This window comes from Rhodnius prolixus, unplaced genomic scaffold, assembly GCF_049639745.1.
Source record: "Rhodnius prolixus isolate KJV_2025 unplaced genomic scaffold, Rpr scaffold_32, whole genome shotgun sequence".
NCBI classification, from domain to species: domain Eukaryota; kingdom Metazoa; phylum Arthropoda; class Insecta; order Hemiptera; family Reduviidae; genus Rhodnius; species Rhodnius prolixus.
In genome coordinates, this window is record NW_027411597.1 from 316,859 (window position 1) to 381,924 (window position 65,066).

At 39.1% G+C, this 65,066-nt stretch overlaps 5 protein-coding genes and 2 pseudogenes across 5 annotated transcripts; 2 read left to right on the forward strand and 5 right to left on the reverse strand.

Annotated features, from left to right (window-relative positions):
- Positions 1–16,762: 16,762 nt before the first annotated feature.
- LOC141452072 (ATP-dependent DNA helicase pif1-like) lies at positions 16,763–18,962 on the reverse strand (annotated as a pseudogene).
- On the reverse strand, positions 18,790–24,306 carry LOC141452055 (uncharacterized; annotated as a pseudogene).
- A 1,070-nt stretch (positions 24,307–25,376) lies between these two features.
- On the reverse strand, positions 25,377–26,333 carry LOC141452056 (uncharacterized). Its single transcript, XM_074123875.1, has one exon. The coding sequence runs from the start codon at positions 26,331–26,333 to the stop codon at positions 25,377–25,379; it is 957 nt and encodes a 318-aa protein (XP_073979976.1).
- Positions 26,334–34,635: 8,302 nt separating this feature from the next.
- Positions 34,636–39,948, forward strand: LOC141452057 (uncharacterized). Its single transcript, XM_074123876.1, has 5 exons — positions 34,636–34,658; positions 34,712–35,661; positions 35,893–37,977; positions 39,471–39,720; positions 39,900–39,948. The coding sequence occupies exons 1-5, from the start codon at positions 34,636–34,638 to the stop codon at positions 39,946–39,948; spliced, it is 3,357 nt and encodes a 1,118-aa protein (XP_073979977.1).
- A 576-nt stretch (positions 39,949–40,524) lies between these two features.
- On the reverse strand, positions 40,525–41,742 carry LOC141452058 (uncharacterized). Its single transcript, XM_074123877.1, has one exon. The coding sequence runs from the start codon at positions 41,740–41,742 to the stop codon at positions 40,525–40,527; it is 1,218 nt and encodes a 405-aa protein (XP_073979978.1).
- Positions 41,743–45,109: 3,367 nt separating this feature from the next.
- Positions 45,110–50,612, forward strand: LOC141452059 (uncharacterized). The gene is made up of 3 exons (XM_074123878.1): positions 45,110–46,597; positions 46,697–49,398; positions 50,426–50,612. The coding sequence occupies exons 1-3, from the start codon at positions 45,110–45,112 to the stop codon at positions 50,610–50,612; spliced, it is 4,377 nt and encodes a 1,458-aa protein (XP_073979979.1).
- Positions 50,613–56,274: 5,662 nt separating this feature from the next.
- On the reverse strand, positions 56,275–57,492 carry LOC141452060 (uncharacterized). The gene has a single exon (XM_074123879.1). It carries the CDS (start codon positions 57,490–57,492, stop codon positions 56,275–56,277), a length of 1,218 nt encoding a protein of 405 aa, XP_073979980.1.
- Between the last annotated feature and the right edge of the window lie 7,574 nt (positions 57,493–65,066).

Here is a 65,066-nt window from a genome sequence, read left to right on the forward strand (position 1 = left end):
GGGAGACGTGATCGTAATAATTATTGCAATATACAACGGGGAAGTTAATAAGACTAATTAATTGTACACGACAATATATCAGGGAAGGCTTAATCGTAGTAATTACTGTGCAGGGCACAAGATAACAGGGAGGACTTAATTGCAATAATTAATGTACAGGGCACAATATAACAGGGAAGACTTAATTGCAATAATTGTTGTACAGGGCACAATATAACAGGGAAGACTTAATTGCAATAATTAATGTACAGGGCACAATATAACAGGGAATTACTTAGACTAATTGTTTGTACAAAGCACAATATAACGGGGGAATTAATTAGAATAGTTATTTGTCCAAGACAATATACGTATATCAGTGGGGAAATTAATGTAATGATTATTGTACTTATGTGAGTTTCTATCCTTAAGGTCCAAAAGTTTGAGCTCATTAAATCATAAACTAAGACACAGTTTTTATTATAACCTGGTAAACACAAACCAAAGTTTTTAGTTAATAATCACAACATGAAAAAGCTGAAGCTAACATGGCCGACATTACTCCTCACAGTGACGCTTGACTTGACATCCTACCAGCGCCTCCCCTCTCTCCTTGTGCTCACCAAATTCCGCCAACTGACTCAGGGAAAAAACAAGTCTGGGGGGCCGCCACTCTTGGGGAACCAAACACGTTATATCAGAAAGTAAATCAACTGAGAGTTCAAGGAATACTAAAATTTACTTGGTTCCGCAACAACAAACTTTATGTGAAGAAAAATGAAAATTCTCTCCCGATTTCTATTGGATGCGAGGAAGATATAGGTAAATTACAGCTATCGACACATATTCGACCTACAGAAGATTTATTAGAAGATGAAAATGACTCTGATTCTTCAGTGCTTTCCTCGAAATCTAGCAGATCTGTTAAAAGGAAGAAAACTCCCCTAACTTTGGACACTTTTTTAAGGCCAAAAACTCCTCCAAGTTGCGACAAAGCTTGAAAGTTCCTTCTACCCAGAAAGCGGAAGAAGATAGGGTGTTGAGTGTTTGTTCAAATGTGGAATTAAATTCATTCAAAAAAGATGCTGTGTATAATGTGGTCAGTGCTAGTGATAAGTTTTCTAATATTAAACTCGCCTTCTGGAATAGTTCAGGTTATAAAAATTTTCTAGAAAATTGTAGTTTTTTGTTACAGCATGATATCATCTGTTTAAGCGAAACTTGGCTCACACATAATATTGTAAGTTTGCCTGATTTTCTAAAAGGTTATAACGTTTGTCAGTCCAATGCAATTAAAGAAAAAAATAAGGGAAGAGCAAAAGGCGGCTTATTAATTCTTGTAAACAAAAAATTTGGTGCTGTTGAAATTATAAATAAAACGGATTTTTGGATTCTTGTAAATGTTAAATTCCCAGTCGTAAATTTTGTTATTGGCTTGATATATTTCAGTCCCGCTATAAATATTAATGAAAAATTAATCTTATTTGATGAGCTCATACTCAAACTAAACACTTTGGATTGTCCTATAATCTTAGGGGGCGATTTTAACTGTCGTGTTGGCTGTTTAAATAATTGCTATGATTCAGATTTCTTTTCAAATCAGATTTCTTGTGTTTTGAAAATAGAAAGAGATAGCCTCGACAGGGTAACTAATAACAGGGGACTTTCCTTAGTTAAATTCATGGAAGAAAATGCTCTTATTCTTGTTAATGGTAGATCCAATTCAGATTCCCCAGCACAGTACACTTATTCTAGTACTCTTGGTAATTCTGTAATTGATTTAGTCTGGACGAATATATTGTGTACAGAATTTATAAACGATTTATTTGTAAATGATGATATAATTACCCCCTCGGGTCACTTTCCGGTTACCCTAACATTGAAATTATTATCTAAAGTTCACTTTGTTGACAAATGTTTAATTCCTTCTAAATTTGTTTGGAGATCAGAAACTTGTGAAATTTATTCTAACATGATGTCTATCAATTCTAATATTATGGTTGATTTTAAAAGTATGTCTATAGATGATTTAAACAATAACTTAGTTACTACTATCAAAAATGTTGCGAAAGAATTGGGTATGTTTAAAAGCTCTAAACCAGTGGTACCCAAACTTTTTTGACCCATGGACCACTTTTTATAGTAAAAATTGCCCATGGACCCCTTTTTATAGTCAAAACTTGCCCACGGATCCCAAGTGAAAAAGCTACATAAATGCATAGTATAAAAATTACAAATTTAAAAAAACATTTTGTTTAAGAAGTTTTCATTGAAATAAAATTAATAATTTGGATGAACGTGATGGGATGTTATGAGTGTATTTATATCCGGCTCAATATTTGTGAGTAGCTACCGCAAATCCCCACAAGCAATCTTTGGTCTAGGTCTGCATGAAGAGCCGTTAAGTGTTCGACAGCGAGCAAGCAAATCTTCATCTCTATTTTACAATTTCGAAAGATTTGGAAACTGAGAACATTCTCCTCTTCCCAAGTTTTGTATTTACAGAAAACGTTTTGCAACAAACACAGATATTACGCTTTTAGTTTTGATTAAATTTAATTGGTCACCTTGTTAGTCTCTAATTTCCATAATAATAAAAATGGATCACAGTTTTATTATTTTATATTGAACCTTGCGCGGACCCCCTGACGTTGTCCAGGGACCCCCAAATCAATTTTAATTTTCCACGGACCCCCTGAATGATACCGGGGACCCCTGGGGGTCCGTAGGGACCACTTTGGGAACCACTGCTCTAAACTTATAAATCATTTTTTTAAAAAGCAGTGGTATGATTTGGAATGTTACAATTTAAAAAAATTAGTGCAGAAGAGTTATAGAGTCTGGAAATGTTCAATTAAAGATGAAATTAAATTTAATTACTATTGTTCATTAAAAACAAATTATAGAAACTTAATAAAATGTAAACGTACTGAATATTATGACGGTATTTCAAATCAACTATCTAACTGTAAAAATAGCACAAATTTTTGGCGTATAATTAAAGGTTTAAGAATGAATTCCCAAAGTGTAGCAATAGACAGCATTAGCATTGAGGATTGGAACAAATTTTTATTAAATTTTTATGGTTCAAACATTCAAACTCTCAATGTTCATTCTGATACTTGTCATCCGTTTCTAGATTCATACATAAGTGCTAATGAAATTATGAAATCGTTGAGAAAATGTAAATCAAATAAGGCAGCCGGCTGTGATGAAATAAATTATGATTTTTATAAAAACTTTCCGCAAAACTGGTTACTGTATTTGGAAGTTATGTTCAATAAAATTATAGATTCTGAAAATATACCAAAGGATTGGTCGAAAATAATAATGTTTATGCTTTACAAAAAAGGTGATAGGTCATGTACTAATAATTATAGGGGAATAGGCCTTGTTAACTGTTTAACTAAACTATTTACTCAAATAATTCTGTGGAGGCTGGATGATTGGTGTGAACAGAATAATGTAATACCAGAATTCCAATCGGGCTTCAGAACTGGCAGAGGTTGCCTGGATAATGTATTCATTTTGAATAGTGTAGCTCAAATTCAGTTCGGTCTAAAAAGAAAACCATTGTATTGCCTCCTTGTAGACTTTCAGAGAGCTTTCGATTGTATTAATCATGACCTCCTTTGGACTAAAATCCGTAATTTAGGACTCTATGGCAAAGTAATTCGAATTATAGAAAAGTTATATCATACTGCCACTGTGTCGATCAGAGATAAAAATCAACTCTCTTCAGAAATTTCTCTTACTCGGGGTGTAATTCAGGGAGAAATCTTAAGCCCCATTTTATTTAATATTTTCATTTATGACATTGAGCATTACTTCAGATCTAAAGGTGTAAGCGGCATTAGAATAAATAAAAACACTGACATTTTGTTGTTAGGATATGCTGATGATCTGATAATATTCGCAGATTGCTACACTGATTTAAAGAACAAATTAAACATTTTAAGAAATTATTCTGAATTAAATAAAATTAACGTGAACGCCAATAAAACTAAAATTTTAAAGTTTGGAACAGGTAGAATGAAAAGTTCGGAAAATTTTTATTATGGAAATATTAAGTTAGAAAAAGTAAGTCATTTCAATTACCTGGGGGTCATATTTTCCAGATCATTAACCTTTAATGAAGAAAAAGAAAATGCTATTTGTAAGGCGAATCTCGCAGTTGGTTCAGTATTTAGTATTTTATACAAAGGTAATATCAAGAGTTGGGATTCAAGAGTTTATCTTTTTAGTTCAATTGTAAAAAACGCTCTGCTTTATTGCAGTCCAATTTGGAGTTTAAGATACATGGAAGAATTGGACAATGTACAATGTCGTTTCTTTAAAAGACTGTTAAATTTGTCAAGAAATACCCCCCACTATTTACTTCGTTTGGAAACAGGTAGCTCACAACTGCAACTTTTTATTGTAAAACAAATCCTTAAATTTTTATTAAAAATAGATCAAATGAATGTGACTCGGCTCCCTAAAATTTGCTTATCAGAATTGAAAACTCTCCATTCCTCCTCCATAAATAATAGTAAATATAACTGGTGGTCGCAGTTCGTTTCTATAATTGAAAAATTTATTCCTGATCCTCAAAATTTAATTATCCATAGTAAAACTGATTGTTCCTTAATTTTAGATAGACATAAAACTTTTTTATTCAGTTTGGACTGCAATAGAGCGGAAAACTCAACATACAATAGTTATATAAAACAATTATTACCTAATGAACAGTTATGCCAGCCTTATTTACACCTTAACGTTCCTTTCAAATATATTAAACTGTTATCTCAGGTGAGATTAGCCAATAAATATTATTTTAAAATTAGTGTTGGGAAAACTACAGTTAAATTTGATGGCCAGTCTGTTTGTAAAGTTTGTAATACTGATAAAGAGGATATCTTTCACATAATGTGTAAATGTCAATCATATTTAGAAATTAGAAAATTGTGTTTTAACTCTTTGGATAGTGTTTTTATTTTAAATGAATTTATAGCAGCCAATTGCAATTTGGAGAAATTACATAAATTATACAAATATTTAGATTTAATTTTAAAGTTTAGGCATTTTTGTACCACGTTCTAGGGTTCCTTAGCATTTTTTTTTTTTCTCTCTCTATTATTTTATTTGTACTTCCTGTTTCCTTCTTATTTACCTATTAGTTTCAGAACCTCATTATTATTTTTTTTTTTTTGTATTATCATTAATTTTCTTTCTTACAGTTAAAAGTTCATTTAATTATTATTATAAAAGAAATTTTATTATTTTAAGTTATTTCTTTTTTGCTTACTTTGTAATTAACCATTGCTCATTGTTGAATGCGACTCTGTATTGTAACGTTTATTCTTATACAATACACATAAATAAATAAATAAATAAATAATACTGGGAAAATGTCTATTATTAATTACCACTGCACTTGATTTAATATTAAATTCAATATACCAAACAGTATAAAGCAAAAGGTCTAACTGCAAAAGGAAGCCAACATAGCGGCACAGACACATTTTACGGAACTCACACAGACCCACAAGCACATGTATATATCCTTTTCGAAGTCAAGGGAAACTCTTCTCTAGCACAACGTCTGTCACCATCCCTACTCCGTCCATACACCCGATTCCGCCAACCGACCCAGGGCGCAATCAGAAAATTCGTGTCAGGGGGGCCGCAACTTGTTCGGGGACAAAAACATCCTCCCCCGCAGTGGACTCGCAGAGATCCACTTACTGAGTTGGCAGGGGCATAGCTTCCGGATAGGCCGACTGATGATCTCTGACGGAGTTAAGACATCTGCCACTCTTGCCACTTCGTCTCGTCCATAGTGAATTTCTCTATTACTCTATTACCTACGAACACCTTCCAATGCGGAGGTGGTGTTGTGTTACGATGTAACAGCTTCTCAAAACGAAAACAATTCTGGCAGTATGACTATAGTTATTTCTAAATTTTTTTCTATCTATTTAGTTAGGGTTAGGGAAAATTTAGGATTAAGAAAATGAGTCCAGGAAATTTGTTCAAGAGAAATGAAGAATGTATGGCTGATAAATTATATTGAGAAGAGCACAGGGTTGTGTGAAGAGGGCAGCGGAAAAAAGACAAGCGACGAGAGGATCATATGGGGTTAGAGACTGATGCGATCTGAATTCAGAAAAAAAAGGAGGAAAAAATAGGTATACCTTGTCTTGGAGAAAGGAGAGAAGAATTTAAATAAAAGGAAGTAGTCAGGCGGATTTCGCTCTTCCCTCTGCAATCTCTATAGAATAAATTGCCGAGTGAAGAACTATTCGTTTCTCGGAGGGCAGAAGGAAAGTAATGGTCATCTAAGAAGAAGACTGGAGAAAGGACAACGACGACCAGGCCTGGTAATATACTACGTAAGTGTGGAACTTAATTTTGAATCGGGACTATCTTTTTAGGAGTGTTAAATATAATTTTGGTTATTGGATTAATTTTATTAACTCAAGCTGCGGATGTAATTTCTTCTAAGTTAGTATTAATTAGTAGATTCGTTTTTTTTGTAAAGGAACTTTTCCGTCTTCTAGTTCAATTATAACCTTAATTCAGAAGTTTTTTTATTTATTCCAGTTGTTATTTTTTTTTGCTGTGCAATCACATTATAAGCATAGCTGGCATTAATTAATTATTGCTACATTAGTGTAGCCGTATAGTTAGAGTATCGGCCTATAGAGTCGCACAACGCAGTTTCGCTAACCGAAGAGCGGTTACTAGGTAACTACTTTTTTTTTTAATTCTAATTTTACTTATTTTGTTATTTTCCTTTTCCCTTAGTATTATTAGTAGTCATCATATTTCCTCTTCCTTTGCTCCCCTTTTCTCCTTACCCACCCCGTCTCCACTGAGCTTGCCTTGTCCAGAGGTATTTGTAGAGGTGACGTAACAGTTGCTGTAATCTAGGCAAGGGCAACGGTGGAATCCTAAAAGGCTAGGATATTTTGAGTGGTTATCTGGGGAAAAAACCTTATCGATTGTAAGAGCAAGTAGGTGGTTCCATAGGTAACAGTGCACAATCGGTACTCCTGAATCGGTTGGCTAGGGTCAAATCACCAAAGGATGCTTAATAGATCTCTGTCTTCCGGGAGATGTTGTATCTGCCGAAACATCCGACGAATGTCAGCAGTGAACACCCACTTATCAGTTCTGAATGTGGTGACGACCTTCCAAATGTCGAGTTGTAAGTTTGGACCAGGAAGCAAAAGCTCGTTATGGGAAACGCTTGATGATGACTTTTGTGAGGCATTAAAGACGACTCTGATCTTCTCCGGGGGGTCATCTGGACGGTGATGGGGTATGTAGTAAGAAATTTGACCCATCTTGAGTGGAGGGGCAAGTTCGGCTTGCTCATTGCTTCCAGACAAGGCCAAAGCCAGGGGAGCACTGTACTCTGGTGCCAACGGCCGAAGCCATTCCCATGCTTCCTTGTCCACAGTATGGGACAATGATTGAAACAGGGAGGATAGCTGTTGACACCTTCTGACTGATTCTGGGGAGTCTGTGTCTAACAGGTGGACACTTCTTGTCCACTGATCCAGTCTGGCAACGAGGTGACGGCATCTGATGACATTCAGATCCCCGCTGGCCTCAGACTGAATGGGCGCTCGCGGAGTTTCCTCCAACGGGGGGGAAATCGGAGGGATTGGAGAAGTGGGGAGAGATCAATTGGTTCTTCCATATTCGTCGGGAAGATTAGACAACGAAGCTTTGCTAGCAAGTAAATACAAAAATTATACACAAGTTATAAAAAAAAATAATAATAATAAAAACACAAGACAAACAAAATAAGGCTATAAACAAGCCACTTAACTTAATAACTAATACCAACAGTGCATATGAATAAGAATATAAACAATTATGTATACTAATACAACAAAAGGAACAAAAATAAGGCTGTAAACAAGACACTTAACTTTATAACTTGTCAATAATTGACGTAAATAAGAATATAAACAATTATGTATACCAATATAACAAAAGGAACCAAATAAGGCTGTAAGCAAGCCACTTAATAACTAGATAAATTGTACAATTGGCAAAATAAAGACAAACCTTATACATACATATGACTCGATGCACATATTAATAGTTGCTCGCATGAACAAAGTATTCTGAAGACTTTCCCGGGTTTCGGCACCATGAAAAATAGTGAAATAAGGGAGGGGGGATGTATGAGATGATTTTCAAAGAAAGGAAATTGGGAGAACAATTAGGAAGATGGAACTAGACACAGTAAAATTAAGGTTGAAACGAGAGTGGGGGACACCGCCATTCTTCAGAATACTTCTGTTTTCCAAATTTTTCCTTTTATTTAAACGGTTAACAGTTTACTACTATTTACCAAAATACTACCCAAAACGAGGTACAAAACCATTAATTATACAATTAGTATTAAAGTATCAGGCTGGATACAACAAGGGAACAATGAGTTCTGTGATGTGTTTAAAGGTGTTCACATCGTGTCTCGCTTTTTTTTAGTTTTTTTACTGGTTGTAGGTCACTTCAGTGAGTATATTACTCTGGAGAAGAAGGTTGTGCATAAGGTGATTACTAGGGAACGGATTCGTATGTATTTACATATTTTTTTCTAGGCAATTTACAGAAGTTTTTCAACTAGAAGTATTCATACTGACCCTTTTTAAGCCGTTTGAGTCTACTTTTATTTCACATATTTCCACTATTTGGATGTTATCGCATATTAATACATATTTGATTAAAATAAATAAATATTTCTACATATTTAATAAAAATATGTACATATTTTTCATTTTGGGCATATTTTCATGACATGACAGGAACTGTGAACTACAGACTGTAGTGCTGTGAATCACAGTGGGTACAATGGTTATTGTAATTTACACAGAATGCTGCTAAACAGTGGCGGACACTTGTTAGTTCTTTGAAGTTGTCTGACGTTGTCTATTCTTTCAGCTCGTTGTTGAAGTGTCCAATTCATTTCGTTCGGTCACTTAGTGTATTCTTTTTTGGGTGAAATGCCAGGAACATCGGCCTCAAACAAACAACTGGTTGCTAAATATCTTCGCGAGTTTCCAGCAGAACTTTTTCGAAGTGTTGGAGACATTTTGTACTGCACAGCTTGTGACAAGCGCGTTTCTTGCTCTCAACGTTCCCAAGTCACCCAACATATTGCCACCGGATCGCACATAGAAAATAAAAACAGAAAGAAAGAGAGGACGTCCTATCAAGCCTTCCTTACATCTCCATCATCAAGTAAGTCTACTCTGAGTACAGATCTGTGTCGGGCTTTGGTTAGAGCAGATATCCCTTACCACAAACTTAAAAATCCTCATTTCAAAGGATTCTTAGAGACCTATATTGGGGGAAAAAATGCCTGACGAGAGCATTCTGCGGAAAAACTACCTGGAAGATATCTATAAAGATACACTAACCAAAATTAAACTACAAGCCTTATTTAGAAAGGAATTATAAATGCAGTATGTGTAACTTGGCGGCTAATGAAGATGTATTCCATTTCTTGGGCCAGTGTGCCATATTAAGTTTTATTAGAAAAAAGTATTTTCTTAGTGAGGTGCTGACAGGTAGCGAAATGTTAAGTGTACTGAATGGCTCTAATTGGCCGGCTTTACTTGGATACATCAGAGAGGCATGGTCATACAGAGAGTTCCTGATAGAAAATTTCAATTTTTAAGTATGGTATTATATTAGTGTTTCTCCATTTTCATTTCTAAAATTGTTAAAAATAATAATAATAAATTCGTAATAAATTAAAATAATAATAATAAAAGGCACATATTGATAATGTAAATAATTGGAAATTAAACACTTACAAATATTAATTGTGATTTATACCTAATATTTATTTCAAATTGTTTGAGTTATGAGACATACACTCCTGACAGACGATTAGCAATCATGTCAGTTTTCATGCTTTTTACATTTATGTTATATTAGTTCATGTAATTTTGATTTATGAAATAAAGTATGTTTTCTATCTATCTATCTATCTATCACTAACCAAAATTCGAGAACATATCAAAGATGGACCGATTTGGGTGTCAATTGATGAAACCACTGACGTTGAGGGCAGGTATATTGAGAATGCAGTTATTGGAAAACTTGACAGTGATTCTGATGTGGATTCAAAGCCATTCCTTTTGAACTGTGAGGTTCTCGACAAATGCAATCATTCCACCATTTCACGATTCTTCGATGCCTCAATGCATATCCTATTGCCCAGTGGAGTTTTGAACAAAAAAGTTCTTTTGTTTCTCTCTGATGCTGCCCCCAACATGGTCAAAGCTGGGCAATCTATTCAGGTATTTTATCCTAAGATAATTCATGTGACGTGTATTGCTCATGCCTTGCATCGAGTAGCAGAAACTGTCCGATCTTTGTTCAGTGACGTAGATTCCTTAATCTCCTCGGTTAAAAAAGTGTTCTTAAAAGCACCAAGTCGCATTAAAATGCTAAAAGATCTCTATCCAGACTTGTGCCTTCCACCAGAACCAATATTGACAAGATGGGGTACTTGGCTGGAAGCAGCTCAGTATTACTATGAAAACTACAATAAAATCAAGAATGTCCTTTCACATCTCGAAGACGAAGCAGTAGCGATAAATACAGCCAAGTCTTTATTCAAGAAACCTAAATTAAGGAACGACCTTGCATTCATTTCTGACAATTGCGTATTTCTTGCACAAGCCATTACCCAACTTGAGTCCCAAAATGTTCGACTGACAGAAAACGTGTCCAACGTTAAAAAAAGTCATCTAAAACGTGGAAGGAATACCTGGGAGTAAGGGAGATCTGGTCAGATCAAAACTGGTAGAAGTACTGAGCAAGAACAAAGGGTGGGAGACCATCTGCCAGCTTTCTGATATTATCAGTGGAACAGAAGTCACCTCAGAACATCGTGTACCCTTTACAACCAACGAGATAACTTCTTTCAGCAAGGCACCTATAACATCTGTAGATGTTGAACGATCTTTTAGTCGTTACAAGTCCATCTTACGCCCAGATCGTCGTCACTTTACGTTCCAACATTTGAAATTTCATGTGGTTGCAAACAATTTCGAAGAGTGAAGTTTTCAAAATTGAAAATTTAACACATCTTTTTATAAATAGTAAAAATGTTCTTTATTGTATAAATCATTATAACTAGTAAAAACAATTTATTTTGTTCCTAATAAATTATTATAAATTGTAAAAATGTTCTTTACTTGTATAAATAATTATAACTTGCCCCCCCCAAAAAAAATCCATTTTCATAAAAAAAAAGTCCATTTTACTTAAATATTCCAGTAAAAAATTTAAGAAAATCTCATATTTTCCACATAATTTACGAAAATAAATGCATATTTTAATTAAATATTTGGCATTTTTAAATACATAAAAATCCGTTCCTTAATAATTAGTAATATATATTTACTAGCTGCCCGTGGGGTTTCCGGGTCAGAATAGGACCTCAGTGTCTTCCGCTTGCCGTAAGAGGCGGCTAATGGGGCAACTGTCCGTTGACCTTTCCTATTTTTCCTTTCAATGCTATTTTTCCTATTTTTCCCTGATTTCCGGCCTGCGCCTTTTTTCCCGCTCGTGCGGTCCCGCTGGCGCGGCGGGCCTTCCGCCAGAGGGTACATCAGGAAAACTGGGTTTCTTGCGTTCCCCAGGCCGCCGGATAGTACAGTGGCCCGGGTCGGACTAGCCATCATGACCTGGCTGCCACACCAGCCGGCGCATAATCTCGTCCGTGGCGGTAGTTCCGGGTGGCGCCCGGGTAGGGGCCTGCCGTGGCGGGCGGGGGGCCCTGTTCGAGGCCACTGGTCGCGGGCGCGCTGCGTTTTGGGGGCCGTGCGGGCGGGAATATTGTGTCTTTGGTGCTGGGTGCTAGGCCGGTTCCTTTTCCTTTCTTGTTTCTCTTCCTTTCCTTTCCCTTTCCTTTTTCATTTTATTTTCTTTTTCTTTTTTCTTTCTGTCGGAGTTTAAAGATAGGTGAGGGTTTCAAAAAATTTAAATGAAAAGTTCAAATAATAAAACGTGTTTGAAAGCGCAAGAAATTGTTTGTGGGGGTTCCCTACCCCAGAGGAAGGTGCAGAAGTGTGTAGGAGGAGCAGGAGGTGTAGGAGGAGTGTCTGAGGCAGCGTGTTCGTCGGCTGCTGACACCAGCCCATTTCAGAGGAGTGCGAAGTTGAAAAGGACTCCGCCGGTTACTACGCCATCTAAAACTGGAGCGGTAGTTGAGGAGAAGGGAGTTGAATTGGTGGAACCTCCGATTAGCCCGCAAGCAAAAAGTCCAATTACCCACCAAGCCCCAACGTATGACACTCCGATTATATTGGGAGTGCTTGCGGGGGGCCCGGTAGGGTCACCCGAACACAAAGACATGGAAGATGCATGCAAGCGAGTGGATGAAGAATTGGACAGAATGCGGGATGTCATCAGGAAAATGAAACTCGCTACAAGCAGACAGAGAAACATCAGCATGGACATCAAGGATGGTATGCTTGAAATTGAAGAATCAATAGAAGTGGTGCAAGCTCTGCGTGGTTTCTGGGGTGTTGCTCTGCAACGACTGGTTCGACTACAGGAGAGGACGTCGGCTGAGGCGAAGAAGAGACAAGTTCTGTCGGCAACTACGCAGACCCCTTTGGTGGCCGAGGAGACCGGCCGGTATGCTTTGAGGAGGAAGAGTAGGGAAGGGAAAGCAGATGAGATAGCAGCGGAAATTGGAAGGGATGGTTCCACTTCAACTGGTTGGACGGAGATACGCCCCAAACGAATCCGTGAGCTGCAGAAGGAAGGAGAGAGGAGGGAGGCTGGGCCGGCGAATGAGAAGGAGCCAACGCCGAGGAGGAGTAAGAAGAAAAAGAACAGGAAAAAGAAAAAGAATAGGCCCCAGAGAGTCCGTCCAGATGCTGTGCTGATAAAGCCGGCTGAGGGGAAATCCTATGCGGAAGTGCTAAGGGAAATTCGAGAGCGGGTCAAGCCAGAAGACACCGGAACAGAGGTTAGTTGTATTAGGCAGACGAGAGCCGGTGGTATATTAGTAGAGCTAGGTAGTAACACCAAGGATAAAGCCGCCTTTGGGGCTGCGTTAAACGCGGTTCTCCAGGACAAAGCGAGTGTTACAAATTTAGAGCCCAAAATGTCAATTGAGATACGGGACTTGGATTCACTGGCGGATGAAGAGGAAATTCGGCATGCGATTGAGCAACGACTAGGAGATTTTGGAAGCGATGTGAATATCCACCTCACAAAGACTAATGCCAGAGGCCTTAAGGCTGCGATAGTGCGACTTGGCGTAAGTGGGGCTGGCCAATTATTGCAAGATGGCTTCCTTAGAGTTGGTTGGGTGCGTTGCCGGTTAAGGCAAAGGGTTGCAGTTATGAGATGCTTCAGATGTCTGGCATATGGGCACGTTTCAGTGGCGTGTAAAGGCCCGTACCGCAGCAAACTCTGTTATAGGTGTGGAGTACCAGGCCACCTTGCTGCGGCTTGCTCCGCAGAAGGATGCTGTATGCTATGCTTAGATAGGAAACTATCTGTAGAGGCGTGCAGGCATTTGCCGGGATCAGGAGAATGTGCTGTGTTCCGGGAGGCGCTGGAGCAGAGCAGGAGGAAATTAAATGTAAACTTTCGATGAAGATCCTACAGGGGAATCTTCATAGAAGTAAGCTAGCAGACTCTCTACTGGATCAGCTTGTAAGTGAAAAGAGTCCAGACTTGTTGCTACTTTGTGAGCAATACCGCGCCCGGGATTCCGGATGGTTTGTGGACTCACTAGGGACTGCGGCTATCTGGATCCCTGATGTGGGAAAGGTCTCGGTGGAGGCATGTGAGAGTAAAGCTGGGTATGTTTGGATAGAGAGCAGAGGTACGGCATACTTCAGCTGTTACTTTACTCCAAACGAGAGCATCCATGAATTTAGGCGAAAGCTCAATTCCCTAGAAGATGATATCCGGGGGAGAGGCGGTAGGATTTTGGTTGTGGGGGATTTAAATGCAAAGGCAGTGGAATGGGGAATGCCCGTTACAGATATGAGAGGCAGGCTCATCGTGGAAATGGCAGCTAGAACGGAGCTCGTTGTGTTGAATGAAGGAAGCACTTCCACTTTCAGGCGACCGGGGTATACGGAAACTATACCAGATATCTCCCTGGCATCTGAGGGACTTGCGGCACGTGTTCGTGGGTGGCGGGTGATCGAGGATTTCACTGGTAGTGATCATCAGTACATCACATTCAACATAGGTTTTGAAAGAAATTCTGATTATCTGGGAGCTAGAACTGCGCCTGCAGCGTGGAATCTCGCTAGGCTGAATGAGGAAGTCTTCCAAGCTGTCCTCACCGATGGAAAGCCCCAGGTAGAATTAGCTCAATCTGAAGAAGATGTAGGAGCGGAAGTTGTGGTAGCCACTACTATGGAGCTTATCTCGGAGGCATGTAGGCAATCTATGCCTAAGAAGGCCCCCTGGCGAGGTAGACGGCCAGTATACTGGTGGACTACTCATATTGCGGATTTGCGTAAAATCTGCATAAAGAAAAGAAGAAGAGCCCAGCGGGCACGGCAACGGCCAGAGGCGCTTAGTCGCTCTCTGGAATACAAATTGGCCAAGAAGGAACTGCGAAGGGCAATAGCCAGAAGCAAGAATCGCTGCTGGGATGCCTTGAAGGATGAGGTGGACGCTGATCCCTGGGGTAGGGGGTATAAGATTGTCATGGAGAAGCTAACGGGTTTTATGAAGCAGCCAGTTTTGGATGCTCGGACCGTTGATGAGATTGTGAGAACGCTGTTTCCCTCCCATCCGCCAAGGCCAGCTAGGCTTTGGGGCGAAATAGAGACCCCCGTTCTGTTTACGGAGGAAGAGTTGGAGGGTGCAGTACGTACCCTAAAAACCAGAAAGGCCCCTGGCCCGGATGGCATTGCCAACGAGATATTGAAGAAAGTTGCTCAGCAGCATCCTGACTTAGTATTGGGAATGTTTAACGCATGCCTAAAAGCTGGAATTTTTTGTGACAGATGGAAAGTGGCGCGGCTAGTATTGATCGATAAAGGGAAAGGGGGATCACTCCCCACATCCTTCCGCCCACTTTGCATGCTTGATACTGCTGGAAAGCTGTACGAAAAGCTCCTTAGAGGAAGACTCATTGAATATGTGCAAGCGGCAGGAGATCTGTCACCGAGGCAGTATGGCTTCAGGGCTGGCCGATCGACCCTAGACGCGATAAAGGAAGTTGTGAGAGCCGTGGAAAGAGCGGAGGATCACTCCCAGTGGCTGCAAAGGATAGTGCTGCTAGTCACACTTGATGTTAAAAATGCGTTCAATTCGCTGAGATGGGTAGATGCGATGCGCGCGTTGGAAGAGGACTTCAAGATCCCTACATATCTGCAGCGGATCTTAGGTGATTATTTCAGTAACCGAGTTGTAGTATATCAGACGGAGGAAGGGGTTAGATCCATGAATGTTACGGCCGGAGTAGCGCAAGGCTTGATTCTAGGACCTGACCTCTGGAACATAACGTACGACGGGTTACTTCGGCTAATATTACCGGAGGAAACGCTGTTGATAGGATACGCGGATGATGTAGCAGCTCTAATTTCGGCGCGGGACCTCAATGTAGCCCAGCTGAAGTTAAACCAGGTTATGCGCAGGGTAAATTGGTGGATGGCGGCACACGGATTGTCATTGGCACTGGCGAAGACAGAGGTCGTAATGCTCACCAGGAGACGGATTGAGACGGGCCTCCCATTCAAGGTGGGTACAGAGACGATTGTCTCACAGGACGCTGTCCAGTATCTAGGAGTAACCTTAGATGCCAAGTTAACTTTCGGCAAGCAATTACAGAAGGCCGCCGATAAGGCATCAAAATATGTCGGAAAGTTAAGTAGGTTACTGACTAACGTAGGGGGCCCTAGGGCTCATACCCGTATGGTGCTAATGGGAGTAGCGCACTCCTTACTGCTATACGGGGCTGAGATCTGGGCGGACGCGCTCCAGAAGGAGGTATACAGAAAGAGACTGGCGCGGGTACAGAGGGTTGGTGCGTTACGGATTGCCTCCGCTTACAGAACAGTTTCTGAACCGGCCATTTTGGTGATCGCGGGAGTTATTCCCGTGGCGCTACTGGCCGGTGAGAGGAAACGGCTCTTTGAAAGAAGGTGGGAGGCCGATAGAGCAGCAGCCTACAGAGAAGAGCGGGAACGCACAATGGCTGCGTGGCAAGATGCGTGGGCTGGGGAAACTCGTGGCAGATGGACGGCAGTTTTGCTCCCAGATGTCAGAAGTTGCGTTGGTAGAGGTTTTGGTGAGGTAGATTACTACCTCACCCAGCTCCTCAGTGGCCATGGTTACTTCCGGGAGTTTCTCCGGAAGATAGGGAAGCGGTCGGTGGGAAATTGCCCCCACTGTTCAGGAATAAGAGATGACGCCCATCACACATTCTTTGAGTGCGAAAGATGGGGTCGTATCCGAAGAGATCTGGAAGAAAGAGTGGGTCAATGGGTTCCTGAGCGCTTCCAAAGCATAATGCTCTCTGGCAGGGCGCAGTGGAATGCTGTGGCGATGTTTACAAGGGCAGTTCTAACCCTTAAAAGAAGAGACATGGATGGAGAGGAGGATAACCCCTAGTGGGTAAGGAACTGGAGCCTAGCCTGAAGTAGTGCTGCACAAGCGAATCCAGGCTAGGCCTGGTAGTAGGGGGGTGTTTTAGCCGGTAGGCCGCGAGGGAGTCCGGCACAATGTGCGTAAGATGCATTTCACCCCTCTTAAAAAAAAAAAAAAAAAAAAAAGCTGACCCGGCAAACGTTGTTTTGCCATGTATGTTATTTCTAGGAAACATTTTTATAGTTAAATAAAAATAATTATCTACTATAAGTGTGCGGGGAAGTATTTATAATCGAATGCATTATAAAGAATAAAAGTATGTTTTATTTAGGTTAATAAATAAATCTTTATTAGAGTAACGAATATATTTTAAACAACAGTCTTTGATAGCTATCTAAACATCAAAAATAAATATTTATATTTTTACTATCAATTATGGCAGTTGAAAAAAAAAAAAATTAATCTCTTAGCGCAATAGAGTGTACAATATTTTTGGTTAGTCCGTCTTTAGCCAACACAAACAAACTGGATGGTTTTCCCACGCGAGAACATCCCACAGTTGTCCGTGGGAGAAGCACGGTGTTTCCAAATCTAAGCCACATACAGACAATGTTTGTCCTTGTGACTTATTGATTGTCATAGCGAATGCCAATCTAATTGGGAATTGAGTGCGTTTGAATTCAATTGGCACATCTGTAGGAATCATAGGGATTCGTGGCAGCAACACATTTTCGCCTTGAAAGTTGCCATTCAAGATGATGGCTTCAATAGTCATTAATTTTTTAATGACTAATCGTGTGCCATTACATAGCCGTGGTGGGTTTAAGTTTCGAAGTAGAATAATCGGAGATCCAACCTTCAATTGTAAATGATGTGGTGGCATGCCTGGCAAATCCAATGAATTTAAGAACTCAATTGGATAATTCACAGTCTCGTTGGTATCGCAAACTGCATCGATAGATTTATATGACACCAAGTCCCCAGGCAACAGCTGTTGTATCTTTAAATTTAACCCATTGACGTCCACATTTTTAGCTGCCAAGATCGCTCTTTCTGCCAGCCACTTATGATTTGCATATTGTGTGTGTACGTCGGGAAATATGTGATCGATGAGACTATTTTGCGAGTCGATGATTGTGCAGAAGTCCGTCTGTAATTTTATGCATCCAGTATTTTCATGTACAGCAACTTTCCCATCGCCAATATCTAACAGTTGTTTAGAGAAAGGTTCGGCGGATGGATCCTGAAGCATTTGAACGCGCATGTTCACCGTCAGTTGTACTTTTTCAACATTACGCCATAGTCGCGATGATTTTAAGCACGCGTTGATTTCATCAGCGTAGGTTGAACACGGAATAACGGGAAGTGTTTGTCTGAAATCACCTGAAAGGAGTAACAAAGTGCCGCCAAATAGTTTATCGTTGTTTTTTATATCCTTTAATGTCCTATCCAATGCCTCAAGCGAATGTTTGTGAGCCATAGTGCATTCATCCCAGATAATAATTTTACATTGTTTCAGCACTGTGGCCATAGACGATTGTTTTTTTATGTTGCACACTGCATCTGGATTATTTTTAATGTTTAACGGCAGCTTAAATGCTGAATGAGCTGTTCTGCCTCCATCTAATAAAGTTGCTGCAATGCCAGAAGATGCAACGGCCAATGCGATGCCATTTTTTGATCGTATCTCGGCAAGAAGTAGCGAAATAAGAAATGTTTTGCCAGTCCCACCTGGTGCATCTAAAAAAAAGAATCCTCCTTGTCCTGCCGAAACTGCCAGCATGATACGGTCGTAGATAATTTTTTGTTCATCATTAAGTAGTGGAACATTGCGGCTAACAATGCTCGCCATTTGTACAGTATCGTACTGTAGTTCACGATTCATATCTGTGTTGAGTAAATCAGATGCACTTCGATTCGGTGAGCCCATACCGAAATGACTGATTGGTAAATTCGCAATAGCAATGCAAAGATCCTCGATAGCAATCAATGCTTCATTGTACATTGCTTCACTGAATGATATTGTTAGATCGTTGCACCTTGTACGATGTCGATACAATATATCATCAGTCATTGAATCTTTGTGATTATCCCACAACATTTGTGCTCGGGCCGGGAAACATGTAGCCAGTACTATAGCAAATAGTAGACGAATTTGTGTTCCTGTACAGTTTAATGCTGCTTCAGCAAGCATGCTGTCCCAATGATTGTCGTCTTCTAGCAAGCCTAGAGCAAGGCATGCATCTTTATACGTAGGATACTGTTGTCCATCTACCTTCCGTATATCTTGAAATGACAATGGTCCGGTGACATTAACCAACAATAGTCGCAGATAAAAGCACTCAGTCTGCCTTGGATTGACGGTATATACACGACCCAAACTATTTGATTTGAATAAACCGGGGCACGCATCAACAGGTATCCCTTGCTTGCGGGGTATCCATTTTTTCGATTGAGCCCATGTAAAATACCGCGGAACTTCAGAATAGAGCAGTGTTTGTGCGAAGGCACCAAAAGCATCCGCACGATTGCACAATTCAAAAAATTCGGTGAGCGTAGTTTTCGGTGGATTTATAGCATGATCAAGCGCTGTGTCGTTCGTGAAATATACGCGCTGGCCGTTTTCAAGATGGACAGCTAAATGGATAACTGCTGGATCCCGTTCATGAATTGGGAAACCGAAAATACGCCAGACAGCTTCATTGGAACTGATATACCGGCCAATTTGGTAATTCGTGATTTCATCATTTTGATTCAACGGAGGAGAATGAACATTATTATTTTCAATCCAAAATACAGCCATATCACTTCCTTTATTCACATACTTGCAAATATATTTGATACTCTTCACCGAACTGCATGACTCAACATTTATATGAGCATTAAAGGTTTTGCTCAGCAGAGGAGAATATGGTACCACCCAACGATTGTCAATGTCGATGTTTCCGTTGTTGGTAGTTTTAATGAAAGATTGTCCGCCATTTTCGGTACTTCTTCGACGATATATTGGATATCCGTCAACATGTGTGACCGTATCGTTAGTGAAATCTTTAGGAAAATGCTTTGTACATTTTCCATCTACCATGCAAGGTGATGAACGATTCAGACGTCCGCATGGACCATGAATCATGTTTGTTGTAACAATATCAAACAGTAATTGATCAGTAGACGGATCTGGAATCTCTGCAGAAATCAAACTATCGATGTCTTCAGCACGTATTTTGTCGACGAACCAAATTAAAATGTGTGCATGAGGTAATCCACGCTTTTGCCACTCAACTGAATACATCCAACAGCGTGTGGGGCCAAATACATGCAATTTGGTAATGAAGCTGATTAAAGACTTTAATTTTTGTTTAAACACACGTGCTGTAATGTCATGACGATGTATTGCGTTTTGTCCTGACAATAGCAATGATATAATTTCCTGCCATTTTGGATTACATGTAAAAGTAATGAAAAGACACGGTCGTCCATATTCACACACGAAAGTCATAGCATCCTGAATGTATTCTTGCATGTGACGTGGACTACCTACGTACGATGATGGTAAGATAACAGAGTTACCGATTTCGGCAGTGTCAGCGTTGTTCGCAATAGCATCTCGCAAGAGAATATATTCTTCCGCACGCAGCTTCTGTTGATTATATCGCAAGTATCGTAGCCGTTCACTCTCTATCTTCGCATACATGTCGACCATAAATTGTTGGCAAAGCTCACGACATCGTAAAATGATGTTATCTCGGCCACGTCTAATCATCAAACGATATGAATAAAAATCCTTCGAGCTAACGTTCTTATTTGTTTCAGCTCCTGTAATAATATATATTTAAATTAATTGAAAATTTATTCTTTAATAATAAAATAGGTGTGTTCTTAATAATGAAAGAATTACCTGTTACGGGATCTCGTTGTTTAATGTTTACGCAATATCCATCTTGTCCCTTCCAGAAAATTAGTGGATATTGGAGAGCATCATATGAACGATGGGTATCACTGATGAACTGAAGATCATTATTTCTTCTTCGAATCACGATTTGTCGCGTAGCTGTACGGTCGCCAACCATGATTCCAGCAACGTCGTCAACAACAGGTGCGTTGAATCTACGTACATGCTCTCCAGCTGGTGTTCTATCAGGATTGATGACAATAGCGTGATTGTCACTTTGTAGCTTGGGCATGTGTGATTTGAAGAATTTTAATAATTCATTGTGCTCATTTAACAGAGCGTCCAGCTCGCTGACGATACGCCTGGCAAAAGGTGAATTAAGATTATGGTAGTCGCAACGTGCATCCACGCGATTAGCGAGTGCACGTTCGGAATCCTCGCCACCCATAAAGTATATTTGTAAAAATTTATGAGGTTCGTTTGGCATTGGCAGCAATGAGCCCACTTTGTGATAAACTTGGCCTTTGATTTTGAACGTGGAATTAAATTGTTGACCGTTTGCAGCAGTATTGTTAACTATTTCTGTTGCTCCAAATGATGTCATTTGGAAACATGAATTGAATGTGCGAATTGACTTCAGGAACAGGCTAGAATCTGGATCTGTACCGATAAGTAAACCGTGCAATGGTTCAGGTGGTGTTTCAATTTCGGTTAGTTGTATTTTTCCTGATGAGCAACACATCCCAACTGGCTCATTTTTAAATTTAAGTGCATGGCAACGCGGGCATTCCTTTTCCAAAGTACCAATAACCACTTTAGAATGATTATAATATTCAACATCCGGCTCGTACTGGAACGCTAGTCGAAGAAATAAATTTGACGTAAATGCTCGATGAACTTGTTGGCGTTGTTGGTCAATTCCTCTACGTCCATCGACTACGAGTTTCTCTTCGTTCTAGTTGTCTTTGTTGATTTCGTTCATCTCGTGCCTCTTGTGATCGTAATTCACGTAACTGCGACATTCTCCTACTCGCATCAGCATTGACTTTTTGAATTTGTTCGCTTGATCTTTGTACTCTTTCATCTAGCCGGGCTCTAGAATTGATCGTTCGACGACTCAAATTAGCCCCTTTGCGTTTTTTTGGCATTGCTGACTGTACATAGAACATATAAATAAATGAAGTTAAAATACTTAAATGGCGGGGATAACTGATCGATTGATAGGTGATCAGTAGTCGAACGGTGAGGGCGGGAGATCAAATTGAATTTAAAAAAAAATCATAATTAAAGGAACTTGAAATTATAATATCTAGATAGGAATTAACAAATAAAAAATAGGGGTTGATCGTAGAGGGGTGAAAAATTGAGAGTATTAACAGATTTTTTATTGTAAGTCATCAAAAAATAAAAAAAAAAATTTGCCAAAAAATTAAAGTTTATAATTAACAAATAAAAAATAGGGGTTGATCGTAGAGGGGTGAAAAGTTGAGAGTAATATGAGATTTTTTATTGTAAGTCATCAAAAAATAAAAAAAAAATTTTACTAAAAAAATTAAAGTTTACAAATAAAATATAAGGGTTGATCGTAGAGGGGTAAAAATTTAGGGTTGTATGTATTTTTGTGATGTGTCATAAAAAAATAAAAACAAAAAATTTTGCCTAAAAAATAAAAAAAAAAATTTAGGGGTGGACTACCCTTAACATTTAGGGGGATGAAAAATAGATGTTGGCCGATTCTCCACCCTGGCCGACAATCACGCTAAGGATCACAAAAATCGATCGAGCCGTTTCGGAGGAGTTCAAGTTCGAACACCGTGACACGAGAATTTTATATATTAGATAATCCAAGAAAAGAAGATGTAATCAAAGAAAAGTCTAAGGCTATGGATTCAATAATGCCTGATTCTATGAACATCAATGAAAAATTTCAAGTAAGTAAGGAGTAAAAAAATGGAAGTAGTAAAAATAGTGACAAAAAAAAGCAAACTAATAATTTTGATTTTTTTTCAGATAATTGAAAGAATTTTCTTTCATCCCGTAATCGAAAACAACAGAACAGTTAAACAAATTTTACAAACATTTAATAATTTCAATATTGCGGCAGTGACCACAGAACAAGAACTCAATGAATATCACATTTTCGTGAACGCCAAGAATTTTTATTCAGGGAGATTTATACTATCCATATCAACAATTAACTGTTTAAAACTTAGAGGAAGAGAAATAGTGAATGGTGTTCCATGTCTATCTTTTAGAAACAGTTCAACTATTTTTGCCTTTAGATTTAAACCAACGGGTCCTCTAACATTTGAGACATATTTGAGAATAAATAATAATCAAAATATTCGTTGTATAATTCAAAATGATTATATAATTCCTATTGTAAACTTTGCTGATATCTCAACTTCATTGAAAATTGTAAGCCATAAGGCATTTATCTCTAATTGTGATATGACTATGAGGTAAATAAATAAAACATGATATGACTATGAGGTAAAGAAATATAACAGTTAAGAAAAAATCTTTTATATAATCATACCATTTTTTACAAACCATATACATTCTGGATTATAGAGTTTATGAATTTCACAGGGACACTTCTTAATATTACTTTCTAATTCGAGTCCACAAAAAATACATTTTACACTATGATTTCTTGTTTTGAAAAAGCCATGATGTGCTAATTCTGAGGAAAGAGGATATGTCCAATGGCTAAATGTTTTTTCCCTTATTTTTGCATCGTAGAGATCCACCTTTGATCTGTTCCTTGAAATCCAATCAACCAATATTTTTGCAAATTTTAATGAACAGTTGGATTTCCTACCGCAATGGTAGATGCATTTAGTGAATTCCAACGTTGAAGTGAGACATTTCAGAGATGGGCAGCCAAAATCTTGGAGGTCAAAGACTTCTTTTCCTATAAGTTCTTCAAAAAATATAGATTATTCAAGTCCATTAGCAAAAAGAATGGTAAAATTTTCAGTTGATTTCTGACAAAAGCTTCTTAATTCGGAATATTCCACGTCTCCATCATACCAATTTAATCCATGAAGGTTATGAAATATCCATTTATTTGCAGATAAATTTTGAACATCTTCTTGAGATGGGGTATGAATAACCAGTGCCAAATCTATGTGTTAAGCCGCGTACCATCCTTTCTCGGCGGTACCGTTTGACAGTTCTCCATCTCGCCTTTTTCTATTGCTCTCTCTCTCTCCTTATTCCAATTCTCGTCGTACGCGTTATTTTTTCGTTAATCTTTCCTTTGTTGTCGCCGCCAAATCTTATTTTTCTGCTATTTTGTGGTTTTGTATATTTCTCAGTTCCCATGGTTTCAACCTTCCCCTTCTCTATTCTCTCTTAACCGTGGGGTTTTTCCGTCTGCTGTAGTTCAGTACGCCTTTGGCACTGATCAAGATAGTTTGTATGTGCCTCTGTACCTGCTTTACAACGCATCTAGTGCGCTTCCGCCGTTCTGCATATTGCCCCGCTCAACAGCACTGTTCTGCCAGCCAGCTCCAGCTGTTCGCTTCAAGTACTGGTACCGCACTTCCGCTTCAACACATCATCACCGGCCGCTTCTCGCACTTCTGGGCTCTATACCGGCACCGCCTTCCCTTGTACCGCTAGCCATCTTCGCTTCCTAGAAACCTTCTACGGATTACTTCTGGTCTGTTTCCGCCTATTTGACCCTTACTTCCCCCTCCGCATCTCTGTGCTGAAACCACACGCACACACACTCAATACACATTCAAACAAGCACACCCCTTTCCTCCGTTTTCTTCCTTTACCATTCCCTCAACTGCATCATCTTCATCATCAAGCTGAGACTGAATTACCTTCATCTACATTACCTCAAAGGTAAGTGCATCCTTACCCTTCTCTTTTCTATATTTCTTCTAAGTATTTCATCTATCTTATTTGCGTTACTTTGTCGCGGTGTCAACTGGGGCACTCATCGATTCTTAACCTGCGTTTACGCTCGCTTTCCTCTCTGCATCTGGGTGTAAGCCTCACGCGCTTACACTATGATAGTCACTTCCTTGGCGATATAACAGTTTTGAGACCTGAAAAATAGTCAAAAGGAAGGGGGGGTGGATAAAAACGCAATTAAACTTAAGGCTGGATTAGTGGGGGACGCCACCAGTCTTCAGAACACTTTGCAAATTAACCATAAACTTTATTCACAATTAAAATGTCTCCGAGGAGATACAGACAAAATATATACAACTAGTGAAATAATAATAGATCTGAACACCACAGGGTATGTGACCCTTATACTCTTTGGTGCGGAATACGCACTACTCTCAATGAATAAGTATTGGTACAAAACAATATACAACGGGGAAATTAATTAGACTAATTATTTGTACACGACAATATATCAGGGAAGACTTAATTGTAATAATTATTGTACAAAGCAATATACAACGGGGAAATTAATTAGACTAATTATTTGTACAAGGCACAATATATCAGGGAAGACTTAATTGCAATAATTATTGTACAAGGCGACATACAACGGGGAAATTAATTAGAATAGTTATTTGTCCAAGACAATATACGTATATCAGGGAGGAATTAATTGTAATAATTATTGTACTTATGTGAGTCTCTATCCTTAAAGTCCAAAAGGTTGAGCTCATTAAATAATAAACTAAGACACAGTTTTCTTATAACATTGTGAACACAAACCACAGTTTTAATAATAATACGCACAACAAGAAATAGCTGATGCTAACATGGCCGACATTCTTCTTCACAGTGACGCTTGGCTTGCTTCCTACTAGGACCTCCCCTCTCTCTCCTTGCTCACCCAATTCCGCCAACTGACTAAAGGGAGAAACAAGTCTGGGGGGCCGCTACTCTTGGGGAATCAAACATCCTCCCCCGCAGTGGACTCGCAGAGATCCACTTACTGAGTTGGCAGGGGGCAAAGCTTCCAGACAGGCTGGCTGATCAGTCCTGAAGTTGTCCTGACCTCGGCCACCCTGGCCACGTTGTCTCGGCCATGGTGAAGCTGGACGATTCGGCCTATGGACCACTGCAGTGGAGGAAGGTTGTCGTCCATGATCATGACTATTTGTCCCACTGCCGCGGGGAAGGAGGGCGAATGCCATTTGAGCGTGGCTTGCTGCTCGAGGAGGTACTCCTTGTGCCATCTTTTCCAAAACTGTCCAACAGTGAGCTGTGCCATTGCCCACTTCGATTTGAGTGCAGTGCGAGGAGTTAAAGAGCCATCGGGAGGTAGTGCAGTCATAGGTCGCATAATCAGAAAGTGACCTGGCGTCAGGACTTGCAGATCATCTGGCGAGGACGAGACGGCGGTGAGAGGTCTGGAATTTAGTATGGCTTCAATTTGACAAATGATTGTGAGGAAACACTCCATGGTGGGCTCTTGAGTGCCTAACGTGACCTTCAGTAATCTTTTAGTAGATTTAACGGCTGCTTCCCAGAGACCTCCGAAGTGTGGTGCTCGAGGGGGGATGAAATGCCACTCGATGCTTCTTTTGTTGGATTCTCTTAGGATGGCCTCCTGAGACTTGGCGTCATTTAGTAGTGCAGATACCTCCTTGAGTCTTCTTTTGGCTCCGACGAAGTTAGTGCCGTTATCCGACCAAATGTGACTCGGCACACCCCTCCTGGCAACGAAGCGGTTCAGGGCAGCTAAAAATGCCTGTGTTGTGAGGTCTGTGACTAGTTCCAGGTGTATGGCCTTGGTGGAAAAACAGACGAAAATGGCGAGGTAAGACTGGAGGACTTTGGCTGAACGCAGGGAAGCAATTTTCACGTTGAAGGGGCCTGAGTAGTCTATGCCAGTGGTGGTAAAGGGTGATGAAGCGCTGGCTCTTCCTTCGGGCAGTTGACCCATGAGCGGGTTGAAGGGTGTTGGCTTGACACTGAAACACTTGTTACAGGTACCCAATTGTCGGCGGACAACATTCTTACCATTAACAATCCAATATCAACTTCTCAAAAACGCATGAGTAGCAGTGGGGCCTACGTGGAGGTTGGATATGTGGGCATCTTGTATGACCAAGGCCGTGAAGGGGTGTTGCGAAGGCAACAAGGCAGGGTGCTTTTGATATTCGGGGACATCAGCCAGTCTGAGTCTCCCTCCAACTCGCAGCACTCCATCAGTGTGCAGAAATAGGCCTAAGGTTTTGACGAGGCGTAGTCTAGGCCTGGGGGACTGAGCATCCTCAATTTCCTCGGAAAGCGAGTGCTGTTGGGCTCGGACTATTAGAACTCGCAGGGCCTCGTTACGTTCCTTTACATTCAATGGACCTGACATACGATGAACTGGATTTCTAGTATTGTGGGCGAATCGCAGGCACCAGGCCACTACATTCTGCAGAGTATACAGACTGGAAAATTTAGTCTCTAATTCCTCAGGGCAGGGCATTACACTTGACACATTAAGGGCCTGGGAGCGAATTTCTGCTCCTACGACAGGGTCGGACAAATCGGCACTTACTTGCCCAAGGGGCCATGACTCGTAGTTTGATTTCAGCCAAGAGGGGCCTTCCCACCATAACTGGTGACTCACTAATTCTTGAGGACGTACTCCACGTGAGGCACAGTCAGCGGGGTTTTGTGAGGAGGAGATGTGGAACCATTGCGAGGCGGGTACTTTTTCTAAGATAGTAGCTACTCTATTTCCCACGAACACCTTCCAATGCGGAGGTGGCGTTGCTGTAATCCAGGCCAGGACAATGGTGGAATCCGAAAAGGCTAGGATGTTCTGAGTGGTTATCTGAGGGAACAGTAATCTGACCTTATTAATCGTAAGGGCAAGTAGGTGGGCCGCACAAAGCTCCAGACGAGGGAGCGTGACCGGTTTCATGGGGGCCATTCTGGCTTTAGACATGACCAGGCTAATGACAGTGTCCTCAGACTGGGACACAAGGTAAATCACGGCCGCATAGGCTCGCTCAGACGCGTCAGCAAAACCCACTAAATAACACTTAGGATTGGGTAGAGACAAAAATCTAGGTAAGTGAATTTTAGACAGGTCAGGCAGGGAGACAGCGAACTGAGCCCATTCCTGGACAATTGATGAGGGCAGGGGATCATCCCAATCAAAGGAGGCTTGACAGACTATTCTAAATATTGCACGAGCAAAAACTGTTACGGGGATCAGCCATCCCAAGGGGTCAAAAACTTTTGCAATCTGACTGGCTAATTGTCTTTTAGTTTGAACATTAGGAACGGAACGGATTAGAAAATGGAAGTAATCTTGAGAAGGGTTCCAACAAAGTCCGAGGATTTTCAATTGTGACTCCTCATCGTTTTCTAAACAGACTGAGGACATGGCTGGCAGCAGATATTCAGAGGGTATTTTGTTTAATAATTGCGGTTGATTTGAGGCCCACTTTCTGAGTTCAATTTGAGCCTGACTCAATAATTGGATTAACTGATCTCTGGATTGCAATGCCACTTCTAGAGTAGGGCCTCCTCCAGAAATGTCATCCACATAGGTACGGTCGCGGAGTATCTCAGAGGCCAGGGGAAAGGAAGCCTGAGAGGTCAGAGCTAATTCTTGAAGGACGCGACATGCTAAGTAGGGAGCTGACGTGGTTCCATAGGTCACAGTGCACAAACGGTACTCCTGCACTGTTTGGCTCGTATCAAATCGCCACAGTATGCGTAACAAATCCCTATCTTCCGGGGTGTGTTGTATCTGTCTAAACATTTGGCGAATATCGGCCGTAAAGACCCATTTGTCCACTCTAAATCTGGTAACCACCTTCCAGATATCGAGCTGTAAACGGGGTCCAGGGAGCAAGAGCTCATTGAGGGAGATGCCTGAAGAGGACTTCTGGGAAGCGTTAAATACTACACGAATCTTTTCCGGGGGATCGTCTGGACGGTGTACCGCATGATGGGGAATATAATAGACAATTTGACCTGACTTGAGCGGAGGGGCCAGTTCCATATGATTCGAATCTAAGTAGTCTTTCATAAACTCCACATGGGGAGCACGGAGATGTGGGGACTTGGCATGACGGGATTCAGTTTGTAAGAGACGCCTTAAAGCAATCTTTCTGGATTCACCGAGGCAACACGGACTGGTTTTAAATGGCAGTGCTACTGAAAAACGACCATCAGGAAGTCGGAAATGTGACTTCGAGAAGCACTCCTCAGCCTTCAATTCGTCCGGGGTGAGAGGCGAAACCTCCGACACTTCCTCCAAGGCAAACATCCTTTCCATCAGGCGTGACAAGACTAAGTCAGGGGGGTGTGATATAGATTGGGGGGTTTTACCCGAGCCGAGTCGGAGTACCGTGGGTTGGGCAGGAATTGCCGGCATATGAGTGACTAGAGAGGGACCAACAGGTGAATCAGAACCTTCGGAGAGAGCAACCCCGGCAGAAGTTATGGTGGGAGCAAGAGTTTCAGGAAGGAAGGTATTACAAGTTTGCAGTGGCCGCCGCGTTCTAATCAGACGTTGAGGTTTCGGGGGCGGAAGTTGGATAGCCAAAGTTGGAGGAGTGGGCTGCTGAGGGATGACTTCCTCTTGGGGAGTAGACCTGGCTTGAGCGGAGGACACAGACAAACTAGGGGGGCCTGACTGTTCCGACTGCACGGGGAGTTCAGGGTTATTGCAATGAGCAATTTGTTCCGACTCGGACCGGTACAAAAGGGTTTCGGCCGAAGGCTTGTTTTCTGGGCTGGACTGGTTAGCAGGTGCCTTAGGGGCTGGTAGTTGACCATATTTATGCTTGAACAAAATTTTATAATAGGTCCGATATAACTTGGAGTTGGACCTGCTGTCCTTGACAGAAGCGTGAAAGCAAATCCACCTCGAGGGGAAGCTTCTCAAGGGGCCAGACATAATCCAGCCAAGAGTTGTTAGTCGGGCGTTGGGGGAACCATTTTGTGCCCGGATTATTTGACTAAGGTCGATGGCGTCAAAAACCGAGGCTGAAAATACTACGTCAACAGGACTCGGTTCGTTAAAGGTTGGGTCGGCTAACTGTTTATCCGCTAAATGCTGCCAATCCTTAACAGGGAAATAAGAGGACGGTGCATCTGGGACAGTCTTGGTGACTATGCGGAAGGGGACTTTGATTTGGGAAAATGGGGGGCATTGCCTTAAATTGGTAGAAACTTGACCTACGACTTGGGTGGCGATGTTGCCTCCTATCCCTCGAATCCCACCTGACATAGGGTTATAGTTCAATTTACTTTCTTTGGCGAATGTCTTGGACATCAAATTTATCTCACTGCCTGAATCCAACAGGGCACGCGCGCGATACCACTGGCCATCTCCTCCAAGGAGGTAACCCAGGGCAGTGGGGGATACCGACAAATCGGAGGGGAAAGACTTCAAAATAGATTTGCTTTGTGGATTAGGTCTGTGACACAAGTGACAGTTTCGGCGAAAACTCGACAAAACATGGCAGGACTGGGGAATGGTATCGCGCGGGCCGAATCCCTAAAAGGTAGCTTTTGGTGAATCACTACCAAAGTAGATAGTTGGGAGTGAAGAAAGGGTGCTGCTACCAGACGAAGTCGAAGGAGAAGAAACGTCATCTCGAAGGTGGGGAACTGCCCTTCTGGGAGAAGGGTCAGGAAGTTTCTTAGTCAGCTTAGGGCTTAAAGACATTAACGGGGGAATGACAACCTCGGGTAACGTCCTTTGACTTAGACTAGAAGAGGGGGGAGGAGGGTGAAGGGTGGTGTGATGAGCACCAGCGCACTCCAAACACCCAGCACTTCGAGGGCATTGGGCCACTGAGTGAGATTTGGAGAAACAGTTAACACATAAGTGGTTCTCAGTGATGAAACTCCATCTATAGCTCACTGGCAGTCGCAGGTATTCGTTACACTTAGATACCAGATGCCACTCGTCACAAAAGTAACAGCGTAAGGAGTGGACGGGAGGGGAAGGAGCTCTCGATGTGGAGGGGGTGTCCGTCGGGCAGGAATAGGGGAAGAGGATTTCTTGGGTGAAGGGGGCGGGGACTTAGCTGATTTGGGTGTGTGGGTCTTGGAGGGCTTCAAGGTGGAGACAGCCCTAGGCTTAAAGAATGTTCTAGGAAGGGAAGGGGTTTCAGATTGTTGGGAGGAGGGGCCTTCAGGGAGACGACTAGAGGGAGCTGTCACGTCTTGGGGCGGAGAGGTGGATTTCCTTAATGTTATTTTAGGGGCGAACTTGTCTTCTTGATTTTTCAAGAATTCTAGTACTTGTGCACTTTGGGGCAGTTCATCAAAGGATCTTAAATACTTCTTCCTAAACTCCTCTTGGAGGTTAGCAGACAAAGCCGACAGAATTACATGACACAAGAGGAAGTCCAACGGCTGGGGAATATCGTGTTGATCTAGTAGCATTTGCCTCCTTGAAATCCAAGCGATACATTCATCAATGGTGGGGTTCCCTTCCGGGACCTGAAGGAAGGTTTCGAACAACGCACTGGCGGTACGCAACTTGCCTTCATAGCGAGCATCTAAGGTCTCCCAGGCAGAGCTGTAACCTTCCTCTGTAGGCGTGGAATTCTGAATAATAGACAGAGGGGGCCTTTCAGGCAGGACTTAAGAGCATGGAGACGCCTATGAGGAGGCAGGGACAATTTATTGATCTCAAACTGGAAGGTGTGCTTGAACTCCTGGTAAGCGAGAACATCCCCTTCGAATGGGGTGATCTTTGGAATCACCAATTCCTGTAATTGTCTCCTCGCGAGTTCGACCACCGACTCGTCCGAGACCAAGACTTGAGAAACTGGGCCAGGAGGGGCAGACGCGCAAAACGAAATAGACGAATCTAGAATAGGTGCAATCCTTGACAAATGGACTAGCTCAGCTTGGGCAAAGCTTTTTGTCAAGGCTCTGGCAAGCGGACCTCGTTCCTCTGGGACCAGTGCCCGGAACCATTCCCACACTTCCCCGTCCACAGTCTGGGACAACGTCAAAAACCCGGAGGAAAGCCGCTGGCACGTAGTTACAATTTCGGGAACATCTGTGTCCAAGGCTTTTGCATTCTGTGTCCATCGATCAAGCCTGTCAATGAGGTATCGGCACTTGATGGCTTTAAGATCTGCATCACCCCCTGACAGCATGGACATTGAGGGAGTATCCTCCATTGACGGAGTGGTTGGGCGTGCAGGGGAGGGGGAGGAGTGTCGTTGCCGGAAGTAAATGAATTACCCATAATTAACCACGCCTGGAGGGACTTACAATACGAAAATTATACACAAGTTACAATACAATAGACAAAATAACTAACATAGACTAAGTAACTTGGTAGCTAATGCCAGTAGTACATATAGAAAACACAAAATGAAAAAATACAATTAATTAGGTATACTAATATAAGAAACAAAGCTGAAATAATAGTGTACGCAAGGCGCTTAAGTTTTATAATTAAACAATAGGTGATATGAAGGAATATATAAATATATACAAACAAATATAACAAACAAAAAAAATTAAGGCTATAGTAGGCCAACCATTTACCTTACAATTAATGCCAACACGTCGTATGAACAAAATATCAACAATCATATAAGTAAATTATTTCAACAAAAGGCGAAATTACTTACGAGAAAAAACAATAGTGTTCTGAAGACTGTTTCCCGGGTTTCGGCACCATGAAAAATAGTCAAAAGGAAAGGGGGGGGGTGGATAAAAACGCAATTAAACTTAAGGCTGGAATAGTGGGGGACGCCACCAGTCTTCAGAACACTTTGCAAATTAACCATAAACTTTATTCACAATTAAAATGTCTCCGAGGAGATACAGACAAAATATATACAACTAGTGAAATAATAATAGATCTGAACACCACAGGGTATGTGACCCTTATACTCTTTGGTGCGGAATACGCACTACTCTCAATGAATAAGTATTGGTACAAAACAATATACAACGGGGAAATTAATTAGACTAATTATTTGTACACGACAATATATCAGGGAAGACTTAATTGTAATAATTATTGTACAAAGCAATATACAACGGGGAAATTAATTAGACTAATTATTTGTACAAGGCACAATATATCAGGGAAGACTTAATTGCAATAATTATTGTACAAGGCGACATACAACGGGGAAATTAATTAGAATAGTTATTTGTCCAAGACAATATACGTATATCAGGGAGGAATTAATTGTAATAATTATTGTACTTATGTGAGTCTCTATCCTTAAAGTCCAAAAGGTTGAGCTCATTAAATAATAAACTAAGACACAGTTTTCTTATAACATTGTGAACACAAACCACAGTTTTAATAATAATACGCACAACAAGAAATAGCTGATGCTAACATGGCCGACATTCTTCTTCACAGTGACGCTTGGCTTGCTTCCTACTAGGACCTCCCCTCTCTCTCCTTGCTCACCCAATTCCGCCAACTGACTAAAGGGAGAAACAAGTCTGGGGGGCCGCTACTCTTGGGGAATCAAACAGTAACTCTGGAAGTCAATCACAGCCGCACGCATTGTGAAAACTAAATTTCTTCTACAAAATCTTCCTCAATTAAATACTAACCCCCACTTCCACTTATATTCTCCTAACTAAACCGGATAACGGATTATATTCAACTAAAGCATCATGCAAGATTAATGCATATACTGTTGTATTGGCTTTAAAATTTTCCGTTGTTTCTAGATCTATTCTAATATCAACTGAAGATGATCTAATTGCCTCTGATTGACGAGAACAATCTATAACTATAATAGGCCCTTCATCCCTAAATTCTTCTTTGCTTAAAAGAGGCTGATTTTCTGAGCTTAGTAGAGTAGAGGAAGAAAGAGAGTTCTGGCGCATGACGTCATCAACGTCGGATCCAAACCCCCTCCTCCCGCCATGTGGGTTGGGGGAGGGTCATAAGAAAAAAGTTTTTTAAAATACTCCTAGCTTCGATCCTGCGATCTTTTACTCCAAAGTCAGCAGCTCTAACCACTAGACCATCAGTGTTATTGGTAAAAGTATGTATTATTTAAGTTCTATCAAGTTGTGGTGGTCACTCCGCCTTTCCTCGCTGTAGCTGTGACGATGGAGCGTGAGGTATATGTGGTGGGGGGGCAATGTATTGCATTCTCCATAGCTTCATCTCTGTTCACGGTTTAGACCACTAACAACATGCACCTTTTTATATTAAAATTCATAGCTGCCTATATGGTCACATGTTGGAATGCTAGGTTACCATTACTAGAAAATGCAAATTAATCTTTAGTAAATAAGTTCTACACAATGGGAATTATAAGTATTAAAGTACTAAGTGCATGTTCATCACCTTTCGCATCTCTACATACATTGTTTGTACATTACATTCCTTCCGCATTAGTTGAAAGTGCAAATGCATCTTTCGCCGTAATGGGAATTGCTAATATTAAATTTTTCCCACGCACATAAACATTCTATAGCCCATCTACCTAACTGGTTGTTAAAATACGAAGAATCATTTACCATCGCAAGTTAAATACGTGTTTGGGCGGGGGGGGGATGATATTATTGTGTTTATAAACCACCTCCAGCTAGGAATTTTACTGAGTTTGCTGTCCTGTGTCTGCTGAAGAAAACTCCCATATCACAGTTAGTACACAATTTTGTATGTTTTTTTATTTTTTTCTCTTTCAGAGTCTATAGTAACTAGAAGTTATTAGCATTACTTTTAATTTCCTTGTTTTTAGATGTCTGATTTAAAGGAATTATTAAAACAAATAGCAGAAGAAGAAGAGACCCAATACCTTTCCGTGAGAGATTTAACTCTCAATATAGCCTACCCCATTATCAGTATAAATAAAATAAATACAAAATTTGGGAAAAGTATCTACGTAATTTTAAAAGAGAATAATCGAAAATTGAGATGTTTTTACCGAAAATTTTCGCAAAAAAAATAGATGAAAAAATTATTAATAAATACAAACCTCTTACGCTTTCCCAAGGGTATTGGAAAAAATAAATCTTTTCAGTTAGAATTTGCTTAATAAATTTTATAAACAAAAAATATAAGTCTGATAACGAAATAATAACCAAGGTTTTCAGTGGAAATAGAGGATATTCCCTAAGCAAAAAAATAAAAAGCTTATAATAATTCACAATAGTTCTGTTTCGTTCAGACCTGTGTCGGTGAGGGTTACGTGCAAAACTGTGTTTCATAATGTCATCCAACTACTGCATTAAATGTAGTAAGTCCTTCACTTTAAAAAATAATCTTCGAAGGCATGAGAGATTTTGCGAGGGTAATGTTAGTTATTCTTGCAAAATATGCGAAAATATTTTTAGTAACAAATTTAATAGAGATAGACATGAATCTTTTTGTATTGGACAACCACCTCTCAAGAAAGTAAGAGTTGATGAGAATGTTTCTATTGAAAGACATCAGCAATCATTAAAGAAAAACTGTCCGGAACCACCCAAGATTCAACTTTTAAAACTTAAATCAGAGCAATATGAGTCAGCATGTTTAGGAAGGTTAAAATCTTATTTTGTGCGTTCTTCGGAATTTGAAGACCTGGTTACATTTCTGCACTCTATTAAAAACCGTCTGTATGAACTAATTAAACTTCAGTTAGAAAAGAAACATGCTTTGAAGATTAACATAGTAGTTGAATGTCTCTTTGAAAATGTAGCTGGGGAGCAGAGCGATCGCGCTTTTAAAACTCGCAACAAAGCTGTTTACACAACTACCGATCTCGATGAGTTTCTCGAACAGGAATTCAAGAAACTAGTAAATGAAATGGAAGAAAGTCAGTTAAAAAAAAGTGGCTGGCAGCTAGTTGGCGTTGATGGCGCGAGGTTGAGAATAAATATGTACAAGCCATTAGGAGGGTCAACTTATATAAAACTTCCTGACGCGATTGCGGCTAAGAAAGCTTGCATAAATCCAGAGAATTATGATGAACAGTGTTTCAGATATGCAGTGCTAGCTAAATATGTTGATAAAGATCCTCAACGAGTTAGTAAATATAAGCATATGTCTCACAATTATGATTTTTCCTGTATTGCCTTCCCCACACCGCTTCATCAGATTAGGAAATTTGAGAAGGTAAATAGTATTTCCATAAATGTATTTGCACTTGATGAAGAGGATGCAATTTATCCGTTGAAGGTTACGAACAAAGAATTGCCAGACCATCGAGACCTTTTGCTCTTAGAAGATGGTGGAAAACACCATTATGTATATATTAAGGACTTTAAGAAATTAGTACGTAATCAAAAGACTAGACATAATGGTGCGATTAAAATATGTAAGCGTTCTTTCACTCATTTTGACAATCAGCATGGGAGAACTGCAGCTGAGAAATTAACTGAGCATGGTATATATTGCAATGATAATGATCCAGTAGCCGTTAAACTCCCAGCTGATGAGCCCATTATTAAATTCAAAAACGTCCAACATCAGTTAAAAGTGAATTTTGTGATTTATGCAGATTTTGAGTGCATTTTAAATCAAATACATACATGCGTACCTTCTCCAGCGAGTTCATACACAACGAAATATCAAGATCATATACCATTTTCTTTTTGTACCTACGTTAAACCTAGCGATGAAATAGATCATCTTTGGTTGACTAAAGAACCATTCTTGTATAGAGGAAGTAATGCTGCTCAATATTTCTTAGACCATCTCAAAGACTTATCAGTTTCTATTAACAAGATTTTAAAAATTAATGAAGAATTGCTGATTGACGAATTAGAAGAGAGAGAGTGGAAGGCGGCTAAGATCTGCTATCTCTGTAAACAAGCATTTACAGAAGATAATCACAAGGTGCATGATCACTGTCATATTTCCGGCATGTATAGGGGACCTGTCTGCAATAAATGTAACTTACAATGTAGGACACCTAACTATGTTCCCGTTATCATTCACAACCTCAGCGGATATGACGCACATCTCATCATCAAAGAATTAGCTAAGGCACCTGGGAGGATTGACATTTTACCCCACTCAGAGGAAAATTTTATTTCGTTCACCAAATTCATTAATGGAATAAAATTTCGTTTCATTGACTCATTTAGATTTATGTCCGAGAGTCTAAGTCAATTAGTTTTATATCTCCCAAAAAACAGTTTCAGAGAAACAACAAAATTTTTCAATGAAACTCAATTATCGCTTGTATTAAGAAAAGGAGTTTTCCCATATGATTACGTTAACTCTTGGAAGAGGTTAGAGGAAAACAATTTACCACCGAAAGAGACATTTTACAGCACATTAATGGACAGTAACATTGATGAAGAAGACTACAACCACGCTATGAAGGTATGGAATCATTTCAAATGCTCTACCTTAGGAGAGTACAGTGATATCTATTTAAAAACAGATGTTTTGTTACTGGCTGATGTCTTCCAAAACTTCAGAAATGTAACAATGGAGACACATAAAATTGATCCTGCACATTATTTCACAGCACCAGGAATGGCATGGGATGCGATGTTACGTTTAACCGGTGTCAAGTTAGAACTTTTACTAGATTATGATATGATTTTAATGGTTGAACGTGGAATAAGAGGAGGTATTTGTCAAGCTTCACTAAGACATTGCAAAGCTAACAATAGATACATGCATAATTACAATCCGTCTCAAGAATACGTATTTATCATGTACTATGATGCTAACAACTTATATGGTGATGCCCAGAGCAGGTTTCTACCATACGGTGGTTTCAGATGGGTAGAACGACCAGAAGAAATAAGAGTTCAGGACATTCCAGATGATTCTGAATGTGGATACATATTGGAAGTGGATGTGGAGTATCCTAAACATCTTCATTTGCTTCACGATGATCTACCATTCCTTGCGGAATCAATTGTACCTCCTAGCGGCAAAGCAAATATAAAAAAATTAATTCCTCATCTTGGTAAACGGGAGAGATATGTTGTCTATTACACTGCTCTCAAACAAGCTCTCGATTATGGATTAAAATTAGTGAAAGTTCACGGAGCCATACAATTTAAACAATCTCCATGGCTTCTCCCATACATTAAGTTAAATACTGATATGAGAAAGAAGGCGGCTAACAATTTTGAAAAAAATCAATATAAATTGTATAATAATGCCAACTTTGGTAAGACCATGGAGAATGTTCGCAAGCGAATGAACTTCGAACTAGCAAATAATGAAAAAAGATTATCAAAATTAATTGCAAAACCGAATTTTCTTGATAGAAAAATATACGACGAAAATTTAGTTGGAGTACAGATGGCTAAAACAAAACTATACTTCAACAAACCCATTTACGTTGGATTATCTGTACTTGATATATCGAAAACAGTTCTTTATGGATTCCACTATGAAGTTATGCTCAACAAATATGGAACTGAGCGTTTAAGCCTTATCTATACCGATACAGACGCCGTCTTATATAAAATAAGTACAGAAGATGTGTTCAAAGATATGAGGGAGTTGGAACATCATTTTGACACCTCAGACTATCCTCACGAACACCCCAACTATTCTACCAAGAATAAAAAAGTGTTGGGGAAATTTAAAGATGAAGTGAATGGACAAATAATTAACGAAGTGATTGCCTTAAGACCGAAAATGTATGCCATCAATGTTGATGGTAATATAAAAAAACGTGCCAAAGGAGTCCAGAAAACTACTCTCAAACGTATAAGTTTTGAAGATTACAGACGTATTTTATTTGAAAATATTTCCATGTTATCCATAATGAGATGTATTAGATCGAAGGAGCATAATGTTTTCTTCCTTGAAGTTAATAAACTCTCTCTCTCCGCAAATGATGACAAACAAAGATCTCACAAGATTTTATACATTCTAAAGCCTATGGTTTTTGTAATGAAACTCTCACGTGAATTTTTTGTTATTAGACTTATATTTAAATATAAAAACATTTGTAAACTTATGTTTTTTCTTAATCATTATTTTAATAAAAATTAATTCCCTCTTGCACTGATATATAATATTGTAATATTAATTAGTAATATATATAATAATCCAAGAAAAGAAGAAGTAATCAAAGAAAAGTCTAAGGCTATGGATTCAATGATGCCTGATTCTATGAACATCAATGAAAAATTTTAAGTAAGTAAGGAGTAAAAAAAAATTAGAAGTAGTAAAAATAGTGACAAAAATAAGCAAACTAATAATTTTTTTATCAGGTAATTGAAAGTGTTCGGTCCTCGCAAGGAGGTGCGGCCCCCCTTTGTGGGAAATTTGGGCTGATGCAGTTGAGGGTTGGCTGCATTGGAGGTCTAAAAAGTGAGTGGGGCTGCGTACGTGACCAAGTGCTACGAGTTGTCCTTGACTGCCACGAGGAAGTTAGATTTTGATCAATGTGCCGAGTCTATTGCGTCGCTTCTTGTTTTTTGTTCTTGAGTAAAAAGTGGAAGTCAGCGTCCTTTGTCTTATAAATATATATTTATGTATATGTTATGTAAAGATTTATGTATTTTATGATTTGTCATTGTGCCTTGTGTCTTGTAAGTTGAAAAAATTGTTGTCAGTTAATAACATATCAATTGCCACTTCGCCAGGAAGTGAGTATTGCACAAGCATTAATTAAGCAGTGTATACACTAATTAAAACATCTCCCTCACATAAAATAAGAAGGGATAGTATAAGGTCTGCCAGGCAGGTTAGTTGTCATCTTGTATATAATTGTGAATAATAATCTAATTGAGTCAATCAATAATAGCTTTGATATTAGATATTGTATTGTTAATAAATTACTAGCCATTCCTAATGGCGTTTGTGAAGGTATTTTGAGTGGCTGTGGCGTCCACCACAATCAATTTCCCTTGTACTGTCTGCCATCTAATTATTGTTTAATCCTTTTGCTCTCCCAAAGATCGTCAAGGTCTAGGTAGGAATAATTAGTCCCTTCAAATTTATTCAGAAAGAATTATCTTTCATCCCATGGTCGAAAACATCAGAACAGTTAAACAAATCTTACAAATATTTAATAATGCTAGTATTGCAGCACTGATCATAGAAAAGGAAACCAGTGAATATCACGTTTTTGTTAATAACAAGAATTTTTATTCGGGGTATTTATACCAGCCATATCATCAATTGACTCTTTAAAATTTATAGGAAGAGCCCCAGTGAACAGTGTTCCATGTATGGCTTTTAAGAACAGTTCAACTGTTTTTATCTTTAGATTTCAACCGAGAGGTGCTTTAACGCTGAGTAACTTTGAATATTCCTTGAGAATAAATAATAATGTTTGTTGTATAAAGCACAATGAATATTTAATTCCTATAGTAAAAGTTGTTGATAACTCAGCTTCATTGAAAGTTGTAAGCCTTAAGGCAATTACCTCTAATTGTGATATGACTATGAGGTAAATAAATAAAACAGTTAAGAAAAAAAATCTTTTATTTAATCAAACCATTTTTCACAAACCATATACATTCTGGATTATAGAGTTTGTGAATTTCACAGTGACACTTCTTAATATTACTTTCTAATTCGAGTCCACAAAAAATACATTTTACACTATGATTTCTTGTTTTGAAAAAGCCATGATATGCTAAAAATTCTGAGGAAAGAGGATAAGTCCAATGGCTAAATGTTTTTTCCCTTATTTTTGCATCATAGAGATCCACCTTTGATCTGTTCCTTGAAATCCAATCAACCAATATTTTTGCAAATTTTAATGAACAGTTGGATTTCCTTCCGCAATGGTAGATGCATTTAGTGAATTCCAACGTTGAAGTGAGACATTTCAGTGATGGACAGCCAAAATCTTGGAGGTCAAAGACCTTCTTTTACTATAAGTTCTTCAAGAAATATAGAATATTCAAGTCCTTTAGCAAAAAGAATGGTAAAATTTTCAGTTGATTTCTGACATAAGCTTCTTAATTCGGAATATTCCACATCTCCATCATACCAATTTAATCCATGAAGGTTATGAAATATCCATTTATTTGCAGATAAATTTTGAACATCTTCTTGAGATGGGGGTTTGAATAACCAGTGCCAAAACACTGAAGGGTAGTCCAAATCTATGATAGTCACTTCCTTGGCGATATAACAGTTTTGAGGAGTAAGGTAACCCTGGAAGTCAATCACAGCCGCACGCATTGTGAAAACTAAATTTCTTCTACAAAATCTTCCTCAATTAAATACTAACCCCCACTTCCACTTATATTCTCCTGACTAAACCTGACAACGGATTATATTCAACTAAAGCATCATGAAAAATTAATGCATAGACTGTTGTATTGGCTTTAAAATTTTCCGTCGTTTCTAGATCTATTCTAATATCAACTGAAGATGATCTAATTGCCTCTGATTGAAGAGAACAATCTTTAACTATAATAGGCCCTTCATCCCTAAATTCTTCTTTGCTTAAAAGAGGCTGATTTTCTTTAGCGTAGTAGCTATGTTGAAAATTTCGATACATATAATAAAGAACCGTAAAATGATTCTTGGAAAAATCTATGTTGAGATCATTATAAGGATAAACTTCAGAATTTAGATGTAAATTTACATTTGATATACTACAGTGATTAAACTGAGACATATCACTTTCTGCATTATTCTTTTTATTTGTTTGAAATGCAATTATGATATAACGGGGCTTTTCTAGATTTGTTGACGTCTTCACAGACCAAGTTTGCTTGTTAGTATTAGTAGGCAGAGAGGGGTTCTCTACGAGGTCCCATGATCTAAATGCCATGTGAACGGTTTTTCCTTTATTGACTAAATTTAAAAACTTTAACCTTTGTTCATCAGACACTTTAACATATGGCATTTTCCATTGCACAGATTTTAGTTTAATAGAAGCTTTATCATTGGGGTGATCTTTTAAAACTTGAATGCTATCATTATCCGTTCTACTGCGATGTAGAATTAACTCATGTTTTCCATTTAGAATTATTTGATTGTAATCTTCAAAGAATCCCATTACAATGTCTAGTGGAATGCAAGCATCAAAATTACCATTTTCATCAGCTAATTTAACGTATTCAGTACGCATCATCCAACCGCTCATTTCCATTCCTGACGCCTTATCCGGACTAAGAGATGCATAGTTTTTTAATGTACATGTGATTCCAGGATTTCTAACGTGATCAACCACCACACCATTCATCTGATACTTGATTTCGTCAAACAAAAACAAAAATCCATTTCTTACTAGTTCACTTGGATCGATAGTTTTAGAACCTTCTTTAATCAATTGTCCTTGAATATATAGAAAACTTTTGGCTGGAACAGTGTAGATGTCTTGTTGAACGGCGATTATTATTTCGTCAGAATTGTCGAATGATTGGATGAAAGGCTGATGAGAGTGAAATTCAAAGTCTGTTATTCTCTCCTCAAAATTCACTTTTTTATTCACATCTAGTATTTCTTCCATTTTGGTTTAATCAAAAGTCCTATACTTTGCAGAAAGTATATATTTGATGGTGTTAACGCTCGGTAGGGTATCGTTAAATACTAGCTGATTTCACTTCAGCGTAATCCATTTTATACTTTCGAAAATCAATACCCATTTTTCTTTAGATGAAATCTGATGGTAATTGTTTCTCCGCGAAACTGCGGGGGAGGATGTTCGGTCCTCGCAAGGAGGTGCGGCCCCCCTTTGTGGGAAATTTGGGCTGATGCAGTTGAGGGTTGGCTGCATTGGAGGTCTAAAAAGTGAGTGGGGCTGCGTACGTGACCAAGTGCTACGAGTTGTCCTTGACTGCCACGAGGAAGTTAGATTTTGATCAATGTGCCGAGTCTATTGCGTCGCTTCTTGTTTTTTGTTCTTGAGTAAAAAGTGGAAGTCAGCGTCCTTTGTCTTATAAATATATATTTATGTATATGTTATGTAAAGATTTATGTATTTTATGATTTGTCATTGTGCCTTGTGTCTTGTAAGTTGAAAAAATTGTTGTCAGTTAATAACATATCAATTGCCACTTCGCCAGGAAGTGAGTATTGCACAAGCATTAATTAAGCAGTGTATACACTAATTAAAACATCTCCCTCACATAAAATAAGAAGGGATAGTATAAGGTCTGCCAGGCAGGTTAGTTGTCATCTTGTATATAATTGTGAATAATAATCTAATTGAGTCAATCAATAATAGCTTTGATATTAGATATTGTATTGTTAATAAATTACTAGCCATTCCTAATGGCGTTTGTGAAGGTATTTTGAGTGGCTGTGGCGTCCACCACAATCAATTTCCCTTGTACTGTCTGCCATCTAATTATTGTTTAATCCTTTTGCTCTCCCAAAGATCGTCAAGGTCTAGGAAGGAATAATTAGTCCCTTCAAATTTATTCATGGTGCCGAAACCCGGGAACCACTTGAAATACCTTTAAATATAGATAATTTGTAATTAAAAAAAAAAAAAAAAAATTCCATTTTTAATTGTAAGTTGTATTGAAGTGTCATTAGTGCCTTGTCACTTTTTAATCTTGTTTTAAGATTTATAATTGAAGCTATATCAAGTTTTCCTTAGTGTATATAGTCATGTTTTGTCTATGCCTTGTGGCTCTGTAATTTCGACAAAAAAAAAAATCGATTTGTTTCTTTCTTTCTTAAACTGTAATAAGCCTTCATTAGTCTATGTATATACATACATGTGTTTTTTTTTGTTTGTTCATGCATTGTTGCATTTCAATTTTATTCTAAAAATTTCCTTTGGAAAAGACATGTTTTGTTTTGTAGCGAATGTCATTAGTCTTTCCTATGTTTTGTCTTTGGTCTTTTAATTGTGTTTTAAGGTTTAATTTTTTGTATAATTGTAATTGAATTATTAGTTTTAAGTCTTTGGTTGTAGTTATAATTTGTGTCTTTTATTTAGCACTTATTGATTTCTTTGCCAAGAGCCATTGTTTGTGCCCATTCTCAGGATTATGGAAGAATTCACCGAGAAGACCACACCCCCCCGTTCACCAGTTCCGATCTCCCCTTCGTTGGAGGAAACTCCGCGATTGCCCATCCAGTCTGAGGCCAGTGGGGATCTTAATGTCATTAGATGCCGCCACCTCACTGCCAGGCTGGATCAATGGACCCGAAACGTTCAATTGTTGGACCCAGAGTCCCCTGAGTCAGTCAGCCGATGTCAGCAGCTCTCCACCATTTTTAGGTCTCTGTCCCAGACAGTGGATAAAGAGGCTTGGGAATGGCTGCGGCCTTTGGCATCGGACTACAGTGCCCCTCTTGCCTTGGCGCTGTCTCAAAGCCACGAACAGGCTGAACTCGCCCACCTTTCTATTGTCTTGCCGATTTTGGCTGCCCCTCCTCCTTCCATTAAGCCTGCCCCGGTGTCTGTCTCTTCCCACACTAGCGTAGTGGATGAGTCCGTTGTGGAGCTAGCCAGAAGGCAGCTGCAGGAGCTCATCATTCCTAAGATTCCGGTGTTTGAGGGGGATGTGTTGACGTATGGGGATTTCAAACGGAATTTTCAGTCTGAGATTCATAGACTAGCCCTTCTTGCAGCCAAGCGGCTTCAGGCTCTCCGGTCATGCTTGAAAGGCCCCCCCTTGTCCATTGTCCAGAATGCCACCTCCACTGAGGAAGGATACCTCTATGCCTGGGAGACTCTGGACGCCCGATATGAGGGAAGGTTGCGGGTCGCCAGTGCTATGGTGGACAACTTCCTTCACTTCCCAGAGCCTCAGCCCAGCATAGAAGCGTGCATCGCCTGGCTGTCAAGCAGACAAATTTTACTGGACCAGTGTTCCATCCCTCACCCGCTTGATTTTCTCCTTTGCCACATTACGTTGTCCAATTTGGCCCCCGGTCTACAAGAGGAATTTAGGAAGAAGTACCTAAGATCCTTTGACGAGCTGCCTTGCAGTTCTCAAGTGTTGGATTTCCTAAAGGACCAGGGGGACCGACTCTCTCCTACATTGTCGCCAGGGCGGATCCCCTCTCCTCCTGTCCAGGCTAGTCCCACGCCTCCTTCCCATCAACCAGTTTCCACCCCCTCGCCCAGTCAGGTTAAACCGTACTCACCCAAATCAGTCCGTTTTGTGCCTCGTCCACCACGGAGACCCTCACCATCTTCACCTCTTCCAAAGCAACAGCCTACCCCTCCTACTCCTCGTGCCCCAACTTCCTCAACCTCTTCCTCCATTCAGTGCTACCTCTGTGGGGATCCACATCGTCTGTCTAAATGCGCTCACTATGTCAACTTGTCGGTGAATGACAAGTGGAATTTTGTCACGGAGAAGAACCTATGTACTAATTGTCTCTCCATCTATCACCCAGTCTCCCGATGTCCTTGCCAGGTCGGGTGCGCGAAGTGCCACGGGGAGCATCATACCTCCTTGCACCCCCCTCCACCATCTGCCAGCCTTAGTCAGAGAAGAACCAGTAGTCCTGGAATCCCTCCATTGATGTCCCTGCGAACCTCTCGACCGTCGAGGCCTAGATCTCCGCCCAAAAGGGTACGCTCCCAGGACTTACCTGAATCCCCGCCTCCCTGCCCAAGACGCTCCTTTCTTTCTCCCAGCTCCTTTGAGTCTCATCCGCCTCTAGGCAAGGGCTGGGACTCTGAGTCTCGATCCTCGTCGTCTTCCTCGTCCGACGAATTACCCCCCGTACATCCTGTAACTTATTTTGGCCGACATCCGGCACCCCCTCCCCCGCCGGGATTATAGGTTCTAGGCAGGCGCGATACCCCTCCATTGTCCACCATTGCCTTCTGCCGTCGCAGATACTGTCGACTATGCCATGCGACGAAATCTTCACGGAAATCAATTGTTAAGTCCTTCCCATCTGACATGTCAGTCTCCCCTACTGCCCTGGTGCATCTCCTTGGAGGAGATGGCCAGTGGTATCGCGCTCTTGCCCTGCTGGATTCAGGCAGTGAGATCAACTTAATGACTAAAGCTTTTGCCAAGGAAAGCAAATTGACTTATAACCCTATGTCAGGCGGCATTCGTGGCATAGGGGGCAATATTGCCACCCAAGTCGTGGGTTTTGTGTCAACTAATTTAAAACAATGCCCGCCATTTTCCCAACTTAAAGTTCCCTTTCGCGTAGTCACTAAGACTGTCCCGGACGCTCCATCCTCGTATTTTCCTGTCAGTGATTGGGAACACCTAGCAGATAGACCTTTAGCTGACCCGACTTTCAAAGAACCAAGTCCAGTAGATGTCGTATTTTCAGCTTCGGTCTTTGATGCCCTCGATCTCAGTCAGATGATTCGCTCACAAAATGGCTCCCCTAACGCACGATTGACAACCCTTGGCTGGGTCATGTCTGGTCCCTTGAAAAAGCTACCTGTTAAAAGTGTTCGTTTTGACCCTTCTGTCCAAAACCACATGTCTAGTTCCAAACTTTACCGGATTTACTGTAAAATCTTATTTAAACATAAGTACGGTCATTTAACTGCCCCTAAACTACCTAATGATGAGTCTATTCCTGAAGGCAAGACCTCAACTGGCGACCCTCCTGGTGAGTCTGAGTCTGAGCCAGTTGTTCATTGTAATAGCCCCGAACTGGTCATGAAGCTAGAACAGTCAGTTACTCCTAGCCTGTCTTCGTCCTCGGCTCCAATTTCGTCAACGTCCCAAACGGAAGTCATTCACCAGCACTCTGCTTATACAGCTTGGACTTTTCAGCTTCCGCCCCCCAAACCACAACGGTTAAAGAGAACGCGGCGTCCGCTACAAGTCCTTGACACTCCTGAGCCTGACCCTCTTCCTCCTGCCATAACTTTGGCAGTTTCCCAACCCATTCAGCACCCCCCTGACCAGGTCCTGTCCCGTCTTGTGGAGAAAATGTTCGCCCTGGAGGAAGTGTCTGAGGTCTCCCCCCTTACTCCCGATGAATTGAAGGCCGAGGAGTGCTTCTCCAAGTCATGTCTCCGACTCCCCAATGGCCGGTTTTCTGTGGCCTTGCCACTTAAAACTAGTCCTTGCTGTCTGGGAGAGACCAGAAAGATCGCGCTGAGGCGCCTTCTCCAAACCGAAACACGCCATGCTAAGTCCCAGCATCTGCGTACTCCCTATGTCGAGTTTATGAAGGACTACTTAGAGTCTAAACATATGGAGCTGGCCCCTCCTCTTAAGTCAGGTCAAATTGCATATTACATTCCCCACCATGCAGTCCACCATCTAGATGATCCCCCGGAAAAAATCAGAGTCGCCTTTAACGCATCCCAAAAGTCCTCCTCAGGAATCTCACTCAATGAACTCCTGCTCCCTGGCCCTAAATTACAGCTTGACATCTGGAAGGTTGTGACCAGATTCAGAGTTGATAAATGGGTATTTACAGCCGACATACGTCAAATGTTTCGTCAAATATTACACCACCCTGAAGATCGAGACCTTTTACGTATCCTTTGGCGCTTTGATACCTGACAGCCGGTTCAGGAGTACCGACTGTGTACTGTCACGTATGGAACCACGTCAGCGCCCTATTTAGCATGTCGCGTGTTACAAGAGTTAGCCCTCACTTCGCAGAATTCCTTTCCCCAAGCAGCAGAGATCCTTAGGGATCGTACTTATGTCGATGACATCTCCGGAGGAGGCCCTACTCTTGAAGCGGCCCTGAAATCGAGAGATCAACTTATACGATTACTAAGTCAAGCTCAAATCGAGCTTAGAAAATGGGCATCCAATCACCCTCGACTGTTAGAAAGAATTCCTCTCGACCACCTTCTCCCAGCAATGTCTTCTGTATGTCTAGAGAAGGACGAGGAGTCACAATTAAAAATTCTTGGCCTCTGTTGGAACCCCTCACAAGACTATTTCCATTTTTTGATTCGTTCAGTCCCCAATATTCAAACCAAAAGACAACTAGCCAGTCAGATCGCAAAAGTTTTTGATCCATTGGGATGGTTAATCCCAATAACAGTTTTTGCTCGTGCAATATTTCGAGTCGTTTGTCAAGCCTCCTTTAGCTGGGATGACCCTTTACCTTCATCCATTATCCAAGAATGGTCTCAGTTTGCTGTCACCCTTCCGGAACTCTCAAATATCCGTATCCCTAGATTTTTGTCCCCGTCTACTCCTAAACTATATTTAGTCGGTTTTGCTGATGCATCAGAACGGGCATATGCGGCCGTAGTGTACCTTGTGTCACTTTCTGAGGAAACAGTCATCAGCCTGATCATGTCTAAAGCCAGAATAGCTCCCATGAAACCTGTCACGCTCCCACGTCTGGAGCTTTGTGCCGCTCATCTCCTGGCTCTTACACTCCATAAAGTCAGTCTTCTCTTCCCTCAGATACCCTCTTCAAACATTTTCGCCCTTTCCGATTCTACCATAGCTCTTGCCTGGATAACCGCTACCCCGCCTCCTCATCGGAAGGTGTTTGTAGGCAATAGAGTGGCTGCCATTTTGGAAAAGGTACCCGCTTCCCAATGGTTTCACGTCCCCTCATCGTTGAACCCTGCTGACTGTGCCTCACGTGGGCTAAGGCCACAGGAGTTGGTAAAACACCACTTATGGTGGGAAGGCCCTCCTTGGCTAAAATCAAATCCTGAGTCATGGCCTCTAGGACAAGTAAATGCAGATTTGTCGGACCCCATTGTGGGGGCAGAAATTCGCTCCCAGGCCCTTAATGTATCGATCGCAGCCTCCTCTCCTGAGGATTTGGAGTACAAGTTTTCCAGTTTGCATACACTTATAAACGTAGTTGCCTGGTGTCTAAGTTTCGCCCACAATGCCAGAAATTCAGCCCACCACATGTCAGGCCCATTAAAGGTCAAAGAACGCGGTGAAGCCTTGCGTGCCCTGATTATTCGAGCTCAGCGACATTCATTTTTAGAAGAAATTGAAGATGCCCAGTCCTCCAGACCTAAATTACGCCTGGTCAGAATTTTAGGCTTATTCATACATACCGACGGAGTATTGCGAGTTGGAGGAAGATTAAGACAAGCCAATATCCCTGAGTCCAATAAGCACCCGGCCCTCTTGCCTCATCAACATCCCCTTACGGCCCTGATAATTCAAGACGCTCATGTATCCAATCTTCATGTAGGCCCTACCGCCACTCATGCCTTTCTCCGAAACAGATATTGGATTACTAATGGAAAAAATGTGGTTCGACGTCAATTGTCGTCATGTAATAAATGTTTCAGCATTAAACCATCACCTTTCAACCCTATTATGGGTCAACTGCCAGAGGGAAGAGCCAGCGCCTCACCACCCTTCACGACTACTGGTATTGACTACGCAGGCCCCTTCAACGTAAAAATTGCGTCACTTCGGTCCGCCAAGGTCCTCCAATGCTACCTCGCTATCTTCATCTGTTTTTCGACAAAGGCCATTCACTTAGAATTGGTCACTGACCTCACGACTCAGGCCTTTCTAGCCGCCTTAAACCGATTCATAGCCAGGCGAGGCATGCCTAGTCACATATGGTCTGACAATGGTACAAATTTTGTCGGCGCTACCAGGAGACTTAAGGAAGTATCTGCCCTGTTAAAGGATTCCCAATGTCAGGAATCGATCCTACGAGAGTCCGGAAGAAGAGGAGTCGAGTGGCACTACATCCCACCAAGAGCACCCCACTTCGGTGGCCTATGGGAGGCAGCGGTTAAGTCTACAAAACGTTTGCTGAAGGTTACCTTGGGCCTGCAAGAGCCCACAATGGAGTGTTTTCTCACCATCATCTGCCAGGTCGAGGCTATTTTGAATTCACGACCTCTGACAGCCCTTTCGTCGTCGCCAGACGATCTACAAGTCTTAACGCCAGGACACTTCCTAATTATGCGTCCAATGACTGCTCTTCCGACTAGTGACTCCCTGAATCAACGCACCGCCCTCAAGTCTAAGTGGGCGATGGCCCAATTCACTGTTAGCCAGTTTTGGAAACGATGGCACAAGGAGTACCTCCTTGAGCAGCAAGCCATGCTCAAGTGGCATTCGCCGTCCTTCCCAGCGGCAGAGGGACAAGTGGTGGTCATTATGGACGACAACCTTCCTCCGTTGCAGTGGTCCTTAGGCCGGAGCGCCAAGCTGCATTATGGCCGAGATAACGTGGCCAGGGTGGCCGAGGTGAAGACGGCGTCCGGAGTTGTCAGCCGCCCTGTCAGGAAGCTGTGCCCTCTCCCAAATCAGTAAGTGGAACTCTGGCGAGTCCACTGCGGGGGAGGATGTTCGGTCCTCGCAAGGAGGTGCGGCCCCCCTTTGTGGGAAATTTGGGCTGATGCAGTTGAGGGTTGGCTGCATTGGAGGTCTAAAAAGTGAGTGGGGCTGCGTACGTGACCAAGTGCTACGAGTTGTCCTTGACTGCCACGAGGAAGTTAGATTTTGATCAATGTGCCGAGTCTATTGCGTCGCTTCTTGTTTTTTGTTCTTGAGTAAAAAGTGGAAGTCAGCGTCCTTTGTCTTATAAATATATATTTATGTATATGTTATGTAAAGATTTATGTATTTTATGATTTGTCATTGTGCCTTGTGTCTTGTAAGTTGAAAAAATTGTTGTCAGTTAATAACATATCAATTGCCACTTCGCCAGGAAGTGAGTATTGCACAAGCATTAATTAAGCAGTGTATACACTAATTAAAACATCTCCCTCACATAAAATAAGAAGGGATAGTATAAGGTCTGCCAGGCAGGTTAGTTGTCATCTTGTATATAATTGTGAATAATAATCTAATTGAGTCAATCAATAATAACTTTGATATTAGATATTGTATTGTTAATAAATTACTAGCCATTCCTAATGGCGTTTGTGAAGGTATTTTGAGTGGCTGTGGCGTCCACCACAATCAATTTCCCTTGTACTGTCTGCCATCTAATTATTGTTTAATCCTTTTGCTCTCCCAAAGATCGTCAAGGTCTAGGAAGGAATAATTAGTCCCTTCAAATTTATTCAGAAAGAATTATCTTTCATCCCATGGTCGAAAACATCAGAACAGTTAAACAAATCTTACAAATATTTAATAATGCTAGTATTGCAGCACTGATCATAGAAAAGGAAACCAGTGAATATCACGTTTTTGTTAATAACAAGAATTTTTATTCGGGGTATTTATACCAGCCATATCATCAATTGACTCTTTAAAATTTATAGGAAGAGCCCCAGTGAACAGTGTTCCATGTATGGCTTTTAAGAACAGTTCAACTGTTTTTATCTTTAGATTTCAACCGAGAGGTGCTTTAACGCTGAGTAACTTTGAATATTCCTTGAGAATAAATAATAATGTTTGTTGTATAAAGCACAATGAATATTTAATTCCTATAGTAAAAGTTGTTGATAACTCAGCTTCATTGAAAGTTGTAAGCCTTAAGGCAATTACCTCTAATTGTGATATGACTATGAGGTAAATAAATAAAACAGTTAAGAAAAATATCTTTTATTTAATCAAACCATTTTTCACAAACCATATACATTCTGGATTAGAGTGGGGATAAGGCATTGGTACTGTAAGCACGTCTGATATTTCTCTCAGTTAAAAGTTAAATTTTTAGTGGTTTTAAGAGTGTAAATCTGTGAGTTTTTTTTGCATAAAGTTGAGGAAAAGTGATGTCAATTGATTGGCAGGTACTGTTTTAACTATTAACTTGAATTAATTTCAATATCAATAAAATAATTATATTAAAGTAGTGAGCAGGTATAAATTAAAAGTACACAGGTCAAACTTTAATAAATAAAGTCATCTTTGAAGTTTGGCAAAAAGTGGGGTGGAAAGAGACTGTATAGAAGTGGGGTATTAGTTCAAGGTCATTAGAAGTTCTTGTTCTTATCATTCTCGTACAAGATTGATACACCTCTACTTGGATCATTAATAAATATAAAATTAAAACTCGATTTAAAATTAAAAACAATTTAATTATAACGTTTAAAAATGGCGGAGCCATTTAAAGAAATTATGTTAAAATTAGAAGAAGTTAAAAATGATATGCATAAGCAAATACAAAGTCTTGATAAAAAAGTTAGTATTTACCAAGAGCAATTAAATACGTTTATTAAAAAAATTGAGGATTTGGATACGAATCAAAAGGAAATAAAAAATGAATTTAAATCATTAAAAGAGGTAATAAATAGTCTGCAGAGAAATAACAGAGAGAAAAATCTTATCATGTTTAATGTTGACGAAAGTGATGAAGCCTATGTTAAAGATCTGGAAATTAAGGTCATTTCGTTTATTCAGAATGTTCTTAAAGTACCAATTGAGATTAATGACATTGATTATGTTAGAAGAATTGGTCGAAATGGTAGAGGGCCTAGACCTATTTTAGTTAAGTTTATCGCTTTTCGCAAAATAATAGAAGTCTTGAAAATGAAGAAAAATCTTAAAGGTCAAGAAGTTAGCATTTCCAAGGATTTCAGTAAAGAAGTAAGGAATACTAGGAAACAACTACTGCCCTATTTACATAAAGCCAGAGATTTACAATATAGAGCTGTATTAAGGAATGAAAAGTTGTTGATTAATAGTGAGTTATTTACTTTGGAGCAAATGAAAAAGTTAGATCAAGAGGATAAATTATCTACAGGTACAATTACCACCTCGGAGCAGGACGATTCTGACAGGGAGAGAGAAATTAAAACAACTGGAAGGAAGAAAAAAGTAGTAAAAGAGAAAGGAGAAATGAGTGTGGGTGGTCAAGGTGAGCCTATGTTAAGATGGCTTCGTTCAAGAAACCCAAATGGTAGTAATAGAAATGTAAAACTGGGCAAAACCGACCGTCCTTCACCCGCATAGCTACAGCAGGACCCAGGAGACAAGGAAATTAAAGAAAAGTCAACTTGTAAGTTAGTTGATGTTATAAAAAGTAGTTTAGGTTTTACATTTAAAAGCTTAAATTTATTGTCGTATAATATTTCAGGTTTTAAAAATAAAATTAATAGCGTAGATTTCATTAATTATGTAAAATCATTTGAAGTTTTTTTATTGTTTGAAACATTTTTGGAGGAGCATGAAATTGATTTAGTTATAAAATATTTCCCTGAGTTTAATATTAATTTTTTGTCTGCAAAAAGAGTTAAACATTATGGTAGGGCTAGTGGTGGCTCTGTATTTGGAATCAAAAAGGCTGCTGAAACTTCTAATAAAGCGCAGTTTGTAAAATTATCAGATTATCATGTTATAAAGCTTGTTATTCAGAATACTGTTGTGCATGTAGTGCCTGTTTATCTCAATTGTAGTAGTTGGCAGCAAGATTTTGATAAATTATATAATTGCATTTTTGAATTTCAAGATTTGTCTTTTCTATTAATTGGTGATTTTAATGGAAGATTGGGAAACATTCAAAACATTTCTTCTAAAATTTATATAGAGAATAAAAATGTGATACTTTACAAAAGGAATTCAAAGGATTCAGTTATTAATAGCAATGGTCGTAAAATTTTTGAAATGTTAAATGAGTTTGGTATGTTGCTATTAAATGGTAGAACTGTTAATGATGTAAAAGGTGAGTTTACGTTTGTAGGAGCAATGGGAAGCTCTGTAATAGACTTATGTTGCATCACGCCTGATACTGTTTCTGTGATAGATGACTTTAGGGTCGATAGTCAGCTCTTCTCGGACCACATGCCCATTATTATTTCATATAGACTTAAAGAAAACAGTAGTTTGCAGAATGTTCTTCCTTTGTTGCCCAAGCTTAATTGGAAAGTACAAAATAAAGACAAATTTTCAAAATTGTTAAGCGATAAATGTGAAGTGTACAAAAGTCGGTTTAATGACAATATTTCAATAGATCAAATTTATCAGTTAATCTTTGAATGCTCGAATATTAATCATCAGTCAAATTTTTGTAATAAGAAAAAGTTGGATCAAAAATGGTTCGACAATGAATGCCGTGGGTTACGTAGGCAGTCGTTTAAATTATTAAAAGTATATAGAAAAACAAATACTGAAGATGATAGAATTCTGTTTAAGGAAAAAAATAAATGTTATAAAGATGTATGTATAAGAAAAAGAAAAATGTATTATAATGAAATTGTAAATAACTTTAGAACGGTTCGGGACACCAAAGAGTTTTGGGACTTGGTTAATAATTTTAAAAATAAGAGGTTTATTGTAGGAAATGATATAAATGTGGAGGATTGGATAGAACATTTTGCAAACTTATACAATCCACCGCTGCTTTCTTCCAGAATTGAATATTCTCCGCCCTTAATTTTAGATGATTATTTGGATAAACCATTTATAATTTCAGAGTTGAAAAATGTATTGGTTAATTCCAAAAATGGCAAGGCACCTGGTATAGACCGCATTCCCTATGAGTTTTATAAGTTTGCTTCGGATAATTTTTTAGAAATTATGTTGAAATATTATAATAATATATTTAATACAGGAAAAATGCCAGGAAATTTTAAAAAATCAATTATATTTCCGTTGCATAAAAATGGAGCAATAAATGAAGTTAGTAATTATAGGGGGATAGCGTTTGAAAACACAATAGGAAAAATTTTTTCAGGATTAATATTGCAGAGGTTAGTTCATTGGGAAGAGAGTAATGGTGTATTGAGGGAGTTTCAAGCTGGTTTCCGTAAAGGTCGCTCCACTATTGACAATATTTTTGTTCTGTCAAGTTTGGCCAAAATTAAGTTATCGCAAAAAAGGCAAAAACTATATATTTTCTTTGTGGATTTCTCGGCTGCTTTTGACCGGATTGACCGACATGCCCTTATTTATAAACTACATGAAGTTGGTGTCTCCACAAAGGTGATAAATGTTATAAGGGACTTATATGAGGATACGGAAGTTGCTGTTTGGCATAAGGATGGCTTGTCAGCCTTTTTTGGGAATAAAATGGGTGTTAAACAGGGTGCGCTTCTGAGTCCCTTGCTCTTTGCACTGTTTATAAATGACATTGAGGATTATTTAGGTGGTGGAGTTATAATAAACCGAGTTAAAATAAAGCTTCTTGCGTTTGCTGATGACTTGGCATTGATTGCTTCAAGTCCTCTAGAGTTACAAAGGTCTATAAATGAACTGGTGGCTTACTGCAATAAATGGAATTTGAAAATTAATTTATCAAAGTCTAAGGTTGTTGTTTTCAAAAATGGCGGAAAGCCTTCCAAAAATGAAAAATGGAGGTTGGAGGGAGAAAGAATAGAAGTTGTAAACTCTTACAAATATTTAGGAATCAAATTAACATCCTCTTTAAGCTTAACGGAACATTTAAATGAGAAATTAATTAAAGCCAAAACCGGTATTCACTCAGTTTGGAAAAGTTTTATTTTGAATACAAATGTACCAATCTCCGCCAAAATTCAAATGTTTAATGCAGTGAATAGAGCTATCATGTGTTACGGGGCACAGGTGTGGGGTGGGAAGAAATATCACCAGGTTGACCGGTTATTTGCTTTTTTTATGAAAAAATTATTGCGACTACCTCACAATACACCGAATTATGCCTTAATATTAGAAACCCAGATTCCGCCAATGTACCTCTACACACTAAAGCTTCATCATGAGTATATAATTAAAGTTTTAAACCTAACAGAAAGCAGATATCCGAAGCTTGTGGCGCTTGAAGTTATCAAGAGAGGTGTATATTGGTATCGGGAGCTTCAAAATGTAAATAATGAGTACGGGTTAGTATATGATTTCAAAAGCAATAGTTATAATGAATGGAAAAAGTTCTTTGTAAAACTTAGAGACAGAATTAGGTTAACTATTGTGGAAACAGCTGGTATCAAGGCAAGGAATTCTTTATTTAGTGCGACTTATAAGCAATTAAATTATAATTTAAAAGATGAAGCAGCTTACTTTAATAACAATTTTAATATAAATGATATAAGCCTAATTATAAAGATAAGAGCCGAGTTATTAAATTTAAATTATAAAAGGTACAATAGTGAGAGTCCACAAATATGTTCAATGTGTAATACAAAAGAATTAGAGTCTGTATTTCATTTTATGGCGACGTGTCCTATATTGAAAGAATTCAGAAGAATTTATTTCAATGAGGATTTTTTGTCAATGGCCCAATTAGAGGAATACTTAAACGGAAAGAAGTGGGATTTAGTATTGAAATATTGTAGGATGGCTCTTAAGTATAGGCAACAACTTGTGGCTGAATTTAATTTTATTTAAGTTTCTATTTAGTTCTGTGTTATTGTAGCATAAGGTTTATATTAGACCAGAAAATGATTTTAAGTTATTTTGTAAGAAAAAATGTATTTATAATTTTCTGTTTTCTGAAAAATTACCCCTCTCCCCTGATGGTTTTATACCAAGGGTATCTGTCCTTATGTATATTTATAAATAAAGACAGCTTATTATTATTATTATTATTATTATATACATTCTGGATTATAGAGTTTATGAATTTCACAGTGACACTTCTTAATATTACTTTCTAATTCGAGTCCACAAAAAATACATTTTACACTATGATTTCTTGTTTTGAAAAAGCCATGATATGCTAAAAATTCTGAGGAAAGAGGATAAGTCCAATGTTTTTTCCCTTATTTTTGCATCATAGAGATCCACCTTTGATCTGTTCCTTGAAATCCAATCAACCAATATTTTTGCAAATTTTAATGAACAGTTGGATTTCCTTCCGCAATGGTAGATGCATTTAGTGAATTCCAACGTTGAAGTGAGACATTTCAGTGATGGACAGCCAAAATCTTGGAGGTCAAAGACCTTCTTTTACTATAAGTTCTTCAAGAAATATAGAATATTCAAGTCCTTTAGCAAAAAGAATGGTAAAATTTTCAGTTGATTTCTGACATAAGCTTCTTAATTCGGAATATTCCACATCTCCATCATACCAATTTAATCCATGAAGGTTATGAAATATCCATTTATTTGCAGATAAATTTTGAACATCTTCTTGAGATGGGGGTTTGAATAACCAGTGCCAAAACACTGAAGGGTAGTCCAAATCTATGATAGTCACTTCCTTGGCGATATAACAGTTTTGAGGAGTAAGGTAACCCTGGAAGTCAATCACAGCCGCACGCATTGTGAAAACTAAATTTCTTCTACAAAATCTTCCTCAATTAAATACTAACCCCCACTTCCACTTATATTCTCCTGACTAAACCTGACAACGGATTATATTCAACTAAAGCATCATGAAAAATTAATGCATAGACTGTTGTATTGGCTTTAAAATTTTCCGTCGTTTCTAGATCTATTCTAATATCAACTGAAGATGATCTAATTGCCTCTGATTGAAGAGAACAATCTTTAACTATAATAGGCCCTTCATCCCTAAATTCTTCTTTGCTTAAAAGAGGCTGATTTTCTTTAGCGTAGTAGCTATGTTGAAAATTTCGATACATATAATAAAGAACCGTAAAATGATTCTTGGAAAAATCTATGTTGAGATCATTATAAGGATAAACTTCAGAATTTAGATGTAAATTTACATTTGATATACTACAGTGATTAAACTGAGACATATCACTTTCTGCATTATTCTTTTTATTTGTTTGAAATGCAATTATGATATAACGGGGCTTTTCTAGATTTGTTGACGTCTTCACAGACCAAGTTTGCTTGTTAGTATTAGTAGGCAGAGAGGGGTTCTCTACGAGGTCCCATGATCTAAATGCCATGTGAACGGTTTTTCCTTTATTGACTAAATTTAAAAACTTTAACCTTTGTTCATCAGACACTTTAACATATGGCATTTTCCATTGCACAGATTTTAGTTTAATAGAAGCTTTATCATTGGGGTGATCTTTTAAAACTTGAATGCTATCATTATCCGTTCTACTGCGATGTAGAATTAACTCATGTTTTCCATTTAGAATTATTTGATTGTAATCTTCAAAGAATCCCATTACAATGTCTAGTGGAATGCAAGCATCAAAATTACCATTTTCATCAGCTAATTTAACGTATTCAGTACGCATCATCCAACCGCTCATTTCCATTCCTGACGCCTTATCCGGACTAAGAGATGCATAGTTTTTTAATGTACATGTGATTCCAGGATTTCTAACGTGATCAACCACCACACCATTCATCTGATACTTGATTTCGTCAAACAAAAACAAAAATCCATTTCTTACTAGTTCACTTGGATCGATAGTTTTAGAACCTTCTTTAATCAATTGTCCTTGAATATATAGAAAACTTTTGGCTGGAACAGTGTAGATGTCTTGTTGAACGGCGATTATTATTTCGTCAGAATTGTCGAATGATTGGATGAAAGGCTGATGAGAGTGAAATTCAAAGTCTGTTATTCTCTCCTCAAAATTCACTTTTTTATTCACATCTAGTATTTCTTCCATTTTGGTTTAATCAAAAGTCCTATACTTTGCAGAAAGTATATATTTGATGGTGTTAACGCTCGGTAGGGTATCGTTGAATACTAGCTGATTTCACTTCAGCGTAATCCATTTTATACTTTCGAAAATCAATACCCATTTTTCTTTTGATGAAATCTGATGGTAATTGTTTCTCCGCGAAAATCCACTAAGTTCTGGTTTTGATCTGTTATAGCAAGTGTTATATTGTTGATTACTTCACCGATAACTGGAAAGTAAATGACTGGAGAAGGTTCTTGTACGATTTTAAATCCTGGAGGAACTAATAGTGAAAATTCATATATAGTATGTCCTGGTTTCCCGTTTCTATATGAACCGGATGCTATATTACAGTTAATTGCAACTGTATTGACACTATGAATCTGTACAATTTCGTCCGATTTATGAGTGATCATTTTTTCTAACACTTCATGTTTAGTAAAGCCTAGTAAAGGGCCGATTGAATGTTCTTTATTGAAGTAAACAGGTTGTGTGCATGTTAATTCCACCTTCAATGTGTTGGTGTTACCTTTTAGTTTCAATGAATCTGGTGAATTAATATGTGATTTTAGATAACGTGCTATAGCTTCCACTTCATAAGTTCCTGTAGGTAAACTAATAACATTGTCTCCATAATGAAAAAGATTGTTAAATCCTTCAATGATATTCGGTATGGAATTGTATGACTGAAAACTTAATAAACCAATACTATAATCACCACCACTGTCTAATAAATTAATTAGCGGAAAAAGATCTGCACTAAGAATGCTTGAAGCTCCTGTTAAGGTAAAGGTGTACGACATGACTGAATTCCGTAAATGCTTATTCAACGTTATTATATAGAAATTTCAAACAGAAATGTCCACAATATGGAGTATTCCAATCTTGATATCTTTCACGATTGTATGTAATATCACAGTTTCTGAAATAATGTAGGAGTTCTAATGGCGGTCTCAGATTTCCATAAGGATCGAAATAAATTACTTTATTATTTTTTTTAATATAGGCGACCCAATGAGTACCTATGTTTTGCACAGAATCTAGATTTACAATAGCACGTTCATTAATTTTAGGAAAATTTGGCAATGAATCACGCATATAAACACCTCTAAAATGAGGTATATTTTTGGCAAATTTCATCAACTCTATATCTGTGAGAGCTCTGTTAGGTAGTAGTCAATCTTGCTTAATATAAAGACCATATCCTTTTTTATAAGGTTTAAGGTAGAAACCTTGCCCAATTTTTTGTTCTTCCATCTTCTGATTGTGACGTCTCATTTCTTCTAGACGATCTCTAGCATCTCTCGTATCTTTAACTGCCTTAGCAACCGCTGCTGCTCCACCTGCTAGACTTCCTAGAGTGGACAAACCTGCAAATAATGGCACCAGAAAAGGGAGAATACCTCCAATTCTTGGAACTGGCAATATTTTTGGTAATTTGTTTAATTTCGATTTTGATAAAAACGTTTTAGCTTTATTGAGTGCCGTTTTGGAGGCTCCACTAAATGATGTAGGCGATGTGACGCGAGCTGCACTTATTATAACTTTGATAGTTTTTTTCTTCTTCTTGTCGGCACTACCACCACCTAATTTTACTTTCGCTTTCATAGCGCTAGTAACAGCCCAAGCAGCTGCTTTTTCACCAAAAGATGAGTCACTTGATTTTGTTCTTTGCCAAGATTTTCCGCTAAGTTGCGATCAGCTTTATGCCTCGATTTCAAATCTTTGTTTTTGAAATATGCAATGTCATGCTCCTTACAGGCCTCGTCTAAAGGATTAATACCTTTATCGCTCCGGGCTAATCTTTCCTGTAATTTAGTTCCGGGTCCACAAAATCTATATCCTGGAATATGCGCTTCAAATGGAAGCTTGTTAATCACTGAATTTATTAGACCTTTCCCTGTCGTATTCTTTCCCATTACGATGAGTATTTAGGACTGATTCTATTTATATAGGCCGCATATCAAATTTATCATCATCAGTATGAGATTAGAGAAGCAAAGTGAATGCTTCCCTGTATATAACTTGTTTCCTTCAGGTCAGGAAGCAAATGAGGCTCGCCATGGCCAATTGTTACCCGACAATATACGTGCACTTATCTGTGGAAGTTCAGGGTCTGGTAAAACCAATTTCATAGCTTGTTTGCTTTTACAACCGAATGGATTAAAATTTGGAAATGTATACTTATGTAGCCGATCTCTAGAACAAGAATAGTATTTATATTTAGAAAGCGTATTTAAACTAGTACCGGAAATAGGATTTCACAAAACCAATGATACGCAACAGGTAATCACTCCTGACGATGATGAAAGGAATTCCATTATTGTATTTGATGATATTTCAATAGACCAACAGGACATAATTAGACAATATTACAGTATGGCTCGTCATAGAGGTATTGACTGTTTCTATTTAACACAGAGTTATGCAAGGATCCCTAAACATCTTATACGCGATAATGCCAATTTTATTATTATTTTCACGCAAGATGATTTAAATTTAAGGCAAATTTATAAGATCATGTGAGTTCGCCAAGAGTGTCATTTAATAATTTTAAAAAGATGTGTGAAGTCTGCTGGAATGAGCCTTATGGTTTTTTAACTATAGATAAAACAAGAGACTTAAATAATGGGAGATTTCGAAAAGGTTTAGATACATTCATGTATATATAGAGCAATATTTTCCATTTGTCTATCATTTTTCATTATGGATCCTAAAGTTACACAGCATCTTATCAAAACTTCTAAATCTCTGCGAGAAAAATTCAAAACTTTAAAGGGGGGTCTTCAATTATCACAGCAAGATCTGGAAAGAAGTTTAAAGCCCATTATAGAACCGCTTCAAGAGTTAGTTGAACAGAGTAAAAAGCGTTCGAAAAAACCTACTTTAAAATCTGACACTTCAACTTCTACGACATCGCTTGAAGAAGATGTTAAATTACCGCTTAAAGAAGAAGAAGAAGAAGTCAAATTACCGCTGAAAGCTTCAACTCCTATACCACGAAAGGATATTTTAGATATTAAAATGGAAGAAGAGACGTTTGAAGATGATGATTCTCCTCTAGAGCAAATAAAACAAATACATAGTAAAGAGGAATTGGAGAAAAGCTTAGAAGAAGTAGAAGAGATAGGATCTTTAATAAAACCGTATTTATTGAAACATATGACTTCAGATACTAAAGATCTAGATGATAGATTCGGCAATAGAATGTTACCTACTGGTGGCATGACGATAGGAAATGCACAGGTAGCCATTGATGATAATGATATCAATGTAAATGGAAACAGGTATAAAGGTACTCCTGGATTATTACAATTATTATTTTTAAAAAAGCCTAACAAATACACTGTAGAAGATTTGGAAAATTATAAGGATATTTTAGAAGTTAGTAACGCACACAAACAACAATTTAGTGATGAAAAACCTCTTAGCTCCAGCAAAGGATTCAAATACAAAAATATTATAGCTCCTTTATTTTATCCTTCTATGGGTGAGCAGTTGGCTCAACCCTATTTCACGCCACCATCAACTGCAGATCAAGTTACTAGGACACCTCGGACTACCATTGCAACAAAGCCTATTCAAAGAAGATACGGTCTAAGGCACATGGCTACTACTGGTAAAGGTATGGATGTTGGGCAAAATATTTATGAATACTGGGATGATCCAAATGAATTAGTGGATCGACTTCGGCTCTTATATGCATCAACACGTGCTGGTCACACTGGACATGGAAATGAAATTCATTCTATAATCGAAGAGTTGAGAGAGGCGGATATTATTTATTAGGAATTACTTGTGGAATAAATTATCAGTTGTTGTTTGGTTTTCGATATGTCTATAGACAAGTTTGGCAGACCTTTGCATCACTTAAAAACAGTATTTCATGCTAGTGATGATGAAGATGGAGAATTTATAGACTTTGAAAATAAACGAATACTCGGAATCAATAGTCCAGTTGGTAGTTCAGATGCTGTTAATAAGATTTATCTTGAACAATTTGTAACTGAAGGATTGGAAAAGTATATAAAAAAGTTAGATTTAGTAACAAATACATATTTACAAGAACAGTTTGTTAGTAAACGTTATCTTTTAGAAACGTACGACGAAGCCCGAAAAAAAGTTACAGATAATTTTGTGCGCGGTTTATTCACTGTTTTTAGAAACCGATTAAGTTTATTGAAACCAAATGTTCCTATAACTGCAGCTACGCTTAAAACGATTTTTGAACCATAAAGACATGTCTAGCAAAGAGGCAGTAGTTGTTGAACTTCATAGACCAGCACGTTCACGCTACCCTCGCAGGCGCACATTGCTCAAAGGTATTGATGATTTATGGCAAGCTGATTTAATGGAAATGATACCATATGCTCGTCAAAATAGTGGTTGCAAATATATACTAGCAGTGATTGATCGTTTTTCAAAGTATGCCTGGGTGGAGCCTGTTAAGTCCAAAAGCGCTAAAGATATCAATCAAGCTATGAACAATATTTTTATTTCAAGTGGAAGAGTACCAAGAAATATTCAGAGTGATAATGGGAAGGAATTCTACAATGTTTCCTTTACAAAACTCATGAAGAAGCACAACATTAATCACTGTAGTACTTACAGCCAAATTAAAAGTTCAATTGTTGAACGATTTAATAGAACCTTTAAATCTATGTTGTATCGCTTATTTAGTCTCAGAGGAAACTATAATTATACAAAGAACTTACCTGATCTCATAAATATCTACAACAACAAAGTACACCGTACTGTTGGTATGACACCATCGGAAGTAAATTCTAGCAATGAAGCATTCTTACTAGCTAATGTATACTCTTCTAAAGAAAAAGGAAAGATAAACAACGTTTTAAAGAAGGAGACTTTGTACGTGTTTCAAAAAAGAGAACTATATTTAGCAGAGGTTACACACCCAATTGCAGCACTGAAGTATTTAAAATTATAAATGTCCGTAACACTATCCCATATACTTACTTGTTGGAAGATTTAACAGGACAGCCCATTCAAGGAGCATTTTATACACAAGAACTGCAGAAAACTAAATATAAAGATGTATATCTTGTAGAAAAAATACTAAGAACTAAAAATGATAAGCTGCATGTAAAGTGGGTAGGGTTTAAGAAACCCTCTTGGATAAATAAAAATGATTTAGTAGAATAATAAAGTTTGTGTAGGTTTTTTTCTCTTATCCTGTCCTTACTAAAAAAATTTTAGAGGAATTTATAAATTATAAAAAAAACTCAGTTTGTGGGTGAAAATTATTTTATTTATTTATTTATTAATTTTCTTTATAATATGGAAATAATGTATTAGGAACACAAAGTTTTGATAAATAATCCAATTGAACATTTACATCTTTAAACAAGCTTTGAAATTTTAAGTATTCACTTCTTAGCAGGTTGATTTTCGTAGGTTGAAAACTTAGAAGGTTCTCCAACCAAGTTGCTTTCCCCTGGATGGAAATCATCTTGTGCGTAAACTTAATAAAATATATTGTTGCTTTGTTAAGGTTGATTTCACTTGGAGAAACTGCTTCTTTCCCATTAAAGAAGTCATTGAAAGTCTGCATGCTTGACTTCAAAGTTGTCCAGTCTTCAACATCTAGATAAATAACATCTTTTCTCGATCTCACCGCTATTAGAGGCACATAATCTTGGGAGAGACCAGTAATCAATACCTTGGAGTTGTTTTTGTTGAGTGGAAAACTTGTAGTCAGCTGTAGGCCCATTTCACTCGTAGCCATGTTTGCGTTAAACTGATGTTATAAAAGTAGAAATCACTGAAAGTCTTCCCCCACTCTTCACCAAATTGTTTAAAAAAACATCGGTAAAAAATTAAACTTAGAGAAGAGGTGGTATAACGGAAATTACTTGAGGAATACAATAGAGGTGGAAGTGAGAAAGATGAAGACAGTTACAAAACCTGTACAGCTAGGAACATCGGAGGGAGGGTTGAAGAACACCCTCCTACCAATCGAAGGGGGGGTCTAACCGTGAACAGAGATGAAGCTATGGAGAATGCAATACATTGCCCCCCTCACCACATATACCTCACGCTCCATCGGCACAGCTACGGCGAGGAAAGGCGGAGTGACCACCACGACTTGATAGAACTTAAATAATACATACTTTTACCAATAACACTGATGGTCTAGTGGTTAGAGCTGCTGACTTTGGATTAAAAGATCGCAGGATCGAAGCTAGGAGTATTTTAAAAAACTTTTTTTCTTATATTAACCTGGCCCTCCCCCAACCCACATGGTGGTGAGGAGGGGGTTTTGATCCGACGTTGATGACGTCATGCGCCAGAACTCTCTTTCTTCCTCTACTTAGTAGCTATGTTGAAAATTTCGATACATATAATAAAGAACCGTAAAATGATTCTTGGAAAAATTTATGCTGAGATCATCATAAGGATAAACTTCAGAATTTAGGTGTAACTTTACATTTGATATTCTACAGTGATTAAACTGAGACATATCACTTTCTGCATTATTCTTTTTATTTGTTTGAAATGCAATTATGATATAACGGGGCTTTTCTAGATTTGTTGACGTCTTCACAGACCAAGTTTGCTTGTTAGTATTAGTAGGCAGAGAGGGGTTCTTTATAAGGTCCCATGATCTAAAAGCCATGTGAACGGTTTTTCCTTTATTGACTAAATTTAAAAACTAACCTTTGTTCATCAGACACTTTAACATACGGCATTTTCCATTGCACAGATTTTAGTTTAATAGAAGCTTTAACATTGGGGTGATATTTTAAAACTTGAATGCTATCATTATCCGTTCTACTGCGATGTAGAATTAACTCATGTTTTCCTTGTAGAATTATTTGATTGTAATCTTCATAGAATCCCATTACAATGTCTAGTGGAATGCAAGCATCAAAATTACCATTTTCATCAGCTAATTTAACCTATTCAGTAGGCATCATCCAGCTCATTTCCATTCCTGACGCCTTATCTGGACTAAGAGAGTAGTATGAATTTGGGCATACTAGGACGTTTTTCTGTGTCGGGATCGACGACCGCGCAACGCGTCATCATGACGTCACAAGCCATACCCCTCATCCTAATTTTGTGGTCCAGATGGTGACGTCATATTGACGACACAATACGTCACGATGACGCAAATTAATAGAGGTATTTTCCTCCTATGTAACAAGGAACGCAAGTCCTACGTCACAAGGTATACCCCTCCTCCTCCTCCTCCTCCTCCTCCTCCTCCTCCTCCTCCTCCTCCTCCTCCTCCTCCTCCTCCTCCTCCTCCTCCTCCTCCTCCTCCTCCTCCTCCTCCTCCTCCTCCTCCTCCTCCTCCTCCTCCTCCTCCTCCTCCTCCTCCTCCTCCTCCTCCTCCTCCCCCTTTATGAGTGCTAGAGAGAGAGAGTGTGTGTGTGTGTGAGAGAGAGAGTGAGACATAGTATGTAATGAAAAATGCATGCACGAGGAGCGCGCATCTGTCCTTATTCCAATTATTATAATTTTTTTTTTAAAGAAGGATGGTACACACTCCGTTTTTTTTGTGTACATTATTATTAATACCCCTTGACCTTGTG

What these genes read in the sequence shown, in the direction of transcription:
- LOC141452056 (XM_074123875.1), bottom strand. Translation starts at nt 26,333, where the DNA reads ATGGGTCAACTGCCCGAAGGAAGAGCCAGCGCTTCATCACCCTTTACC.
- LOC141452057 (XM_074123876.1), top strand. Translation starts at nt 34,636, where the DNA reads ATGAGAGATTTTGCGAGGGTAAT. An exon ending in AGAGATTTTGCGAGGGTAAT is followed by an intron (nt 34,659 to 34,711) that starts GTTAGTTATTCT and finishes CAAATTTAATAG; the next exon opens with AGATAGACATGAATCTTTTT. An exon ending in AATTGTGATATGACTATGAG is followed by an intron (nt 39,721 to 39,899) that starts GTAAATAAATAA and finishes GTTTTGAAAAAG; the next exon opens with CCATGATATGCTAAAAATTC.
- LOC141452058 (XM_074123877.1), bottom strand. Translation starts at nt 41,742, where the DNA reads ATGGAAGAAATACTAGATGTGAATAAAAAAGTGAATTTTGAGGAGAGA.
- LOC141452059 (XM_074123878.1), top strand. Translation starts at nt 45,110, where the DNA reads ATGTCAGTCTCCCCTACTGCCCTGGTGCATCTCCTTGGAGGAGATGGC. An exon ending in GATTCAGAGTTGATAAATGG is followed by an intron (nt 46,598 to 46,696) that starts GTATTTACAGCC and finishes GATACCTGACAG; the next exon opens with CCGGTTCAGGAGTACCGACT. An exon ending in CTGTGCCCTCTCCCAAATCA is followed by an intron (nt 49,399 to 50,425) that starts GTAAGTGGAACT and finishes TTTTATCTTTAG; the next exon opens with ATTTCAACCGAGAGGTGCTT.
- LOC141452060 (XM_074123879.1), bottom strand. Translation starts at nt 57,492, where the DNA reads ATGGAAGAAATACTAGATGTGAATAAAAAAGTGAATTTTGAGGAGAGA.